Source organism: Halyomorpha halys, unplaced genomic scaffold (assembly GCF_000696795.3).
Source record: "Halyomorpha halys isolate HHAL.00 unplaced genomic scaffold, Hhal_1.1 Scaffold126.1, whole genome shotgun sequence".
Taxonomy (NCBI): domain Eukaryota; kingdom Metazoa; phylum Arthropoda; class Insecta; order Hemiptera; family Pentatomidae; genus Halyomorpha; species Halyomorpha halys.
In genome coordinates this window covers 1,567,801-1,625,110 of record NW_027112074.1, presented here as the reverse complement: position 1 = coordinate 1,625,110, position 57,310 = coordinate 1,567,801, and the positions used below count along the sequence as shown (strand labels likewise).

At 32.1% G+C, this 57,310-nt stretch overlaps 1 protein-coding gene across 1 annotated transcript; it reads right to left on the bottom strand.

The window, feature by feature from the left end:
* Window positions 1-17,019: 17,019 nt before the first annotated feature.
* Window positions 17,020-49,147, bottom strand: LOC106678152 (homeobox protein unplugged). The gene is made up of 4 exons (XM_014416511.2): window positions 49,073-49,147; window positions 40,051-40,358; window positions 20,591-20,766; window positions 17,020-18,922 (listed from the first exon to the last, which is right to left on the bottom strand). Exons 2-4 carry the CDS (start codon window positions 40,265-40,267, stop codon window positions 18,710-18,712), a joined length of 606 nt encoding a protein of 201 aa, XP_014271997.1. The 5' UTR covers window positions 40,268-40,358; window positions 49,073-49,147; the 3' UTR covers window positions 17,020-18,709.
* Between the last annotated feature and the right edge of the window lie 8,163 nt (window positions 49,148-57,310).

Genomic DNA, 57,310 nt, shown 5'->3' with positions numbered 1-57,310 from the left:
AAAATTGACAAGATTTGTAACGGAGTATTAACACCGAATCAATTGAATTTTATAATATGCAATCTTAAACTATAGTTAAACATTGAATCCGATGGATGGGGAAATCCTTTAATTAATTATAACTGGAAGAGCTCAAATTATCTGCTAGCGATTCTAAAACAATACTAACTGAGCATAAAGGGGTGGATATAGTAGATACGCTCTTTGATGTGCGCCCAAAACCGACACTCAACGCTTCGGCTCCAAATTCTGACTAACTTGTACCAGCCAATGTAATCCAAATAACTCATCCATACCCTTGGGGATGGGTGAATTTGCCGTTTGCCTAACGTGTAGAGGTACCTTCACATTATAAGAAATAAAAAATACATATCAGACCCTGATGCCGGACATAGTAATTCATTTAAAGATACGGTCCTTATTGGGGATATCCGTTACAAGTCTTTCAGCCTGTCATGGCACAAGAGGATTACAACCTTACTAATGAGCCAATATGTTTCTACCACCACTAATCGATGACTGTTTAAAACAGCAGATGTTTTCACATGTTGGTTCCTCTAATTAGGTATCGCACATGTTCGACAATCGATTTATTCAGTATTCCAAAGAGCTAATGTTCCGAATTAGCATGATAAACATTTAAATATAAAGCAGGCAGCCACAGAGTCACAATCTCTACTGTACATGTGTCGCAGGATTTTAGTACCTGCCACGCCCAGCCCATTCATCAGGAGCAAATAAGGAACAGATGTAGCCTATATCCCCCTTCCTCTTCTGTAATAGTCTCTTCGATATTATATCATATAATCGATTAATAGTTGCTATGTACATATTGAATACTTTAATATTTGGGAGATAACATATTATCTTGTCCTTGTTTTATTATTTTTTATTTGGAATTTTGCAGTATAAAAAACTACGTTTCGGCCTCTTTGCGCTATCTTAAAATATACCGCAATTTATAAAAAATGTTTCTAGAGCTTACATTAATTATGCTGATGAACGTTAAAAAATTTTCTAAATTACATAGTCCTTATCAATATGTCAATATTTTATTACGAAATTCCATTCCTTAATTAGGACCTAGTTCAAAATATTGGAATACCAATTTGTCTTAAACTACAGAAAAAATTAATTAAAAACATATTAACATTTCAAAAACTACTATTATTTATTGGAGAAGTTTGTCGGGGGGTGCGGTCAGCAAAGAACAACATAAATAAACAAAACCATATTTATTTATTTTATGCCGACGTTTCGACCTGAGTTTCAGGTCTTCATCAGGGGTTGTGGCGTAGAAGGTGGGCTCGCAACTACTATTATTTATATATAATTTAAATTCTTGTTAAGGCTTTCTTTAAATCAATCTTATTGCTCTATTCCTACGTTTCGGCCATTCCGGTGGCAAATATAGTGAGGGTTGTCAAGGTAGTATAAGTCAGAAAATGACATGTTTTACAGACTATAGAACATTTTGAAATCCTCGCTTAAGTCCCATTTTCATGTAACAGATATGCAAGTAATATCACGTCAAGAAAGTTAAATTTATTTCTCACTGATAGTGAGCCTCACTAATAATTGGTCATCATCAACTTGCTGAATGAATGATCAAATAAAACTAACCAGTTCAAGTATAAAGCGTGTATTATGAAGTCATAACTTTCTAGGGATGGCTATAGCCCAGTGTGGACCACGGACATTCATATGATAGGGACCCATTGAATCCCACTCCCTAGAAATCTTGAAACGATTTTTGGTCAGCCCCTCTACTGCATTGACCAAATCAATCAAAAATCTATTTCTATCCTTATACAGTTACTAAGACTTCAGTAGAAAATGGAGATATATAAGAGTTTCCTTTCTCGATGAAAGGAACTTAATTTAAATCTGATAGCAGTTTTGAAAATGTAAATATGTGTTAAATTGAAGACTAATTGATATCCCAATATTTTGAACAAAGAGATGCATAATGAAAAAAAATATTGGCATATTGATAGCAACTACAACAATACTTATTTTATAATTTTAGAAATTTCATAATGATCATCAGCACAATTAATGTAAGCACTAGCGAATAACGAAACGTTTTTTAATCTGTTATATTAAACGTTTTTAAATTGTTATATTCAAGAAAGAATTATACAACAGGGAGAATGAGGTTTACTACACGCAAATAGGTATTATTTATTTTTATTAAATTAATGTATATAATCTAAATACATAAAAGGGAATGGTTAAAATATTTATCCACAGTAAAATTTTGAAATATTAGACCGATTAACATATCGTTTTTTTGTTAAAATGTTCCCTGTCATCATGGGTAGGCTTAATTAAGTTACTTAAATCCTCGATTTCTCCGGTAAAAATAAAAAGTTATGAATAAAATTAAACATTATTGGCACATGCTCAGAAAGTATACATTTTCTCTATACTATTAAATACCAATCCATTTATTTATTTCTAGTGAATAAGAAAAAAAAAATTAATTCGGCGTACCAACTGGACACAAAATAAGGTCTAGGGATCTCGGAGATGACTCTAAAAAAACAATTTATTCAGAGTTTCATCTCTTGCTTACCAGATAATTCCCCATAAACGAGGAAACCATAATTAAAACGGGAGAAAAGGAGGGAGGTAATTAGAAGCTGGCGGGTTTTGAATCATGTAGTCTTTCTTAGGAGCTGTTTAAGAGTATCAGATTTTCGCATAATTTGGTAATTCCATTATCAAAAATCGTTTCAAGATTTCGAACTGGAGGAATGTGATTGAATGAGGCCGTATCTAAAAGTGTCCGCGGCCCTCACTTAGTTATAGTCGCAACATAAAAACTTATAATACCCACTTTATACATGAACTGGTATGTTTTATTTTATCATTAGTTTTTATCATACATTCACCAAGTTGATGATTAATAATCAGCGAGGTAAGGCTCACTGTCAGCTAGAAATTTAATTTTCTTGACGTTGTGGCATTGCACGATGGATATCTGTTACGTGGTAATGGGACTTAAGTGAGGATTTCAAATTGTTCTACAGCCTGTAAAGCATTTTATTTGACTTATACTACTTTAGGTATCCTCACTATAATTATTAAAGTTTTGAGGTTTTTTATAAGGTAAGAAATAAAAAAAAAAAAAAGCAAACAGACCTAGAGAACTAATGATAGAGACGGACGCTGTGACTACGAGGGGGACCACATTGTGCGGTGTCAGTAGTGCCGAGTAAGACCACGCCCCTCAGCATCCCTAGCCCCATCAACTCCTCTCTCTCTTCTTACTTTTATTTCTCCCTTTTCCCAACAGTCCAATATAGCATTATATTTTTAACAACTCTGTTATGTCGAGAAATGTCCCAACAATTAGCTTTTTAACTTCGGTCTTGCTAGTCCTGCTAATAGGGGATCGTTTCAGCCTTATTAAATTCAAATTACAGGTCGATGAATACCATGTTTAAAATTTTAAAATATTCTATCTTTCTAGTTTTGACTACATTGCCCATTTTAACTTCCACTTACCTCTGTAAGGATGTTAAAAATTAAGAACTGGAGTTTACAACGGGATATATGTTTTGATGTTCCCTGAGCCTAAAAAGCCAAGTCTCGCAAAATGGTCTGCCTGTAGGCATAATTCTGTAAACAGCCTTGTTCGAAAATGAAAAGTCATAAAAGTGGAATTATATATTTACGGCACGTGTATTACTGGAATGTTACATCTATTTTTTCGTTTATCAACGTTCAAATAACTCTTTACAAATAAATTTTTTTTTTTTAATTTTCTCGAAAAACGTTCCAATGATGTTTATTAAACTCAGCGTTTATAGGTATTTAATATCAGCTAGGTCTTTGACACATTGAAATAGATATTGGAAGAAGATAGTTGACCGTATAGAGTAGATTGTTGGAAGATAGTCCGAGTGGCGGTCAATAAAGTTACCAAAATAGTAGATAACATAGAACACTAAAATAAATATGCAGAGAAAATAAGAAAATATGTGTATTTTTTGTTACATATTTTCTAATTTGCTCTGCACATTTATTCAAATGTTCTGTCAGTTCTTACAACATTTGTATCTTGTTTTTATTTAGCCCAGACGAAGCCCTGCAAAGTGGGGCGAAACAATGGTTAACAATAAATAAGTTATCTACTATTTTGGTAACTTTATTGATCGCCACAAGGACTATCTTCCTATAATCTACTCCATACGGTGAACTATCTTCTTCCAATATCTATTTCAATGTGGCGAAGACCTATCTTAAATAGCTTGATATTAAAGACCTATTATACGCTAAGTTTCATAAAAATCATTGGTGTCTTTTTCAAAGACTGACGAAGCCTTGCAAAATGGGGCGAAACGTTGTTTTACAATAAATTTTTTCTACTATTTTGGTATTTTTGTTAACCGCCACTTGAAATACATTGGGAGATAGATAGATTGAAGTTTTTTTTTACATACAGAATTATAGTTATCGACGAAAACTAGATTGTATAAAACGTGATGATGATGATGATGAATTTTATTTTCTCGAAGAAGGCTCTAATGATTTTTATTGAGCTCAGCAAATCCTCTCTCTACTACCACAATTATATTATTTCCAAGAATCTTTCCTTATTTTTAAACTATATTAATATTTTTTTCTTATTTTTTAAAGAATATTTTCGATTAACTGAGGGATTTAGTAACTGTAATTTGTTTTCAACTAGATTTTTTTAAAATCAGTTTTGTAATTAACATTATTTTTGATATATTTTATTATGCTGATGACCTCTTTTAATGTCCTATTTTGTGTTATTCATTTCAAAAAATGTGAAAAATATTTTATATATTTTTTTATAATCTTATTATTTTTTTTTAACCGAAAATGTCTTCATTTATAGCCTGGTTGCATACATTACATTAAAAAGTTCAGGTTCATGGGCATTATCATGGAAACGGTATGCAAGCTTTTGATTGTAGGATTACTACTCCATTCCTACGGGTCGCAGCGTTATTTAATTCCTTCCTCAATAAATAGGTCATTATGTAATACAAAAAGGATATTTAAAATATTCATGTTATTTTCTGGTATTGGCGCGTTCAAACGTTTTTCTGCTGTTGATGAATAGAAATTTAATAACAAATAATTTACCTTATTATTACATAAATTACTACTAATGAATGAAATGTGTTTATTTTCTTTTTTTTTAAATACAAGAAATTGGTCTAGTCAAACATTTAAGAGCCATTGACAATGGAAAAATATCCCAATATCGAATCCTACATGCAATTATAGCAAAACATAAATAACAAAACTTCAAAAAAAAAAAATTATATGATTAAAAAATCTACAACTCAGTAATTTAAAACAACAATATAGTATTTATGTTAAAAGAAAAAAGGAAATAATATCAAACTGTGGTGTGGCGTTAATCCTTCGCTTGTTAACCAACTGAGCTCTTCCCAGTGTAGCCCGTCGTACATAGATGCTAAGAGCTCTCCAATTAGAGCATTTTAATAAACTAAATAATTGTTCTGGAGAGCAAATCTACTGTAAAAAATATTTTATTCTAATTTCACTATACTTTTTACGGGTTCATAAGAAGTGTATGGTATCTTACCTTTCATTAGAGTTACATACAAGTTACCGATAATATTAATTCTGCACCCATAGTTTTACTCTTAAATTGAGAAATTGAACAGGCTTTTGATCGAGTCTGGCACCCGGTACTGCTTTACAAACTCCGTAAATTCCTACCTCCTACATACTTTCTCATCATTCGTTCCTTTCTCATTGATAGATTTTTCCAAGTAAACCACAATGGTTCCTATTCATCCCTCTATTCTCAGTCCGTTGGTGTTCCTCAAGGTACTATCCTTGGTCCCATCCTCTACACCGTCTATACAGCTGACATTCCAACCAATCCTAACACTATCCTCACCACGTATGCCGATGACACATGTGTGCTCGCTGTTAATAATAACCCATTAATTGTATCCCAAAATCTCCAATCCCATATCACAGCCCTCGATGGTTGGTGTCGTAATTGGAGGATTAAGATAAATTCCAACAAATCCCATCAAATTACCTTTACCCTTCGTCGTAAACCTACTGACTGCCCTACAGTTTCATTTAATGATGTAACTCTTACCCCTGTCCAACAGATCTGCGATTAACCTGGAATCCTCACACATGACAGGAAACTGCACGTCGATTTCGACTATTACAGCACTTACTTGACAAACGGTCTAAACTTCCAACACATTACAAAATACTGATCTACATGACTGTAATAAGGCCAATCTGGACATATGGAGTTGAGCTTTGAGGCTCCACTAAACCTTCGAATTCCTCTCGTATTCAATCCTTACAATCCAAAATCCTTCGTAAAATCCTCAATGTTCCTTACTTTGTCACAAATAAAATCATACATAAAGAACTTAATGTTCCCTATGTAACCGATCTAGCCCGAACCAGTTATCACTCCTTCCATTATAAACTCTCTAACCACTCAAACCCCCTAGTTTCTAATCTTGCATCCTCTTCCATTCCTGACAATCGTCCGAGGTGCCTGAAAAGAAGATGGCCACGAGACCAGCTAATGTAAAATGTCATTAGAGTGCTACCAATGGGTAGTTCCTCTACACGCCTGTAACACTCCAATTTAACTTAGATCAGATTTACTAAATGTATTATAATGTACAGTTGTAAATAGCAATAAATAAATATTAATAAAAAAAAAATTCAGAAATTCCGCAACACCGGAATATCGACTGCATCGGTACCAGATTAAAATTATTATATAAATATAGCGTTTCTTTATCAACCACAAATAATCTGATTACAAATAAATTATTTCTAATAATTAATATAACAACCTATATAAACAAAGCCGAAGTATAAATGGAATCAGTGCCCCGTGCGTTTATAATCCATTTAAGAGGGGAAGGCCGGGGCAGTTGGGCCCCTGACAGCTGAGCTGAGGACCCGCGGATAATCGATTATATGCTAGAATCGACTTCGGGACTCATTACCCTCGAGAATAAATCGGAGCGGAGTTGGATGCTCTAATGGATTTCTCATGTCAATAGATGTTGCTCTCCAAGTGGAAGTGGCACATCTCCACCGTGTAATGTATACACTCGCCAAAACACGGGTCTCTCAGCTTGTCTTCTCTTGTCGGGAGAACGGCGCACGCACTGAATATCATGCAGTGATTATTAAATAGCACCTATTAGTGAAATGTTTTGTAAAGTTTATGTATACAGGATCAGTAATAATAAGATCGCACTTTTTTCTTTTTCTTTTTAATTACTTCCTACCTGGTAATTTCTCACATACGTGGAGGAATTTGTCTACAGGCAACCCCTTAGTACCAATGTTCTCCAGCCAGAAAGATGGAGTCAAGTTTTCATTCCATGGGGCCACCAAGAAATAAGTCAACCCATCCTGAATGCAAACTACCCAAACTGCACCACAGACCGCAGAGGTTGCTGAGGTGATAGTACAAGAGCCCAAGAGGAAAAAAAAAACAGTTATTTCCTCTGATTTTTTAATATTTTATTGAAAAATATCTATACTTACTAGTATAAATTGATGAGTCTCCCTCATACATATGTATATCTACACCTAAGTATAGGTAGAGGAATAAAAAATGTTGGTTTAAAATGGCTGTTTAAAAAAGTTAAAAAAAAAAATTTTCATTTGGAGATCTATATATTTAAAGTATATAACGTACAAATACTATAAAGTAGTTTATAATATTTATCTTCGTAGGGATAGTAGTGTTTTTGATATTTCACAAATTGTTCATTTCTAGTTGTTCGGATAAAATGTTGTCAATCATCATAAAAACTAATTCTCATACGAAGATAAACATTATGAACTACATTATAGTACATTTGACTAGCTTTAATTTGAGAGCTACAAGACATCTGTTCTTCGAATAGTTTTTGAGATATAGATTTCTCGAAATAAATTCACAAACTACTGATTTTCAGTGCAATTTTTATGAAATCTTGCTTTTTATAAAGCTAAATTCGGGAACTGTTCAACGTAAATAGTTCCATTATAGCTCATATTTTAGAAAATTTATTTTACTTTAAAGATTTTCTAGTGTTGTTGGTAGTTTTAACGATATAGAGCTCCGGATGAAAATTGGTTTTAATGTTTTGAAGCAGCTGCTATTTTTTATTCCCTCTACCTATACTTGGTAGACTCAATTTTGACTAGTAATTATACATGATTTTCATTAAAGTAATAAAAAGTTGGGATGAAATAACAGTTTTTTTCCCCGGTTCTTGTACAATCACCTCAGCAACCTCTGAATATTATTGATGAATAACTGAAAGTAAATAAACAAAAAGATAAAAATTAAGTCATCAGAAAAATCCAAGGCCGATCTCTTCCGATAGCATTCATATGTACACAGATTCTTTATCATTTGTTATACTGTTATATTCTTGGAAGGAACAAACTTTATATTTATTGTTTTCAGTCCATTTGCATATCAGAAAACATAAATTATACAGTGAATTTTAAACAGACTCATGAAATCTGAACCAACACTATGCAGAGATTTTAAGCAAAATTAATTTATAAAATATAATCGTTCTTGAGGATGGCCAAATTGCCTGAAACGTCGGACTTATAAAAAAAGATAAATTGTTTTGAGACTAAAATTGGATAAAATTTATTTTATTTTAATAATAATAAAGTCTCAAGAAAGTTCAAAGATTATAGATATAGTTGGTATTTATTATTTTCATTTACGAATATTCATTTTAAGTGAAAGTTATATGATTCGCGTACCACACCAAATTTTTTTGTTTAATTATTATTTTTATAACAATGTCTATATTTTTTCATGGCAACAATTCACATTTTTTAATATTCCCATCATATTCATAGATATAATAATATCTTTTCATACATTTTTTTATGTTGACATTCTATATATGTGTATATAATATATATTGTATATTGTAAGATATATATTACCTCCAATATGGAAGATTGGACAAACAAAGTGTCACGTGTTGACAGTGGGAGCAGACAGGAGAACCCCCAAGAACGTGGGAACCTCTGGTTGATTTGTGGCGGGGGTCATCAATTTGTTGCCAATAATACCGCAGCCTGCCCCAGGGACGGGCCCCATTGAGGGGTCTCTCTATAATGACTCCGCTCTGTCCCGTCAATTGCTTGTAAACACCGCGAGCTCTGGCTGGCCCTTTGTTGAGCTCTTCTCTATGATAGTCTGCGATCTTTCCAACATTTATACCAAAAAAACATGTTTGGGTCTAAGGATATCTTTGGAATGGGAGGAAAAAATCGATGTAAAGGCCTTTGTGGTATAATAGCCCGTAAATATTTGCTTAGGCACTATCCTCAAACATCAATCACAATACTAATTGATGTCTGATGCAAAATACAAGTTTTTATTCCAACTAATAAAATATAATACATTTTTAAAGAATGCTTTTTCTAGAGTAAAAACACACTTTATACTTATATAATTTATATTTATATATTATGAAAATTGGACTACGTTTCGGACTTCAAATTGTCCATTTTCGAATCCAACCCCTTAAATCAAATGTTAAATACTGTAAACAATTTTTACAAAATATACATGCATTTCTTTGCTAAATTAAAACAAAAAAATTTTTTGTTACATTATAATTAAAAACACATAACATAAATCAAAATTTACTATCATCTTTGTAAGAACGTAATATTATCACATTATTAATACTATAATAAAACTTTTTGTGAATATAATTGAGATAAATTATGGCAAGAGTTTTTATGCTGTCCGTGATGCCGGTGGTACTCGTGGTATATATTCAAAATCATTGCCACTTTTTTTTTTTCATCTCGGGAATTAACTAACTTTCTTATTACAGTATTCTTTTTTTTTATTTATTTCACATAGAATAACGCTGTCGGCATTACATAAGGGTCTGTAATTTGTCCATCTTCAGAAGGCAATCCTAAAAATAGTTAAGAGTTTTTGTTATACTTAAAATATTTAAAAAGTCAAATTTTCTTTTCTTTATTATGGTTAATAATTCTTGATTATGGTATTAATTAATGTAAACTTATGTTCTATATATTTTGCTAATTGATAGTTTGGAAATCTATTTCACTAATTATATCAATATAATGTGTCCCCACCTTTCACATATCCTTTTTGTAAGTTATTACTTTTTTTTATAGTTTTTGTGAGTTGTATTGCTCCTAAACGCTTTCTTGCTCTATTGTTTTCTTCTTTATCCATTCCTTCTGTTTTTCAAAATATAAATTGTAGTTCTTAACTATTGCATATTTGGCTAAATCTAGTGTAATTTTTTATACACTTTCATGTTGTTTTATTCTATTTCCCAAGTTTTGTGAGGTTTCTCCAATATAGTATTTATCGTTGCATATTATTTATAAAATATATTTTGTATTTTTTTGTCTGTCTAATTTGCTGTTACTTGAAATTTGAATTTGTTAAATGAAAGATGACACTAATACCCACGAAACGTAAAAGAGACATAGGACCATCTGAGCTACACCCAGTATTACAAACTATACCTTCGTAAACAAATTAGAACCGAAGATATAAAATAAAACGTTCGAAAACTTTTTTTTTATTTGAAACTGTTTTTTAAACCATATAAAAGCATTGAATCTAAACTGTATTTATACGGGTTGAAAGAGCGGCAATTCAGCTTTTTAACAGTTGTAATTACGATGGATTTGGGTAGCATTGTGAGGAGATTTGTGAACCTCCAGTAAAAAAGTAATAAAAAAGTAACCTCCAAAAATTTATATTTTTTTATTTAAAACAAAAATTGGCATTTAAAGTTTTCAAAAGACGCTAAGAACAAATCTGAGTTGACTTCTCCTAACCAAAATTCTTTTGGTTTACTTCACAAGCAGCGTCTTGTTGTCACAAGTGACAGTTTTTGTAATTTTATTTACACTTGAGCTCGTTTAATAAAATCAATAATCTTTTGTTCTTATTCTATACGAAGAAACAAATCTATTGGTATTTAATAACCATTAAATACATGTAGACCTAAGGTATCATATGATAACATAAATATATATATATATATTTCTTCTCGACTCCTACGAGTCGATTTATCTAATATTTATTCATAAATAATCATGTACACTATCCTGCTAAGGTTCATATATTCATCAATACAGCAATTTTTGGGGAAAAAAATATTACATACTCCTTCACCTTTTATCCGTAAATTCGAAAACGTTTCGGCCTACACTCTCCATATTCAACTCCAATTCCTAAAATCATTCTGTTGCCTCACTTTCAAAGATGGGTTACAAGCAGCATTGTAATCCTGCAAGTAATGAAATTATTTACATCCCCAGGATCGAAAATTTTCCGTTGTCCCCGGGTTCCGTTTCTGTCCGTAGCCAAATTTATGTCAGGGCATAATTGAACCAACGGTTAACTAGATTCTGATGAAGTTTTCAGGCATTGTGAGGGCTGTTAATTAGTTGATACAATAACGATTTCAACATAGCCCATCTCCTATTTTCGCTTTTGCATGCGTAATGTATCTTCTTGAGAATAGCTATATTTCGAAAACAGCTCGCCCGGTTTTTCCCAAATTTCGAGGAAAGTTGAGAATTAATGTAAACATGATCTAGTACTTATTTCATGAGATACCGTCCTCTTGTTTAGCTTACGCATGTGTAAACGTATTTTTAACAATTAAACAATTGATCTAATCGTAAGTTATTATTAGATTTAAATGCTATATTACTTTATGTTTTTGCTTTTCTCTTAATTATATTTAGAAAAAGTGTTACCATAATCGTAGTAATGTGAGTTTTGATGTGATCATTTCATGTTCTCATAAAGATAGTAATCTTATTTTATGAAATCATTGTTTTCATTGGCAGACATCTTAAGGATTTATTATATATACGAAAAATTAAAGAATCTAATCTGAGGGGTTCCTAAACTTTTTTTAAAATAAGGCAATCCACAGTGATAGCGATGATTACTTATGCATACTGACCTATGGGGAACATTCCTAATATCACCAACATTCATGATACCGTTATATTTATACTACTGATATCGTAGCAATAGTAATATTTAAAAAAAATAAATTAATAAAATTAAAAATTAATAATCAATAACAGTAAGTCGCAGTAATTGATATAAATAAAGGTAATCAAATACTTCCTGAATGTGTGGGCTGTTATCGTTTAATAAAATTGCCAAATGCTATGGTAATCCGCTGGCTATCAAATACCTAAAGTCTGTTAGTATGTGTTTAACAGTTAAGTATTCTTAAATACTTAAATAATAAAACAAGTATTCTTGGGTTAGTGAAGTTTGTCTAATTGTAGTCAAATTAGTACTACTTCGTGTAATCTGCAGTTTTGGATTGATGTCTTTCATGGAAGTATACCCTTAGGTTTTCTTAATTTGTTTTCTTTAGTGTTGGTCCAAGTTTTTTGTTATATATAATTAGTATTTCTATTCTCATCAGAGGTGGTTGGGGCAATAGAAGCAATCAGAGAATGGGATCAATGATGCAGCTTTTGCTGCTGCACAGAGATTTAGTAATTTAGAACTATAATGCGAAATATTTTGTATTGATGGTGAATTAAAGTTCTTTGAACCTTGAAATCCCTTTTTGATAGGTAATATTTTTCTAATTTCTCTTGGTTCGAACGGTATCCTAAATTGCTGACATATACACACCTAACCACACAAAAGACTACCAGACAGAACCGATAGTTGTCGCTCTCAAAAGACCCAAAGCAGTAACAGTAGGCATTGACTAGAGGACACTATATATATCTCCCCCTAATACGCCACAAAGCCGCAGCTGTCCTCTCACTATAATAAATAATCTCTGATACTGTCAAACATGAGGTTATGAGGCAAATCATCTTTACCTGCCTGCTTTCTTAGGCTAGCCCAACCTCAGAAGTTTCACAAAATAGCTATTAGGTTAAGGATCAGTGCCAGACACTACAATTCTTATAAAGATTATTCTTACTACGAAATATTCAGAATAACAAAGACGGCAAACATTGTTAGGAGTTATTTAAGAAATAGGATGTGGTGGCAAGATTAACGTCTTGAGCGGCAAGAATTGACGTTTGTAAAGAGAGTATTTGAAATGGATTTGCCACTGTCGAAATTATTATCAACAATTTTATTTCTTTACTATATTTCTTTTAAATCTATTTTTAATTATAATTCATTTAAAGTTTCATTATTTTACATTTGTTTTAGTGGCAAACCCATTTGAAACCTCTCCCCATATGATCAATTGCAATTAATTAAGAAGAACTTGTGTGTTGTTATCTAAATGAACTGAACGTTTATGTATATAATAATTGTGATTGTGTTTTTTTAATTTTCAAGTATGAACGTTGTTTTTTACGATAATAAAGACCTAAAGATTCATCTTTATTATTATATAATAGAAACACGGACTAAAAGTCTTATAAAAAAGTGATAGAATACAATTGTATGGAAATAGATACAGCGAACAAAATATAATTTGTGATATAATAAAATTTTTTGTTCGTAAAAATAAACCCCGAAGACGTAGGACTCCAAAACTATATTTTAAGGAAGTATTACTTTAGAAAAATCGTCTTTAAAGTACATATCATTCAGGATTTAAATGATATAATGATTATCATGGATTAATTCATACATAAAATAATATGGAAGGGGATCTGAGGCTGCTGCATGTTCGAAGATGGAGGTAGAGGGCCGTAGTGCCATGATAATGTTAATATCTAGTCATTCATCCTCGTGTTACCCGTGAACATTTCCTCTATCTCCTGATATGAAGATTTGAAGTGGCTTTACTCTTACTTTCGTTTTAAGTATTACCTGGCTACCTTCCTCTCCGTTATTCAATCCTGCCGTCCATCATACATCTCAGGTCTCCTTCAATTAAAATCCTCCATTCATTATCGAAATAATCGTTTTCAGTTTTCAGATTTATTTATGTACCATGATTAGAAGCAGAAAGCTGTAGAGTAGTAGCGTTTGACAGACCTTTCATTATAATATCCTTCTCCCTAAACTTCCTAAAAATTCCATCCCTACTTTCATTCTTAGCTCCAGTACCCTTCCCACCTTCATATCCCGCCAATTCCTTCACTCTCTATCCATCCAGATACAACAAAATTAAACTAATATTCTGGTTTTCAACCAAAATGTGTAAATTAATAGAATAACTAATTATATTTTTTCTATTATGCATTCTACAAAACTGTTCTGAATTTCTAAAAATTAGCGTTAACATTATTTGTTCTTGTCAATTATATTTTTTCTTTTTCTAAAATTATTATTAATATTAGATATTACTTTTTAACTTAATAGTATTTCATTTTTATTATTTTTTGTTTCACCTCAGAGGTACTTATAAGCCCAAAATTTTATTCTGCTGAAACTCGTTCAAGAATAAATTAAGAATATTATTATTTTAAAATAAATAAATAATAATAATAAACCTATACGTCTCATTTTTTCACGATACTGTAATTTTTTATTCATATCCTAGTACCATAATACTGTTGTGACTGCACTATTATACTATTATACATTCCTTTCCAAAGGAAATAATTTTGGAATATATATGTATGTTTTATGTAGAATCACCCATATCTACAATTTTTAAGTAACACTTGAATAATATGGTTTCCAAGGTTCATTGTAAATTTGTATTGGTTTTAGTATGACCTGGAAAACCATTACTTCCTGATAGGTATTCTACAATTAATTAACATTATATTGTTTGACAAAAGTTCTACTTTAGTAAAATATTACAAATTATATTGCATTTTATTATAATTAATTATTGCTATCCTTATGAAATGAGATCTTACATTGAAATAATAATAATTGGACAGTGATGCGAATTAAATTTCTGTGTAATGGACAGGTTTGGTCACGTTAACCAGATTAAAACATTTTAGTTATAGCGTTTTCGTCTAAGTTTTACTTTATAGTGGCTTTAACTGTGTATCTAACCAAATAACTTTTTTTTTTCTCTTATTGTTCGGAGAAAAAAGTTTTGTTGAAAATTGGGTTAAAAAAATTTTCAATTATTTTAGAATCATCCAAACAAACATATTTTGTGTAGTTAAGTAGATAGATAAGGTGTAGAAAATCCAATAATACATTACGAAACAGTTTTATTTTCATTTACAATATTTTCATCTAAATTGCACTTTAAAATCTAATACTCCATCTTACTTTACATTTTATATGAGATGCATCTGGCTGGTACATCTACATAACTTACATCTAATATTTTATGTACAAAATTAACAATCGATAGCATCAAATACATCGAAACAGTATGAGCTATTCTTATATACAAGTGTAGTACTATATATATCCAAAAGTGTTATTTGTCACACGCATGAACTAAATCTTTCATGTTCAACAACACAATAAACATCGATGAAATCCCAGTGCATGGAGAAAATTTTCATTTTTTGCATCACCAAACCAAGTGTAGTGTTATAAAACATTAATTAATAGTCAGCTGTTTATTTCCCTAAGAAAACTATTATACATAAATTATCAAGTTGTATGTACATTTTAAAAAATATCATAATTATGAGGTACTGTTACCATAAAATGTCATGTAAACGAGGATTAAGTTTTTCAAACAATAATTTTAAATTCAGAAATATTCCCTTAATATTTGTGTAACTAAACCAAGTAATTCGTAAATAAGTTTAATATATAACTGCATGACTTATAATAAAATATATAAATGATTGTATATATATATATATAAAGTAGCAACATTAAATAAAGTTAAAATTTCTTATTTTATTTTAACCTACGATTGTAATCTAGAATTTCATCTCTAATGTTTCATTTTATTTATAACTTTCTTTCAGTTTATTTAAATCATTAAATAAATGATATAGTCAAATATTTAACATAAAAAATACAGGATCTACACATAACCAGACTCGCCATCGGGAGGGGCAGGAGAGACAACATTTAAAAAGTGTGTATAATAAAAAAGTATAATAATATACAAGAAAAATCATTCCAATCTACAATGCAGGTGTTATTATTGATTGAAATGATCATTTTCACACTATGACTGCGTACACTCATTTATAAATATCAATGTAATTTATAGTTTGAAGTGATAATAAAGTATTAAATTTAGCTTTGCATGAACATTAAATTATGACAGAATTATTGACTTTCTCTGAAAATAAGACAAAAAAAGTGATGTGAATAAATGTTTGTTAATAAAAAATTGTTGGAGCTCTATTTTAACTAAGTACAAAAATTGCGAAATCATACTATCATTATTAATTAATTTTGTAAAAATATTGATTTGTATTTTATGTAAAACAGAGATGGGAAAAAATTAGCTATAGGTAAAATTCCCAAGGATACGATCCTTATTCATCAATGAACAATTGATTAATAAATATAGTATTCAACTTTAGCTTGTAGTTTCATAGCTTTGTCCACCTCTGATGTAAAACAATTTACTTGTGTTATTATTATGTATTTGTAAGTTTAGTTTCCATAATAACAAATCCATATGTTAATATTATTAAAAAAAATATATATATTAAGCATTTATTGGGAATAGATATGTAGTTTTATTAGGCTGATTACGGCTTTGTATAAAACACAAGACCCGCGTCCCATTAGTAAGAAACACATTAGCATGCTATAATTACGAATTTACTTGGTTTAGTTTTGAACTTGTTCGGCGAAAACAAAATGGCCTCTAATTCATTAATATATTTAATTTTTATTCAAAATGACTTTTCGATGACGAGCTGCCAATATGTCCTCTCTGAAATTTTTCTAACTTTATATTTTTCTATTTATAGACATAACAACACGAAATAATATTAAAATGGTAATTATTACTGATCATTGCATAATATGGAGAAGCTCTCATAAAGAATCGTAAGAGGCATTCTATTATTTAAAAACGGTTAAAAAAAAAAGCATTTTGTTCGTCTTTTTATAGTCACTTAATTTTCAAATAGGAGATATAGGCAGCTCATTTTTATGTTCTTTGGAATGTTTATTAGTTTTTTCCAGAACATTTGTTGTATAATATTGGTCACAGAATTTCTATTAACAATTGAAAAATAACATTAAAAATGAGATCATACTAAACATAAACTATACATAATTATTAATAGTCAACTTTCTCAATAAACAGTTCACACTTGGAGCACCAAAAAAAACCAATATTTTTTAAAAATTAAAAATGAATAAATTATATAATTTAAAAAACAATTTTTAATAAAATACCTTTAACATGAAAAAATAATTATGTATATTAGTATTTTTAAATAATTTTTTTAAAAACATTTCCTGTAAAAATCTTGAACCAAATACCATTAGCAAGTAAAACTTTTACTGTACCAGTTTATTAATTGTCGAATATTGTAATATTTGGTGATATTATTAATAATAAATTATATATTATTATAAACTGTTTATTGCTAGATAAAAATATATTATTTTCTTTCATGGTTAGATAATATCTGAAATATGAAGAGAAAAAAATAAATGTTGATTTAAATTGTTTCTAGACTGTTCAGTCCAACGGGGGTCTTGGCCTGAATCCAACTCTAACAGTCTTGAATAGAATCATGAGCATATTTTATAACGGACTGTCTTATCGTTATAGGTTTTGTGTTCCTTAGAGAATTATATTCTATGAATACAATATATAAATTTGAGGTTCGGTCAATATTAAAACAACTATATTGAGACTTTATTCCTCGCATAGCACTGTTTCAGAGTGAAAAAAATTTTTTTTTTAAACACAAATTTCCTTAACTAATTATTGAACAATAAAATGTGCAGAATACAAATTAAGATTAATAAACAGAAGCATTCATAATGAACCTTCAATTGTTTTATAGCTGAGTGTTCTTCATAGTTGAAATATTACTGGGACTAATTCGTTCTGGATTAGCAGTAGAACAAGGTAAGAAATGGAGAAAGGTGAGTGGATTTTTTTTTTTTTTGAGGGGGGAGAGTACGTTTAATATCCTAACCATTTATTCTATCAGTTAGTCAGTCTGTTTATTTCTGTTTTCTCTATTTATTTTAAGTGTTGCTAATTGTGTATTATGTGTTTATGAGGTTAGAGTAACACAATTTTAAATTGGTTTACTATTGACTTATTCTTAATAACCTTCAAAGTATGTAAATAGGTGTGTGTGTGTGTGTGTGTGTGTGTGTGTGTATATTTTTCCCTTGGTTTTAAAATAATCCCATTTTAATCTAAATATTATTTGGAACTAAGTATGTTTTGTCCTTTTTTCTGTGAATAAAACCGTAACATTTTTACAGATACATTGGTTGCACTTAGAAACACGAGGTCTCACCAGTCAATGGCGTGTAGTTCATCATATTACTAACTCAGAGCATTCGTAAATAAATGCACTTTAATTGAACCTTTGATCAGTTGGGTATCTTTTCACCTTTGGTTCAGTAAAATATTGTACTTACTAATGTTTTTAGTATTTTTATTACCTGAATTTCGTTAGGCTGCTCTTTGAAGTACAATTTTATTTTATTTTCTATAATTAAGTAAGAGGTTACTCATATCTCCTCTTCACTCTTCGCTCTGTATTAGTTGGTGTGGCTCTTGGTGCTCCAGAAGATACAATCACTATGCCCACACGGATGAGGAACATAGCAACAAAGAGGAACAACTGGCTACACGTGGCTTATCCTGTGCATGCGCGGCGCTGGATCGTGCTGATGCCGCGCAGTTAGCCTGCTCACGTGAACTGGAATGGGGACCACTATCTTGCAGCCGCCCCCGGGACCGCCAAGGCCCCCTCTGGCCCCACCCCCGCCGCCGCCAGCGCTGAGGCCCGCTTTCACCCGCTTCCACTTGGCTCTTCTGTTCTGGAACCATATCTTCACCTGGGGGCAACCAACGAGTTTAGCATTAAAAATGTTCTATCAATAAGAAAGAAGCAATAAAAAATGTTAAAATAGTTGTACGTAAGACTAATTTCATCCCCGAATTTATGTCAGTGAGTCCTGGACTATTAAAAAAACATAGAAGCCAGATCCTAGCAATTGGAATGATGTAGGAAAACTGGATGAAATAAGGTTAGGAATATAATCAGATGTGATAGTCAGATGTAATGGGCGTAAAATCGACCAAAAATGTAACAGAAGAAAATAGTAGTAGTTTGGCTATGTAAAAAGAATACAGGATAACCAGAATAACTTGTGAAGCGAGAGTCAGTGGAAGAAACACTTGGAATGATGCGTCTGAATTGGACTGGAATATACTCAGCCAACTGGTTCAGAATTAAGATTCCGGCTCTACTTGCAAGCTCCTCACACTTTTCTACGCAATAAGTGGCATCATCAAGACGATATCAAAGAAGGAGAAATAGTAATAATCCAGGTAATATAAAAAAGGAATATTTGATGAGGCATAACAATATGGCGAACATTGTTCACAAGAAATTTTTAATTCTGGATAACTTCTGCTCTTATTGTAGATACGTCTTCTGGGAGACCCTAACCTTCTTAGCACTTGTACTCTCCTAATATTTTTTTTAAAAAAGGAGAATTTATATTTATATTTATTTATATTTGACCATTCAGATACTTTTAAAAACTAATAATAATTATAATCCATTTATATAAATATCTTCTGGGAAGATGGAGGAGAACATTTGGCTAGCTACCCCACTGCACCTGACCATATTATAAGTAAGAAACCATTGTTATATTTCTCACAGGACATGAGGGCTTTAGAGCCCAGCTGTATAGATTGGGTCAGAACATAGATTTCCTATGCCCCCACTTGTTGAATTCCGGAAAGTTTTGAACATGCAATTACGACTTGTACAGCATTCGAGGGATAAGGGCCAGGATGATGAGAATCAACGGATTTCATGTCTTCACTGAGGAGCTTCATCAGTTGGTGTTTGAGGGCAATCCTTCTTACTAATGTCCTTCCCGTGGTTAAAGGAGCTTATATACGCCTAAGAGATGGCGGTGGGTCCAGTCACTTCAATGTTAGAGCCCGAAGTAGAAGGGGACTTGCCCTCCTCAAAAACTACCGGAAGATGGAAGCCATCCTCAAGCAGATATTTAAGAACAAGCAACGTGCATAGCTTTTCCTATATTTTCAAGTTGTCACGTGGTCAATGTGCAACATCCCAGCTACTGGAAACACATGTATTGAAAATACTACAATATGGTTGAAGAACTAAATCAATTGTACAAGCAGGAACAGATTTAAAGTTTGGAAGGATATATATATATATATATATATATAGGTCCGAGTGTTAGTTCCTCTAAAAATCATCGGAGGAAGGGGAGACTGGGTCGGACACCTATTCAATCTCATATCCATTTCCCAGAGAGTACACTGACAGGATTATGGGTATGTTATGTACCCATAGAAATCTTTCGTTTAATATCCTTATCCATCTTTCATTTGATTAATAATTTATTAATTTTCCCAGGTCTAGAATCATAAGTGGGATGCCTTAAATAATCTGGACATAAGTTCTGCCCCTTTTTGTGATAACAAACGATACAATGATAATGAAGTATAATATTTACCTGTACTTCTGATAGGTTGAGAGCAGTCGCTATCTGACTCCTCTCGGTGAGGGAGAGGTACTTCTTGGCATGGAATTCACGTTCCAGCTCCAGGAGTTGCTCCGAGGTGAACGCGGTTCTTCTCCTTCTGGTCTTGCCGCCTTCCTCCGTCCCGCTCTCCCCACCCTCACCTCCACCTATAATAATTATTTTATAAATATATACATTGATGTTCGATTTTAATTTTTAAAAAAAACGTTATAATATTATTTAACCCTCTAACGTAATTCAAGTCGAAACTTAGGGGATATATAATCAATCGTGCAGACCTTGCGTCAATGTAGCAGGAGGGCGAAATCCCCAGGGTCCGGGCCTTTGAGATGGGTCTGATGGGAATTGACTAAAAATATGTATACAGTCAGAAAGTTTGTTGAGCCAATATACGCAAATTAAAATTAAAGTATTTCAATCTATTAAAAATAATATTACAGACTTTAATCTTACTCTGAATTTATAAGTTATATTTACATTTATGTATAGGGTGTACATACATTTATTTTCCGAAATGTTCTACTTTTCATTTATATAATTTATTACTGTACTTGCTATTAATCATTATGCAATTAATTTATATGTATATGCTTTTATTTTACATCGTTTTTTTTTCTATATTATTTTAAATATAACTTCCTATAACTACAATTTCTACAATCTTCTAGCCTTATCGTGCTTTACTAAGTTTGTATCTTGTTCTCAATTAACCCTTATGAATAACTGATAAATAGTTTTTTCTGCTTTTTTGAGTACCATTCTTGAGCACCACCCAGACAAACTTTCTGCAATTGATTATATAAGAGGGACTAGTAATCGTCAAAATGTGTTTCTATGCAGGATGTTTAAGAACGCCTTCAATGACATTCAAGTTTACGAAACTTGTTCATAAAGTGATACCGGGGAGTTATGGTAAAACAAGGTGTGCTGTTAGTCTTAATCCTAACTCTATATGTAAATAAATACAGACAATGTATATAAGAGAAATTAAGAGCCAGAATAAATAAGTATTATTATATCAAGTGCGTCTGTCTCGACCCCTTTTACTCTTGTTTTAATATTTTGTGTTCTAACATCTCTTATGTTTATATACACCATTTAAATAAATGATTTACCTCGCTGTAGTTATCATACCACTGTCAGATATTGCTATGGTATCGAAAAATGATGAAAAAAATTCCAAAATGTAGAAAATAAAATCCCAACATTTAATAATTAATATACTGTTGGAAGCCGACGGAACCGTATACGACAGTCTTTCATATTTAATCTGAAATTAAACGTTTAAAAATTCTTTCCGTCATTAAACTGTTTTAAAATTCCTTTAATAACTGCACAGAGCGCTACATTTAGGAGTCATAATTGTCGCAATTGAGGTTTGAAGTTTGAAGTTGGAGAAAATTGTTCATGTTGGAAGAGAACAATTATAATGTACAGTATCTGCAATGAATGTAATTGCGATCGCGTGCTCTTCATTCCACTTTTAAACAGTTGGATGGACAAATTAATATTTTCGAAAAGTCACAAGTTCATTCCCATCTCGATTCATTTTCTTAAAATTAGAATGCTCCTCGAATTTATCGTTCTATTAAAATCCTTTCATTTTAGCAATTTTATCGAAAGGACATAATATTCCTTTTTTTTTTATTTCGAAGATAACATTATAATTTTGATAACTTTTTTAAATGAATTTTACTTTACTATGAAATCATTGTTAAATTAAAAAATGTGTGTTTCTTAAAAAAAAAAAATCAAATAATAAAGGCCTAACGAATCCGAAGGTCCGATGCAGATACCACCAATCGCTCTCTACATACATCCTAACAATGATGCCCCTCCAAACCCAATTCTAATAAATCAGTTTTAACGCAAGCCTCCCATCTACGTTTCAGCCTACCCCTCGGCAGTGTTTAATAACATTTTAGTGATCCGCTCGTTACTAAGCCCTACGACTTATACGCCATTATAGACCTATAATTAACACGCCCATCTTATATGCCGCAATGATATTACTTGAATTAAATTTACCGGGTGTAGGTCTCTTAATTCAGCGTTATGTAGTCTTCTAAATTCTCCCGTTAATTCATCTTTTTTTTGTCCGAATATTTTACGTAATAGTTTATTTTCGAAAACCCTAAGGCGTTGTTCATCCTAGCCAAGTCTCGCATCTATAAAATACATTAAACGGGCGCCAGTTTGAAACGCTCCTGGTTTTAAGCTAGGTGCATATTGAATAACGACGATATTTTATGAAGTATATTTCTCAAATTTTTCTTCATACAACACACTAACATTTCACCTCTTGGACTGCGAGCAATTTACACTAAAACCAAGATTTTGAATTTTTTTTTTGTGTGTTCAAAAAGTTGTTTATTATTCTATTTGTATAGGCAGTACTATGAAAAGTACCGACTACCTGTACACAGAGACTCACCTACCGAAGATGATAATAATGATAGATATGATAATGAGATATTATACAAAAACAATAAGACATACAGACAGTTAGGAGGCGCCACAATGGCGGGACGACACAGGACAAAGACGCCTATTATTCTCTCGCCGTGACAACACAGAATGTTAAAACTATATCGGGTTTATATTAGGCAGTGGTCGCATAGAGGTGATATATCCTGGGGATGTGAAGGCATCCTACGTGACTGCAGCTTATTGGGCCGTTCTGTCTGGAGGGTCCTTTATTATCCAGGAGTGCAAGTGTGTATCTTTACAATAAAGTAAAACACTTTTTTATTGTTGAATAACTTATACTAAAGTAGTATAAGTCAGAAAAATAAGGACAAAAAATGAGTACCTTGAAATAATTGACTGCTACGATATAAGGATAGAATAAAACATCCAAGTTGTTCGGATGGGTGTATCCTGAAAGTCCAAACATGAATTAGCATCCCAATCATAGGGATCACAGATTCCAATATAAATTTGTTTAGTGATACTATGTCAACAAATATTGGTTGGAAGGCCCTTGCCGATGCGGCCCAGGAGTAGAGGAAAATATTATTGCAGAACATTCGATTTGGTTATTTAGGAAACACATGAACAGAGCATTATTGTTTGTATACAATGAGTATAAATGTAAGAACCCATCAAATCACTTTTACCCTTTGTCTCAAACTTACTGAATGCCCTAAAATATCCTTTAATAATGTTGCTTTTACCCCTGTAGAACAGATCCGCTATCTTGCACTACATCTAGGTATACGACTAACCTGGAATCCTCACAAAATATTGAAAAGACATGTCGATTTCGACTATTACAGCACCTACTGGACAAACGGTCAAAATTTCCAATTCATTAAAAAAGACTGATCTACATGACAATTATGAGACCAATCTGAACAAACAGAGTTGAAGTTTGGTGCTCCACTAAACCTTCAAATTCCTCTCGTATTCAATCCTTACAATCTAAAATCCTTCGTAAAATCCTCAGTAGTACTTTGACACAAATAAAATCAGCAATAGAGTTTAATGTTCCATATGAAACCGATCTAGCCCGAACCAGATGTCAATCCTCCATTATAAATTCCCTAACTATTAAAACCGTCTAGTTTATAACCTTGCTTCTTCTTCTATTTCGGACAATCCTCCTAGGTGCCTGAAAAGAAGATAGCCTAGAGACATTCTAGTGTAGAAATATGATTGGAGTGCTACCAATGGGTAGTTTCCTACATGCCTGTTTCACTCCATTCTTATCTTACATCAAATTTACTTAATGTGTTTTTATGTTGTAAATAGCCATAAAAAAATGTAAGAAAATAAACAGAAACCAAAAGTCGCTTCCAATAATGTAAACCAATAATTATTTATTTATGGAAAAGCATGTTAGACTCGTTTTAGGTCCTCAAAAACTCTTAAATACGAATATATTAGCAAAAACGAAAAATATTTTAAGAGAAGATTTTAAGTTTTCCGGAAGATCTATCGGTCCAGGTTGTTACCCCCCCCCCCCTCTGATATAAACCCATATCAGCGGTACATAGATGCCAAATATATTTTTTCTATATATTCTATATTTTATATATTATATTGTAAATCCCTTTTTAAGAATGTTTGAGAAATCTAAAAACGAATCTAACATGCTTTTTCTTAAAGAATTTTTATTTGAACTCCTTTATAATCAATATCCTCTATAATAAATTTGTTCCTAATTTTTTAGGAAAATTTTCCTAATTTTCTACTTTAAAAAAACGATGGGTATGTAATAACATTGAACACATGCAAAGCAAAGGCGGAATGCGATGATATAAAAAATTTCAAAAATTATATGAAGTATCTTTTTCCTCGGCTCTTAGACCACAGTGGAAAGAACCCTTGGAGGAGTATTATTTTTCGACCCAGAACCACCAAACGAAAAGGTTTGGCTGAAATCAGTAATCTCACATATGTAGCTTCCCCTTGTAAAGTGAAGTCAAAATAGGTTACTGTAAGGTATACAATATTCTCGCCATTACAATTAATTTGATACATCTACTAATTAAAGTTTTATCAACACTGATAATTATTTATATATTCTACTAATTCTTTTTTTAAAAAACATTCATTCATGTTATGAACTTTATTACATTATATCTCCCTTGTGAGGTAAGATTACTTCGATCAGAAACAAATTAGTCACAAATGGAATTCAGGCGCCACTATTATCATAGGCGCTTCTTAAACGCCCATTTAAATGCAATATAATATATCTCATTAATATTAATTATATATATACTACAATTCCCTTGAACAATTACACAGCTAATATAACTTCTGGGTATTGCATTATTGTATTCAAATTAAATGGAGGTAGCAATATCCTGGACTACCATATAGTTCTATAACGCAGATATATTTATACGATCGCTTATAAATATGCATATTAGTCAAACGATTGTCTTCCTCTTGACCACATATAAAGTACTTTCCTGTCCGTGAGTTGCATACTTTACAAGTAACGGGTCATATATGGCTGCGTTGCAGTTAGCTGCACATCGTTGCAACTATAATATTTATATTTAACCCTGACTAGTCACATTGTTGTGAAAAGTGGTTATGGTTTATCACCATATATTTATTACATAAATATAAGTACAAGTTACCACTATTCTACTGCCAGAGAGGGAAGGTTCAGTTTTCAGTCCGTGGGGCGCCAGGAATAAATAACAACCCGCCCAGGGTAGAATCAAACCGGTGCCGCTGTAGACTCGAGGTTGCTAAAATAACAACTCAACACACTCGGCTACCATGGCTTCGGATTTAGTTTATATGATAAGGCCACAGTACAATACTGGATTTTATTATTCATTGGGCAATCCAGTGCAAGCTTTTTATTAAGCCAGCGTTTCTAGCAAGTACTTAGCTCAGTAACGCTTTCTCATTATTTCTATCTTCCTTTTTATCCTTTTATTATCTTCTCTTAAAGTTTCTTTTTCAGTATATTTCTATTGCGTTTGAAAGTATAATTTTTTGTAATTGTATTACTAATTTCACAATTTTTGCGTTCTTAAAATCAGTTGATAAGAAGCTTTATTTGAAAATAACAATTGGCTAATGATTTTTTCTATTTTACTTGGATACACAGTTGATGCAAAATGTACCTAGTCAGCATAAATGCGGTTTTTTTTTTTTGGTCACCTCTACACTTTTTTTCTTCTGTCTCAATATAAATTTTCTATACATATTTTGTATCATTAACTCCGGAGATGTAAGTATGTAAAACTAGATACCTATATCTCTAGAAGCCTAGAAAATGGCTCTCCTACTAAAATTAATTAAGATATCTAATATTTTTTAAATATTCATTATATATTTCTGCTATTAAATGTCATTTAGTAAATTAATTTACTTTCGTATTTTCTCAATATTCCTGAATGATTTCATTGAAAAAAAAATATCATAATCTTCTTCTTAGCCAGACCGTGATAAGAAAGTAGTTCTAGTTGAACAGTGGTTTCTTTTTGTCGTAGGAAACTTTTTGTGGTTTGATATTCCCAGCCAAATGGTGCGTGGATCCGTTAAGCTGTGGGATACGCTTCTTGGCTCTCTACTAGTTACTAATCGACGTTATATTAAAATGTCAAGATTAAAATAATTATAATTAATGAATAATATATTAAATATATTTTAGTGTTTATTATCAGTTGTGATGAAATAAGAAGCACTATTGTTGTTCACACAAAGTATAAGTGTACTGTTCGTTTTTTTTCCATAGCCTTATCTTCTTTTGAGTAATTATATTTTTCCGCAAAATTCCTTTTACTGCAAAACGTAACAGAATTTGGATGGAGCTCACCTTTTGAAATCGAGGTTACACTAAAAATAAAACTATAATTAAACTTTTACAGCCTCTATTTGAAAAAAAAAAATCCATGTAATTTAGCAGAAATACTGACTTTTGAGGTGTTTGTTTTTATCTGAAACTTCGTTTCATTTTAAAACATTCAATAATGTGTTAATGTTCGGATATTTATAACATAAGTTAAACTGATATAATATAAAATGATGGTGGGGCACACCATTAATTTGAACTGTGTGATTACAGTGGCGCCTTCGCAGTGGGGCGCTGGTGCCAGGAATTTTACTAAGTGGTGGAAGGCCTGTGGTTTTTCTTTCTTCCATAGTATAATTCGTACAAACATCCAATAAAACAAAAACTAACATTTTTTTCTGGGACGTTGCAAGGATCTGTCCCCTTGATCGACGTTCTCGCCAGAGGAGTTCATACTCATTCTAAACCCACATAATTAATCAACTATTACTATAGAACTTAATTAGTCTTATTTTATTTTATTTTTTGTACCCTCCTAGGGAATAAAATATTGATTTCCATGTACAAATATGTACTATAAGTACTCAACCCTTCGAATTAATCTGTTGGAAAAAAGGGAGGTTAATTAATCTATTAAAAAACATAGAAAATAAACAGAAACAAAAATAAAATATATCGGCTATATATAAAATATGGACTTTTTTTTTCTCACCCATCTATTAATTTTATTATTTCAAACAAAAAAATATGTATACATAATACATAATACATAATGAACATACATGTCTCTTCTTTGCCTGGAGGGAATTTTAAGGTAGGTAGTGGGATCCGCTTTGTGTAGGGGAGCACTGTGGCACTTACTTGCCGTTTGCGTCGTCACGAGAGAGAAGAGACTTCTCTACTAGTGTTGAAAGGTTGGGTTTAGACTGTGTCTGAACCCCTTCCCTCGGCGTGCACGTCGACTAAGTAAACATGCCTTGCCACCTCCAGGTCTTGGTGGAGTGGAGATAGCCCCCCGAAGAGTGGCTTTGCACAGGCCTTTAGACTATGAAAGAACGTGGTCTGCCGTCGGCCTATGAACTTCGGAACAGAGGGAAGCTGGAATTCTTGGTGGATGGCACTGTTCCTGACCCCCTGCAGTGTGGTTCCTCGGACGATCCGCCCAAAATCTCCGGATATAAAGAATAAAATTATTAGACCGACTATAAATAGATCAAAATAGAAAATTACTTTTGAACCACTAATAAAAAAAAAATTGAAGGGATCTTCTTGACGTTCAGATTGATCTTGAAAGGGGAAAACCGAAAACGCAGAAGGGGAACTGCAAATTAGTATTTTGTCATGCACTTCACATTTTTCTTGAAGGCAAATAGCAAAGTAAAGACCAAACACGCTTTCCGTTTGTTAAAAATTGAAGGGGACATATTAAAAGTTCTTTACTGTTCAATATCTCATTTACAAGTTAGTATCAATCAGATTGATAGTGCAGAGGACTTCATGGTTTTTATAAGAGGGTAATAGCACTAATGTGATTACTAATATCAATAATTGTCATCTGCATAATATTTTTTATCGATGCTGCTACATCATTATTTATGCTACGAATCGATTAAATTTGTTAATCTGAAAAATGAATCCGTATCGACCGGTATCAGATTCTGGTTGTACCTCGAGGTTCTTCCATATTCCGAATTCATATGACTGTTTCATACTCTTCATGAGTATATGACCATGTGCATCTGAGGAAATATAAAAAGCCGGGAAAAAAACTGACAACAGAAAGCGTTTTCAGTTTGATAGCTGTTTTAATTAGGAGGGCGAGTAAAAAATTACGAACCTTTCAAAACAACAGTTCATGATTATAATCAAACGAACGGTCGTTCCAAACAACCTAATTTCTTTCGTTCTCCATTTCGCCAACAACTTTGTTGTTTTAATCCCCAGATATCTCCGTGTACCTAAATTTTAAATAGTAACAAATATATAAAATAAAAAATCTTGAGAATCGGATTTTTTAAAGATATTTTTGCTTTTGAAATTTTAAATGCAGTGATGATTTTAACTAGCAGGTGGCTTATTTCTACTGATTATCAAGCTTTGTTCAGAAAATTTACTTTTGTTTAGTGATGGTCGTGCTGATATAATATTTTCAAGCGTATTTAAATCGAAAAATAGAATAAAATCTACATGCTACCAATTGTGACCTCCCACGAATAAACCATGTGTTAATGAGGTAACTTTTAACCGATGCCAGATCGTTTCAGAAAAACATAAAAATAATTAAAGAGCCAAGACACATAATGCTGACAGGCGACGGGCACAGCTTATCATCGCGTCAAGGAGGACGACTATTTTAACGTTCTTTGATCTGTAACAAAATAAAAAACAACACGGCAGGTAAGAGGTGAGGACATCATTCAACGACACGAACGTCATACAATAATAGACGTTCTCCAACGGGATTCGAACCCAAGCCAAAGAGGCGCCGTTTCTCACCGCTATTTATACACATAGCGCTAGTGTCAGCACAGAGTGCGGACCATTTCACCTCCCTTCTTGCCGCTAAATATACCCGCCCAATGGCCCGGAGTGCGGAGGAAGCCCGGACAAATTGGCCCTATTAACCCGAGGCGGCTGGCACCAGCGCGCTCTATTAGCGACCGATATAGTCTCTTAGTAAATTACTAAGCCAACACCTAAGAGCTTGGACAGATTTGTAGCCAACAGCTATATTACTAATTGAAGCCTTTGTATCGGTCTTCCCGCCAAGACAAATTCTTTGTGCGGTTTAATATTAGTCCTCATCTCGTTAGGGGAGACAAATTGCTTCACTAATATGCCGTTGTGTCTTGTTCATGTGATACAGTGCTGTCTTCATTATGTATAATTGTATAGTCGGGACAACGTGTTCTAATTCTAGCATAGCCCCATTGAAACTTAGAGATTCGTTACTGTAGATAAAAAAATAAGTTATATTCTAATTAGGAGAAAACATAGGGTAAAAAAATAAGGGATTACCTTGAAAAAGCAATTTTAACCTTGTTTTTTGCTTTCTCATACCGATATATGGAATATATAGTAATTTGAAGTATTCCGATCGTGCAAAAATTAAAATACGAGTTTTCGACGAAAATGCTCCTTTTGAAGTCCTGAGGGCACATAACCAAGTCTAGTGAACGTGTATATTTAGCAACTTTTTCGTTAAAATCGATCTACCGAAAATGCCACTTTAGAGTAGATAATTTATACACTTTTTAAGGTTATTCTTAAAAATGGCTCAAGCAATTTTGAATAAACTCGGTAAATAAGTGTACAAATTAAGTAGCCTTAAATATCAGATTGGTATTATCCTAATATAAACAGAATTCACAGGACGAGTTTTTAAAAAAAATCTATCTCTAATGTACCAGTGATTTTGCTCTTTTGATATGAATAACCAGTTACTATTTTTGTCAAAAATAAATAATGGAGAAATATTAAAGAATTGAACAAATAATTAAAGGAAAAATTCTCATACTTGGGTTCGAGTGGAAAATTCCGAGAACGTCCAATACCTTCCTATCACAATTATATGTACATGGCTTCCTTATTTCTAATTAAAATATTGTTTTCGTGGCGGGAACATAGTTGATATTTTTATTTTGACCTCAAGAAATCCTAAACTACAATTTTTTATAGTAAGTTTAAGTTTAAGTTGCGTGTACCTAATTTTTAAATATATACTTTGTGTGTATGGTGTAATTAATCCAATTTTATCCTAGTGAGGGCTACACTAAAATGATAGTGTTATTAGACCTAAACTTTAAAATTAAAATTAGACCTTATTTTTTTGCGCACCACGGTAAGACTACAGCAACATAATGTAACCAAGAAATGAATGGAAAAAAATCAGCTACTAGTTATCAAACTTATTTTTACAATTAATATAAACTCAAAGCAATGTGAAAATGTATAAACGAAAAGGTACTGAAGAGTTATAGAAATATTGTATGGAATATATTAATAATACTGATATTGAAAATCATAATATTATAAATATAGAATATAATAATATTTTTTAGCATTTCAATTGATTAGTAATATTTTAAGGATTATACCCTTTCTTAATTCGGTCTGTTCAGATTAAATTTATCGAAATACAAATAAATATTGTAACCAAAATCTGTTTGTTTTATTGATATTGATGATGTAATACTCAGTTATTTATTCTACATTGTAAATTGTCTGAAATATAATAATATTTTTTAGCATTGCAATTGAGTAGTAATATTTTAAGGATTATACCCTTTCTTAATTTAGTCTGTTCAGATTTAATTTATCGAAATACAAACAAATATTATAATCAAAATCTGTTTTTTTATATTGATATTGATGATGTACTATTCAGTTATTTATTCTACATTGTCAAAACTAATTTTTCTGTTTATTGCTTCACCATAAAGTAAGGTTATGGATCAGATATCAGAAGAAGTAAGGGTATAATATTTTTTTATTATTATTATTTTATTATTATTAGCAAATAAAACAAAATCTATGGAGTCAGCAAATCAATTTTCCGACAAGAATTTTTTATTATATTCTCGATGTAAAGAGCATATTAGTATTATTGGCCCTTTTGCAAAGTAAAATGCCTCTGTAATAAATATTCATAGAGTCAAATAAAGAAGCTGTATATTTGACTTATACCAATTATCAAAACATCACAGCGACTTAACATTTTGTGAGGCCAAACTACTAACTTAATATAAATTTCAGGCTTAAGTTTAGGGGATCGTAGCGTTGGAGACAAGTCATGAAATTATGGAATTAACTTAAACATATGAATGTTGTGATCAATTTTATGTCTACGAGTTTTATATTTATTATTTTTTAATATATATATTTATTACTTTACCTATTCGTTATTTTTATATCTATTGCCCCTTATTTTTAAATGTTTATAACTTTTTATAATTATCACTTATGTATTTATTACTTTTATTTAAATGTATTTATTTTTTTATACATGTATGTTGAGTATTTTTTTAGATTTTAATTAAATGTAATTGTTCATGATCATATAGGATTTTCATATATATATATTTTTTTCTATATTTAGAATTTTTACTATTTGTTATACTGAGATAGAGTTATATGTAGAAATACAGGTTAATAATACAAGAAAACAAATTGGATAATTGTATAAAAAAAAAAAAAGATGGAAAAAAAAAATTAGGAAAAGATAGAAAAGGAAATATATTGAAGAACTAAAACAATTAGAAAAAAAACATGTACTATTATTACGTATTATAATATTTGCTGACTACGCCCGTGTAATGTTAGAATTATAAGCAATTGTCCATACTACTTTTAGTATGCTGTGTGTATATTTGTATATATCCTAATGTAGTTGGATATTTTTTAAATTAAGTGTTTCTCGCATTTTTCTATACGAGTAAATAAAAAAAATGAAAATAAAAGCTAACTCAAAAAAGTATGAGGTCTATATCTCAATTTTTGATGAAATTTGAAGATAAGATTTTTTTTTTTTTACGACATACATCAGATACAGGAGCTCATGTGCACGGTTTTCGTGTTATTGCCGAAAAAATATGAAAAAAAAACCTTGGTTAAATTATTAAATTAATTATTAAATTAGTAAGAGTTTAAGATCCTCTATAAATAAGTTTCGGTACCAAGTTTGACAGATAGTAATGTTTTTAATTACTTCCAGAAGTATGTTTTGTAGGCTGGGTTTTGGGCTTCGGACTCTTTCCTGTACTAACTCATGTTTGTAAATATTCTATCTCAAACAATAATTCAGCGATGACAGTGAATGCCGCTGTGACAGTAGACATTATACATTATATAGACAAGAAGCGATTGCTAATTGATCCAAGTTGCGGCTAACCGCAGGCAATGCTCGTCGGTAATTAGCCAGTGGGCGGACTCCATAGCTAGAGTTGGCATCGCGTGAGTGGCTCCTTGTCCTCTTTGCTTCACGAACCTCTTTGGTCATCGTCTTCTAGATCCTGCGTGTCTTCTCATGTTTGCTTTTAATTTAGGATAACCGGCTTAATTAGTCAAACTGCCGATCAAATATTCACCATCCACAGGCCTGTCCGATATCACGCTCTCTTAAACGTCCTAACCTAGATCCGAATGAGAAGGAAACCCAAACCTGTCAATTATATTCAGAGTTGGTATTTTGTTTTATTCAGTCAAGACCACTAGAGAAAACAGTGTTAATTGGGCGAAATGGACAACATTATTAGTCTCAGGGCACTTGTGTGTATGACGGACGATCACGAAAACTGCCGGTGGCGGATAAAATATAAAACGGCATAAAACCCACCACTCCCGCACTCCGTGGTAACCTTAAATATCTGCCTTTTCAAACAGAGCGAGTATTTCGATGTACTACATATCACAATCTCATAAGTGGAGATCATATCACAAAAAAGGCTATCCATCCCGGCCGGACCAGCCCCACTAACACTCCCAGGCAACGACGGTCCTATATCACTTTTGAAATATTTGCTTAAAACGGATAGAGGAGACTTTAAGATAGTTTAATAGAGCAATATTTAAAAAGCGCCTGAAATTAGAAATCAGCGTGAAACCCTCTTCTGCCACCCTCTGTGGTAGTCTTACTTATCTGACTTTTCAAACAGACACTTATAGCGAGTATGTTGGTCGATGTACGGCATGTCACAATCTCACAAGAGATCATAAAACAAAAAAAAGGAAATCCTTCCCAGCCGGACCCACCTCAGCAAGACCCCCCAGGGAGCGACGGTCCTTTATCACTCTTGAAATATTTGCTTCAAACTGGATAGTTAAATCGAACAATATCTAAAAAGCACCAGATATTGGAAAACAGCATGAACTGTAACTTCTGTTATAATTTCTATCTTTACTCGTTCGGTTGGTTACTTGTGTTGTGGTTTTTGTGAATTTGTTTCTTTTCTTTTTCAAATTGGTTTTGTCATATTTCTCATGAGATTTTATCAATGAAATGATGAAAATTTTAATATAGCCTTATACGGAAGAAAACGCTATCAACTATTTCCGGATTTAGGCCTCGTTCCCCTACGCTGCGTTAAAATAAAAGAAAATTAAGGCAAAGAAGATTTTTATTGCCAACATTAATATAACCAATGTAGGCAACTACTACTCATTGACTCTGCGTCTTCTAGATCGGTGGATTCTGTTTTGTCCACTATGGAATCATTTTCATTTCTGCTATGTTTAGTTGTTGTTGTTATTTTCATATATTTGCTGGAGATTAGAATTTTATTGTTGGATAATGACCACTAAGAACACTGTTTTTATTTTTTTTTATTTTGATAAAGAAAAAGAATGTATAAAAAGAGGCTATTTTTTTTTTTTAAATTTTGTCCACTATAAAATAGTCAAAACATCAAACCCATTCTGCTTCTATTATAATAACTGATCCGGTAATGCTTCGCTGTTGCTAGATTAGTTCATTTATACAAATGAAATGAACAGAATTAAAACTTCAATTGCATAGATAGTAATTGTAGTGCAAAAATCATGAAACTCTTCCATAGCTTCAAGGTACTCCACTGATTAACTTCAAGTATTTCCAATGCCAATAGGACATTAAAGACATACAAGAATTACCTACATCGTAGTCCATTTGAATTTGAGATAGAATACAATGTATCTGTGATATTAACCCTTATCAGTAGCTTTTCATCCGTGATCCCCACACAAAATTTCAATATTGTAAGTATAACATTTTAGTCAGAAATCATTTTATACTTATTTTACACATATATGAGAATCAAATAAGTATTTAATTAGAAAAGGCAGTGATATATATAACTGGAGGTGTCAAATACTCTGTTACGAGTATTTAAGTACTAAGCCGTTCTGCCGATTCATTCAACAAAAAATACCCTTTTTACCCGACAAATAACCCACTCTCGGAGAATCATTGTAACTCTTACAGTCACGATTGTACTGTCTCAATAGTTCTGGTGTGATAGTACAATTAATGTCATTGAAGTAACTGTCAGGTTAACTATAGCAAAATAAGCCTTGACAATGAACTATCGTACACTTTCGGAAATGTTAGCCAATACCATGGCTTAACTATTTGATGGTTACTGTCATTACAGCATTTACTATCGTGACTGTAATGTTGCACTGCGTTTGTTGTGGTCGCCTAACCAAATGTAATGACGATAGGCGGGAAAACATTATTCTTGTTATTCGCTAAAAAATTTACTTAAAAATAATCCGTCGTGGGCACCAAAAATGAATCCACCCCCGGCTTCAATTCTACTACGGACCGCAAAATCAAATTTGGCCAAGAACTTAAAATTATTGCTTTCGACATGTTTTGCCTTGTCACCTCCCGATTGACCGCAGTAACAAAGTACTCTTGTCACGTGAGAAGTGACTTACGACCAATAAGGATCAGTTATATTTTATCTACCTATAACTACCTCAAAATCTAGCAAATGGATCCTTCATTGACAACGTCAGAAAGGGAAGAATTTTTTCTTTCCTTTGTTAGCAAAACATCGCAATTTGGTCGAATGTATAGGAATAATAAAGATTTCGGGTTGAATTTGTTTGTAGTAGTCTTGACGGTACCGGTTTAATTTAGTTTTACTGTTTTGATGGGTCTTGCTATGACGGTAACTATTATACAATGCCTTTGCAATTGCAGTTTCTGCTGTGGCTGTAAAGTGTCACTCTATAAACTGGATTTTACGTGATAGTAGCTTCACTACCGCTACGTCTACTGCCATCCATCAAATAGTGCGACAATACTGCCAAGCATAAAACTATCATACGGTGTATCCTACGATAATGGACATGAGCCAAATAATTCCAATACTTTTTAATTGATTTTTATTGTTACGTTTCAAAAATTGTTAAACTAAAATCTATTCATACTGTAATTTTTATTATAGTTGGTGGATAATTTTTATCGAATAATTATTTTAAATAAAAATCACATAGTAACTGTTATTGTGAAATTTATTGACAACAATAATAACGATCTCAGGCCCTGCTGGTACAGGTTATATTAGGCGGGCATTGTGCACAAACACTTGTGCCCGCGGTCACAGTATTAGGGACTATTGTTATTGTGGTTAATTCGAATTGCTTCATCTATCAATATACAATATTTTAATTAAGTAGTTTAGTAACAAGATAACAGATGTCGCCACAGACCTGTGATCTGGTTCGTCCTCTTGATCCCATGTCGAATTTTAATTTGGCTTTGTTATGATAAGAATGAAAGAGTCAAATCACCTCGAGAGAGATTAATATCAGTGAGCCGAGATCCGTTTAATTTCAACACAACTGTGGGGCCCCTTGATTAAATCGAGCCTATAATTCGGGCGTGAGAGGGCGAAGGGTGCCATGGGGCCACACGCCGGTCGTGTGTGGCAATGAACACCCGGCCACAATACAATTATCGAGTTTGTGATATCGATAGTTACGATTAGACTGAATAAATTATTAATGTCGTTACATTCTGAAGTGTCATAAATTAAATTACTGGTATGGCAATAATGGAGTAATAAATATGTATTTAAGGCATCTAATGTAATTGAATTTTTATTCCTGTAGTTGACGATCATGTTTGAGCCTTAGAACCGGCTTAATGCTATGTTGCTCTCGATTTCGTTGAGTTCCAAAATATCTCGAAGTGAATAACGATCTCTGGATGATTAATTGTTTTTTTTAATGTTGGTGGGAGATGTGCTATGCTCCTAGGAATAATTAATAAACTGATCATATTTAATATGGCTGTTTAAATATCAGCAGATTCCTTTTCTGGTTCTTAGGGAAGATGGGATTTGACAAATGAAGTATCAAACGAAACAAAATTTCACGTAGAAGTGACGAATATCCATTTCGACTCTTAAATCCTTAAATATGTTTTTATAACAGATATTTCGAAAACTGGGAGGTTTCTTAATTGTTTTAAAGCCCAAAAATAAACCGGTTTTGAGATAGTGCACGAATCAGACACGGGTTAAACCTCATTCTAAGGTTTGTTTTCGCATCACCATGGTAGCCATGGGTTACTTATGACATGTTTCGTTCTTTTCTATGCCAAACCATAAAACAATTCGAAATATGAAGAAAAAAGGATATCACAAAGATCTCTTTTGTATTAATCAAGTAGAAAGAGTGAAGCAGTTATTAACTCTTTAGTGGAATATTTTGAGAATGTTATAGTAAAAATGCATAATATTTCACAATTTCTTTTAATTCAACGATCTAAATTCACATTAAAATATCCAATAAACAGATTATAGTTTTGATTTAAAGACAATAAATCGTAGGGCTATATTAGCACCAGCTATTGACATGGAAAATCCAGTCATTGTTGGAGAAAACGTACTAAATATTGACATGGTCTAAAAAATGCAAATTTGTTAAGAAAATATTAAAGAATTGGCATGAAAAGTCCTCTGTTTTTACCTAAAGATATCACTATCCTTTTTCGATTAAAATTACTGTATATAGTCTGATTAAATAAACATATCAATATTGTAACAACAATATGAAAATTAGCCATATCTCTCAGGAATGCCCATATTTCACGTTACACCTCAGTAGCTTAGGATTAAACCCAGATATTTCAAAAATCCTTTAGCCATGATGAACAAACAATAAAAGTAGTATTGTATTTACATTATTAAAATCATAAGGTGTACTATCACAAATATGACATCGAATAGAAAAAATAAAAATTAAATAATAAAAAAAAAATAATGAAACAAATTTAATTAAAATTAAATTAGAAATTAATTACGTTGATGACCACTGATGTTTTACGCCACTAAACACAAACAAACGTCCTGGGCAGTACACTCACAACTCTCACGCCAGCTGTATTAAGCAAACAATGTTACAAGTTGTTAATTTAATTACAAAATCAGCACCTTCTTCTTCAAAGTTTTACTCCAAGACCATTAAATGTGTACCCAAAGGACGCTTTGTACCGAAATACGCAGCCCTGACAGCCACAGCTATAAACGCCTCAGGATTATAGACTGACGCATTAATAACCGTAGTCGTTCCTTTGAAGATGTGCATCTGGTAGCGTGTACTCATGGCACATAACTCCCTGAACTATATCGTCCGTGGGACTCCTATCTGCTTCTACAGGAATATCTACACAAGGAGTTATATGGTCCGTGAATCCACAGTTGGCTCATGTTCTTTCAGCTAAAGACAATAATTGTAACACAGGACAATTAAAAAACCTCATATGCTTTTTCGGGAAAATATCTTTGTCTTCATAATTCTATTGCGTACTTAATTACTTTTCAAGATTGATGATTTGTTGTTAGAGGAGTCTAAGCCGTTGTTAAAACATGCGTGTATCTAAAAAATAAGTTTTAGCATTGGTAAACAAAAGAAGTTGATAAAATGTCTAATTTTAATTCCCAACTTGGAGTTTAATCGAGTCGCTTCCGAAATATATCTATATCATAAAATATTCGGATGAGCGAAATAAATGGATAGAATTTTCAAGAATTTCAACATTGATCCACAACTTTCTTCCAAATGAGGTCTGAATCTGAAGAGCCGTTTTCGAAATATTGGTACGCCAAAGGAAATTATATTTACACATGGGAAAGTTAAGGTAGATGATGGAACTAGACAAAATTGACAATTGAATAATCCTAAAACTTTTCTCTTCAAATGGGCCAAATTGAACTAGCCGGTTTTTAATAATACTTTGGCCAAGGAAAAATACGTTTACGCATGCGTAAGCGAAAATATGTACGTAACATTAATAAATAACGGAAAATTAATATACACATTTTTTTATTACTTTTCTCAGGCATTTAGCAAAACGATTCGCTCAGTATGTTATTTGTGCTATGTGAATAACTTATGACTGGGCTACTCCTTTATGTTTGCCATTTTATGTCCCCTCTTATATAACATTGTTATGATGATATTCTTATCTTCTTTCTTAGGCTTATAAAATCAATTTGTCTTCCATAGATACTCTCATTTCACAACACTGCACCGAGTTGAAGAGAGCCCTTATAAGTATTTTCTGATCAATTATAAATAATACACTAGTTGAATTAATTGATTCATTTATAAACTAATATTTGAAAAGTAACAAACATTAAAAATGAAAAATTATACATTTACAAGGAGTATTTTTTAATTTTTTTTTTTTAGTTAGAATTTTTAATTTTTAGTTAAAAAATCATGAATTACTTCTTAAAAATCAATTGATTTAGGTACATCAGTTTCTGTCACTATCAGTGATAAACTGATCAACCTTTCTTGAAGCAATCGTTATTCTAAATTCATTTTTATTTGTGGATCACGGTAGTAATTGGACTCTTGGGGTGAAGATGGCACTGGTCAGGGCGACTAATGAAAGGACTGTTTTGTTATAAACAGTGTATTAACTTCTAGAAACACTTACTGCGGTTTTGAACATTAGCATCAAAACAAGTTTGCAAAAGGCTCTTTTATTGGTTGAATAAAAGGCTAAAATTAAATAGTGTAATTAGAATGAAGGATGAAGTAAGAGTAATAAGGACATGAAATATAAATGTTAAAAATAACCCCCAAAAGCTGACAATATCAACACGGCAGAAGACAGAATCCGGTGACAAAGGCTTGTTGAGCAGGCCAGAAGACCCTTGTTGTGCCAATAAAGAAGAATATTGTCCATATTTTATGTCTTTATTCATTAAAACTTATAATAGATACCCCTTTATAAAGGATATACTCATAACGGACAAGTGCATTAAGGTTCCGGCCTATTACATATTTGAATCCTATTATGGACCATGTCCATACCGGACCCTGATACCAACTTATTCTCTATCAGCATTTTTCACTCCTCTATAACCGAGATACATATACAAAATTTTGTCGGTCATAAATTATAAATGCATTCAAAAAAATGATGGTTGACTCGTGATTCCCATAGAATAAAAGTTAGATTTTTTTTTTAATTGTATAAAAATCATATGGTTGTTTTTTTAAAATTTATTCATATCACTGCTTAAGTGATGATATGTAAATAATTTTACTATAGAGGACAACATTAATCTTCCTGCGAATGTTATATAGAAGTTTTTTTAATGTAGTAATTTTTTCGGAAGTTGATATTAACACCATGATAAATAAATTTCCATTAGCTTACCTTGAGGTTTGGCAGAGAGGTCTTGGACCGCCGACCTGGAGTCCTCGCTGGAATGGTCGGAGCCCGGAGAGCCCTGACAGGGCCTGTAGTGCTCGGGGATGTAGGGCAGCCAGGCCGAGTAGAGCAGGGGCAGGGGCAATGGGGCCGGGGGCGGCGGGGGCTCCGACAGCAAGGACTCGATCGTGAAGAGCCGCTTCGTCTTCTCTCCTTCCATCATGTCCTCAGCATCTTAGCACTCCTTAGAGGTGTTTGGTAGTTGTGTAGTACTTTTGACTAGATGATCCTTGGTAGTAGTCCTGGGTAGTAGTCTGCAACGAAAGATGTAAGTAGAAAGAAGTAAGATGAGGAAGGATAAGTTACAGGGTTACAGTAATGTAACTGAAACCGTGTGCATTATAACCAAAGCTGGTCAGTATTTGAATATCAAAACTCTGCTATGAGGCGCGCATTACACGATATTCCTTTACTATAAAAAATCCAATTTCGGGGTTAATAAAGATGAAAATAACTAATATCAACTTTATTAATGCCAAGAATTCAAACAACAGTTTTAACTGAGCTCGGCTTTATTGAATTCGAGGTTCCAAATATATTTTTCCTTTTTTATTCTTTAAAAAAATTATAAAATAAAAGGTACTTTAGAGGAACTTTTTTTTTTTTTTTTTTTGTCAATCCATTCCATAAGCCCTTAATCTACTCCATTAATGGTAAAATCTAGCTGAGATAGGAGAACATTTAGTTTTACATTCATATATGGAGTTTAATCAAAATCGTTAGAGCCATTTTTGAGAAAATCAATTATTTAGTGTAGCACTTACAATTAGTTGATAACTTCAAAAATGTTGTTGTAACATTCCAGGAATATAGCAGTCTTAAATATTTAATTTCAGATCATTGTGCGAGACTTGATCGTTTGAACCCAGAGGACCTCAAAGCGTTTATGTTCATTAAAAATAGAATCCGCAATTCGGACTATAGTAATTTATAACCTTACTATATATTCCATAGATCGGAAAGTGACAGTAAAAAAAAAAGTATTATGATACTTTGGGATTTCCATTTCTTCAATTCTAAAAGTTCTCTTAGGTCAATGTGACCCAACTTTCAAAACCGACATACCTCATTAATTAGTGATTAGGAGCCCAGATCTCGGCGATTGGACCACTTTAAGTTGCTTATAAGTAAACTGGAAATTATTAATCCTCTTAAATTAATGACGTATGATTCCAGTTTTGAATGTCGGATAACAACGTGGATTCAGGTTGAACTTAAAATCGGGTGCATCAGAGACAGAACTTGGGGACGGATTCCGACGCACCGGAGCAGCCGAAGAATGCCAAGCAGGAGCCGACTGGAGGCCGACGATATGACGACGACCTGCTAATTGTCTGGAGTCGATTCACGTCCCTGGAGAAGCTCTGGGGAGCAGTTACCGCAGCTTTATTCCGCCATTGTTTTATAATTAATAAGGGATGAGGGAACGATACATATGCGGCCCGTGTGTCCCGTACTCCTGATGGAATACTAATCGGGAGGCTGCCGTGGCGGCTGAGGCTTTGGCTGTGCTCCGCCCGCGAGATAGTAGTGTCAGAACTACGCTCAGCCTGGCTTAGTTAGAACTACAATCGGTCGTCGGCTGCATATTAATATTAACGCCCTGTGCACAACATAAAAGCGAGCTGTTGGTGATAAAATATCGCCTCTATAGAATGAGGAATTAATTTGAACTAATAATATTCATATTATTAGAAATAATATTCATTGTAGTACAGCCCTGGTTACACGACTGCCACAATCACTATCATTGAGTAAAATATAAGTACGTTTTTACTCCATTAATCGCAGAGAGGTTGGTTATCCTTCAAGTTTCCAACCTATTCTTGCTTTAGAGGGAAGCTCGAGATTCGTTGAACAGCAAATTTCCTATTTCAAAAATTGAACTTTTATAATGGCAACAGAAGCCTATAACTTTTTCTTTATTTCCATGTTTAGACCCAACATTTCTGCCCATCCTTCCCCAAGGATTTTTCCTTCCGAACACAGAAGTCATATCCAGACTATGTTTGAATCCCTGAGAAAAGAAGTGGGAAGACCCTGGTCTTCTCACTGCCTTTCCTGAAAGGCAAGGTGCAGAACATATGAGATACCTCCATATTTATTATTGTGTATTTTATTATTTTTCTGAGTTGTTTTTTCCTATATTCTCCCTTTAACTAAACTGTAGCATTTATAAAACTCAACTTGAGCTGTTTCGAAATCGATATGTTACTACCACCATTTTATTTTGATATTCTCTAAATCAATGCCTTATTCAGTTCCTGTGTTTACTGATATCACACGTCAGATGCACGTCACATACATCCGGGATATTATCCGGGAAACGTCATAGAGACAGCTGATAGGAAAACTGTGTTGTAGGATTGATCTCGAAGATATGGATTTTTCAAAATTTGAGCGAAGGGAAGTATTTAGGCCAATATTATTAGTTTTTATTGACAATAACTAATATATATTGCTAATGCAATAACAAAATGAATAAATACCAGATATAAATTACACCAGTCAACACAAATTTAGATTCTTGGTTCTAAATGTCATATTTAAAGTTTCTTTTAAGTAACTAATAAAATAAAAAATGTTCTTATGATTTAGGTTTGCATTTTTAGAAACTAGAATTAAATTTCGGAATTTAAACTAGAATTTCACAATTGCTACTCCCTAATTATATGCCTTAGAACAAGCGTATCAAACCTTATTCTAACCATAACCAACGGTTCATAATACTGAGGGGGGTCATAACATAAGTGGGGGGAGGGTTATTATACTTCTAATAACCAATCTATTCTAAACAGGAGGGGAACCAAGTTTCCATTTCATTGCGCCTTCACGAAATAAAACCTGGTGGAATCGAACCGGCACAGCTACAGAGTTGCTTATGAGGTTGCTCAGTTGACGTCTTATCTCCCTCGGCTACAAACGGCCTCGAGGCGTTCCACAACACTTCTTGTTAAATAACAAGAAATAACCCCTCTACAATGCTCTACCAGCTTTACAGTAAATTATTCGATATAGTAAAGGTTTTTTATACAATTTTTAAATGTCAATTTAGTCATAAAAACAGTTTATAACTATTATTCTTACAAGAATATTATTTTTTACTTATAATCTTACGTAGTCTAATTTACTTTTTTATTCCACAAAGAAAATCTTTTTTTTGTAAATAATATTAAAAATACAGATAAAATCGCGCCCCAATCCAGGTCCTTCAATGTGCCATAATGCGGCATTATGATTGTGAGAGTACTTAGCGACACTTGGTTATTTGAACCCAAGGGGTCTCAAAACGTTTATTTCCACCGAAAACTCCAATTTGAAATTTTCCAGGATCTCAGTACTTTCTTTCACTACATATTTTATTAGTCGTCAAGTTAAAATAAAAATACAAAATCTCTCAACCTTTGTTAGTGAGGAAGCAAAAATATATAAAAAAGGTTCAACTTGAACTTTATTAAATACTTATTATTATATTTGTATAGTCTTTATCAAATGCTCATTAAATGATAATAAATTATAAATTGAAACAGGTTATCTTATAGAACATAAATAAATAATTGTACTCAAAATCTATAAACTTTCTAAGGAATATTAAAATTTTAATCAAATCTACACGAAATAAATAAGCCTATGAAATGATTATTTTTACGATTTCATTTTTTTTTTTTTTTTGCCCCGCATCGACCATAACAAGCGGCTCTAATTTCCGATTCTCCTAGACTGAGCTGTCTAAAAATAAGCACAACTCTCTCCCGAGGAAGGATTAAGTGCCAATTTGGTTGATTACTCACTCAAGGGACATCAGTTGTTTCATTGGCAAGTGCAACCAATTATCAATGTACGCTGACTGCCAAGGAATCTCCATTGCAGCATTACTGGTTAATAGTTTTAGGAAAGACCAATTACAAAAAGGTTTACAGAACATGATCATGTACGAGGAGAATATGATCCGAGGTGCTGTCAATATGATTAGAGGTGCTGTCAATAATATAAAATCAATGAAGTAAAACTTACTTTTTTTTATTGGGAAACATCGTTTATTTTCGCTTATTTATCAATGTATTAATTTCCATTTTTTTACTCAGAGCACCGTTTGGTTATTATTTTCTTTTTTTAATATTTACTATACAAGTTATCTTTTTACTCTCTCTCTCTCTGTCTTACTTCTTTCTTTCTCTTTGCAATATTATATTTTATCTTATTTTAGTATAATTTCTCTTCTTAATGTCCGGTAATGCTGTTTTTTTTTCACTATATTACTGTTACTATCACGTTTTTTTTTGTTGTTTTTTTTTTTTATTTCAGCCCTAAAGAAGCCCTGAAATTTAGGCCGAAAGTTACCAATTATAAGCTTCTGAATTAATTTGAAAAATAAATGGAAGATGGAAATGCAATTTCTTCGAAACGTTCAAGATAAAAATAAATAAACTAAGAACTGCGGTTTTTTAATTTTTGAAATATAATAAAATTGTAAAAAGTGACGGTACGATGGTGAAACAAGTTGATATAACTTGTATATGTTCAAAACCTGGAAAAAAAATTTTTTTAGTTAATTATCAAATTATTTCATATTTATTTATTTATTTATTACTTTTAAAAATGAGATGTTAATTATTCCAAATGAACAAAATGAAAGTTTTGGCGAAGTCCTGCCTTGCAGTAATTAAAGGTCATTCAAAATTACTTTAATATAACGTGTTTGTCATAATCGTCTACTCGTTTTAGAGAAATTACAAGTCATTATTCTATTTTGTGAAATCCAGTTTCGTGTTTAATATGTCAATATAATTTTGATTTATTCTATGGCAGCTTTCTTGTATATTTTTAATGCAACTAAATTCCTGAAAAATGTTTTCATTGATTATTACAATTATTGGAAATATGATCCTTGTGATATCCTTACAAAAAGAAAGTAAAATTCAGCTAAACAAACCAAAATATATATACAAGATAGTTAGAAGTTTCACGCATAACAGACATTCACGGGAACATGATTTTTTTTAGTTACTCAGAGGAGTCCTTTGATAACGGGTTAATATAAAAATAATAGAATAATAATATTAAGTTGTGATAACTGATAAATACGAAAAAACAATAATAAGAATTTATAGTAATTAAAAAAAATTGATAAAAACAATCGTTTTAGGGACACTTTGCCTCAACCATCGTTTTTTTAAAATGATTTATATATTTTTTTCGACTTAAATGGCTAAGGTATAATATGCTTTTTATTTACAGCATAAACTTATCACGTTTAATAAAAATTACAATTATGATTAAAGTAATTAATTTTATTATTTTTACATGCATAATCACTAAATTTTATTAATTAAATAGATAAGGAATCTTATATTGTTGTTATTGTAAGATTTTTTTTTCCACAAAGCAAGTACACATGTAGTTCAATAATGAAAAGATTTTGTAATTTATATTTTAAAAATGCTGGTGCTAACAAGATTTATTATTAAATTAATATTATAGCAGTAAATAAAAAGCTGTTTCCAGATCATTGCAATAATCCTAAAAAAAAAATTGGAAATTAATGGATAGTATGTCCAATTAGGAACTTCATCGTGGGATAACCTATGAAAATGGGGCCCAATTGATAATAAATAATTGGCGCCGTAGACGGATTTTCTTTTTTTGGATTACACGTATTTTGAAACGTAAAACCTGACATTTCAAGGGAGAGGTTTACTGTTATTTTTACAAACACTGAATCCTGAATGAACAATAACTAAGCGTCTCCTAGTTCTACTATAACTAAAATCTTGGCTTAATAAATATCTCATATTTTTGGAATTGCGTTTGTTAGAGGAGTGAAAAGTCTTGATGGGAATTTAATTAATATATTATAATATGGGTTAATTGGTCCATGGTCACTATCATGATGTAAAAAGTAGATAGTTACCGTCATGACAATATAGTCACGCTACGTTCGGCGTGATAGTTGATAGCACAATCAGCGGCAGTAAAGTTACTGTCTTGTTAAAGCCAGTTTATACATTAACAGTAACATTACAGCATGAACTATCATAGCTACTGCAATAATTTCATTTTATAATAGTTGCCTTCATGAACATTTACTATCAGGACAGTACTGTCGTGAAAGTACTATCGCATTAGGCATTGCGTGATAAGTAGTAGTAACATTACAACAGTTCAGCTATTGTCATTTTAAACTCGGTATGGCAGCGTACTGTTGAATCTTACGTAGCTACATGACAAATACCATACAACGCACTTCACTCCCCTGCCAAAAACACCCCAATCCACTATCCCTTTCACCCTCCCTGTGGCCTGGTGAACCAGAACCTATGCTAAAACGGCAATGGTTTTTTTATTTCTATACAGAACTTTAGTAGGTATGTGTTGGGATGTCTCGAAGTGATATGTATTGGTGAACTGCTGATTTGAAATGTGCTGTCTTTTTTTTTTATGAATAGGAATATGACTTTGTGATTTTCTGCGAATTCCTAAATTGGTGGAACATCGTACACTAGGGCCTTGTATATTGCGCTGAAAACCTTGTTTTTGTTTTGATCTTATTTTATTATATTAAGCATATTCAACGGAACTAGACTTAATGTTGAACCTAAATAAAAGGTACATCGACTTTTACTTTTATCGCATATTACTATTCGTTTTGTCCTCACAATGTTTAAGAGACTGTAGTAATTTGTTGTGTGTATAAATAAATAAATAAAAGTCTAAACGAAGTCGAAGGTTCGATGCCAAACACCGCCGTTCAAGCCTTAATCCGCAAGACTAGCCTCAACATAATCCTCCACGCTACGTTTCGGCATGCTCCTTGGACGTTTACCAGTCACCTCAAAGCATATTAACTTTTCGTTCGTTTCTAAGCCCCTAAAATTACTAAGCCCATTTTATTCGTCACATTGCTATGAGCTGAATTATTTTGCAGCTCACACAGTTCAGCGTCGTGTAGCCTTCTAAATTCCATTGTTAACTCATGTTCTTCTGCCCATATATTTTACACAATCCTTTATTTTCAATAATTGTTGTATTGATGTAAGTGGCCACGTTTTGCTTCCCTAGAAAAAGTAATTGTTTTGTAAAGTTTAATTATCTGAACTGGAGGCTTGATAAAAATAGATATATACTCAGGGCCGGATTAACCTAATAGTCTACATATCTTTTTCACCTTATATTAACCTATTTACTATAATATTAATTGTGATATTTATTATATATTACAATATTTATTCATTGTAACGTAATTAGGCCCAGGTTTGGAGCGCACGATGCTAAGGAGCATGGATTTAAAAAGTTTTATTTATGTTCTCCTTATAATTAAAAAATCAATTTTTAATTCAGTTTTAATAATTATAAACATGTATATTTTGTTAAATATTAGTATTATATAATTATATTATGAACGTTTTGATTAAATATTTAGAATTGATTGGTATATTTCATTCTTGACATTATTTTAACTTTAAGTAAAAAGCTCATAAATGGTTGCCTAACTGGATGTGTGAGGTTTGGATTTTTTTATCGGTAATTTAACTGATGCTATACAAACACTTATATATTTATGTTATATAAACATTAAGATTTATCTTTTTTTGAATATTTATGTGTTTAGGGGTTTAACAAGGGGTAGAACAATTAATTTTATTTTGTCGATAGCATGTAAACTAAACATCTATTTATGTTTTGACAGCTAGCTAAGAGATTACATTAACTTTCAATACCTTTTTTGGACAATTTAATTCACTTTGTATACTAAAAATTCAAAAATTTGATTCTCAAGTTATTTTAACTATTAGTGTTATTATGAGATTAAATTAAAGTTATCATATAAATTACTTTCCAAACAGCCTTAACGATCTCTCCCCCTCCTTATGATGGTAAAAATAAAATGACAAATATTTGGCCCTAGGGGCGCCCAAAATTTGAATCCGGCGTTACTTCTACCTAATTTTGAAACTGAAAAATAACAACCACTCTCTCCTTTAAATCTCACATTTACTCCTCCTCAATTTTGGTTTGTTTTTTCTGCATATTTTAGTTATTGTAGACCCCAAATACAATTTCATTGTACTTACAATTTACTACCCTTTCCAACGTTTACTCCTCCAATGTCTCTGTCACCGATATCATCACCGTTTGTATCCAACCAACTAGCAACTTTCAAACGTATTTTGAGACATAATTCTTTATCAACATCAACGTAATAATACTTTGAAAATATAAAATAAAAAAATGTATTAAGTAATACAATATGATTTATAAATACTATTATCTGAATAGTTGGTACATAAACATTAAATAATACAATTTCAACATTTTTATCTAACAACATCCTATTACATTTGTATAATTTTTTTACAAATGTTAACTGGAAATCCAAATTGTATACCAGGGAACTTTTATCTTCAAATATAACTTTTATTCTATTTGTTTATTGCAAATACGACGACATACAAATACCAAAATTTAACTCTTAGATTCATGACAAATACCACCGAAAAACAAACTAACATCAAATTTGCTGAAGGAACAATGTTTTAGTTTATGTATTTTTTTAAAATATTGAAATACGAAAACATTTTATGACACTTAAAAAAAAAATGACAATAATAAGGAGAAAATTTAGGCTCTAAATGACAAAAACTCAAACCCCTATGAAAAATTTTTGTTTCATTATATACGCTTAATTTAATAATACCACAATACCATGTTTAAAAACATTTAAATCTGACATGCATGATAAATACAATCGCAAAACAAATAGTAACTTAGCTGAAGCAACAACTACTTATTTATTATCAATGAATATTCAAAGCGAAGAATCCGATTAAGTATAAATTGCAAACTAAATAGCTTTTATTTTTGTATATTTTTAAATTAATAAATTATGATAACATCTCAGGAAAATTGAAAAAAATACGACGATAATACGAATAAAATTCAGCCTCTAAATAAAATAGTGAAGACTCACCTTAGTGATAAGATAAGAGAGGAGGGACAGATGAATCACGAAACCAAATGACACCGGCTTTGCTACTGAGCTACTCAACGTGGGTGTGACCTGGCGGGTGAGGAGTGGGGGTTAGGTCACGCCCACACCCAACGCTATTGGCCAAACGGCCGGTGGCGGGGGGCGGGACAATTAGGTGACGTCATAATGACCGCCCCCAACGGAATTAGAGTATTGATTAATTACTGTGTAATTTGGACGGTAATGCAGAGGCCCCGCCCACCCTCGTCCTCCTACACGCTATCAATTACCCTCCTCAAAGAGACAGACTTAAGGGATTGATTTTTTCATTACCGCTACGAATGGAGGCTTTTTTTTTTATCGAGTTCTCGATCATCTCTTGCCGGAATGGAAGCTTACAAGATTTTTCTTTGTTATTTATTTTCTCCCTTCACATATTTTTTTTTTTTAATCGTTGGGCCATTTAGTGAAAATTGATTCGCTTCGAAGATTACGTGTTACCAGCGGTATTTACGCCATCCAGGTTTTTTTTTTTAATGCATAAAAAATTTAATATTTATAAAAAATATGGTACGTGGCCCAAATAAAAGGCTAACTTATTGTAATTATTTTTATAACTGCTAATTATTGAATTATCTTATTTAAAGCAGTTTTATATCTTTAAATCTTTTTTGTTTTCACTTTTGCTTAGAAGGAGAGTAGGGTTATACTATTACCCTGGGTGACATAGTACATAGTACTTATTGATTAAAAAATAAACCATCTTTTTACAAATAAGAATTTTACATATATTAAAGTTGGCGTTTGGATGCTAGGAACCATTTTCATTATTTAAAAATAAAAATTCATTTGCAATAAGAACTAATTTTGCCTTTGTAGTAGTATAAAAAATATCATTTTCTTTTGTTTTATAATATAATGTACTTGTTTAAAGCTGGCTACCTGTCGGTGCATTTGTTTTAGTAGCTGAAAATCATCTTTCCAGAGTAAGTGTTAGTCTGATTAGAACCTAATTCCGACATTTACATCCATGAAAGGTCTGTTCTAATGGATATATTTAAGTATGACTGGCATAAACGCGGACTTTACCGTGGTTGGGAATGGAGGACGGGGTACAAAATGATGTACGGCTGGTTACCAAATATAAACTATTCCTACGATGGAGGTAAAAGGAAAAATATTGAGTGTTTTGGAATCATTACATTGAAACCTTTAAGATAATTTATAAAAAATAAATGATAATAATATTGAACTACTGTGAAAATTTGATGCATTAGTAATTTATTATAAGATTGCAGAATGCACAATTTTGTTTTTCATTTATTTTCGTTTTTTCTCTATGAAGTCAAAGCTAAATCTTTTCCCATAACAAGAGTTATTCGATTAAATAATATAACCTTAATAAATCAGAGGTGCTTGAAAGTATTCGAATATTCACCTAAAACACGTAGCCAGGTAAAAGTGTTGTTCTGAACCAACTGGACACAATGTAACTATTTGAATTACAAAGAATGTCGGAAACAAACTAAGTAGATGCTATAACAGCAAGTTTCACGGAAACTTGGCAAAAACAATTCGTTGCCCAACTACAGCACATACAGCCAAAGAAAGTTTTGGAAACTGCAAGTAAATATAGATAACCAGCTTAGTTTAATCATTCACATTTGACAAAATTAAAATTATTTATAGACTGTTAAGAAATTTGGTAGAAGTTTGATGGAAATTTTAAGTTTCAGGGATTACTACTCAATTATGAAAAATATTTTTGCCTTAAAAATAGAAGTGGCTTACCTTACTCTCCTTCAATCTCGCCCTTGGTAATTAGGTTTACATTGAGGATGATAGGAAAGTCCGCCACTGTACACCTTAAATAAGGCATGCGGTGATTGGTTCCCATTCCTTTCCTACGGCCACAGATTTCATCAAAAAGACTGTCTATAACATACATTTTAAAAAGGATCTGAGAGGAGCGTTCAAGTGAGCGTAGTGTATTATCATTTGCAGTCACGATAAACGAAACGTTTATTCCTAACGTTTAAGCATAGTGCGCTATGTCTCTCAGAACACGAATGACTGCAGCGTAACAGCAGCCATAAAAGCGAAAATCCACCAGATACCAGACTCCTTCCTCTAAACTTATTCGTTCCTTAAACCCTTACTAACATTGAAGGAAGAAGTATAATGGAGGGGGTAAGCCAGCAGAAACAGTGAAGCCAAAAAGGCGGGTCTTATGTTCCTTTCAGGGGCGTGGCAGAGGCGTAGTGGAAGAGTAAGAACCAATCACTGACCAGCATCTGTTTCAGTTTAGATGAAAATGGCGGATATTCCTATTAACCTCAACATAAACCTTCCTTTCGTGGGTCTAGAATTTTTGGCTTCACTTTTTGCTCTAAAGAAGAATAGGTTTATGCCCCTTTCCTGTTACTGAACGTAATTCTCACAATTAAATATTATAACACGAAATATAAAATACATAAGTATTTTCTAAAATAAAAAAAAAAATCTAAAGAAAATAATAAAAAAAAAAACACTATTAAATTAAACACTATTTCTATTCACAAAATATGTACAAATTAATAATTAAACCAGGCGTTAAAAAGTGGTGTTAATTTTATTCATAACAAAATCCCCTGCCCCTCTCATGGCTAGATCGCTCTACAGGAGTTGGTGTTCCATTTAGATTTCGGAGTGGCCATCGATAGAGTGAGGATGGCAAAATGTAATTATTTCAAGTTTAAGTTAAACTTTTTTTTTTTTTTTTTTTTTTTCGAACCCTCTAAAACAGAAATAAAAAATTGAATTAGTAAGTGCATTACTGTGAAAAAAGAAAAAGTAATTCGTATTGTGTCTTACCTTTTACTACCTTTGGTATTTTAAGGTTACCTGTTATATTTAATTTTACATATGAGCTATCCATTCAAGGAGCTATTTTGAGTCCGGAGGTGTAAGTTAAACGTTGCGCATAGCTAATAATTTATAACTCTGTTGTCAACTTGGGATGTCGGAACTGGAAGACGTCACCTCTTACAAAGAATTACCTACAGTAATGAGGAAATACGTATTCATTGAGCCATGTTATCAAGTTAGCAGTGCCTACAGATGGTAGCGAACGCTCGCTCATTGGCCCAGAGGGGTCGTCTACTGAATCCAAATGAGCCTCCTAGCAGTTTGGCAAAGGTGTTCCTATCTCGATTACCTTCTCCTCGCACCTGTTGCATCCCGAGTGTTTTATTTATAATTTATAGAGAGGAAATATCACGGAAGGAATTCAAATAAAACAGGTGTATAAAAGAGGCTTGGTGGTCCTCGCAGGTGGAGCTGAGGCGTAGAAGACTTGATAAGTTATCATACGGGATGTCATTACAATAAAAATATACATCTAGTACTATGTTCATAACTAAAAAACGACATCTTAAAAATTACAAAGGCGTTGGATTATATTTGTTTTTCGTAATCAGTTAATGATATATATGCGTATAGTACTATAGTAGTATAGTAATATATAGCCTGGGGCATAAATTTCAGCCCATATAACATATAATAAATAATTTTTAAAACATAGGTTTTACCACTCTTAAAACGACAACACATTTCTGGCAGTTCTAAAATTGTTTACAGATAGCTAATTAATTTATTAAAGTATTGATTTTTTTTATAATGCTATAAATTAAACAAAATTGAATTCTGCGTCAAATGATTTTCATAGTTAGTAATTAAACCTCAAACTGCCGTTAACTCAAATATTTATGTTTACAAATTTTTCCAATAAGTGAGGTAAGCACGACCATAGGAGTCAGAATTTAATACGGAAACCCAATATCGGTGGTCATAAATCGGTTACTAAGCAGCTAAATAGTTACATAAAGTAACGAATTGCGACCTTTTAGGTCTATTTTAAATGGTCGTCTATAAATCCCAAATGATGCATTCTAGTGAAAAGTTTATAATAAAATAAAGTAGAAAAAAAAACATTTAATTATGTGTGGCCTATGGAAGAAAAGTCAGTTATTTATTAACTTTTGATTACATTAATAAAAACTATTTATAGTTATTAGTCAAAATTAACAAGTCTCACAATAAAGTTTGGGGAGAATAAAAATTGGTGGCTGTTTCAAAATATTAATTTTTTCTTTCGGAGCTCCATATCTTTAAAACTACATACGACACTACAAAATCTAATAGGACATCATTTAAAGTAGAATAAATCAGTAGTTTGTGACTTTAATTTGTGAAGTGTATAAATATCAGTAACCATTATACGTACAGATGTCTGCCAGCACTCAAATTAAAGCTACTTTAATATACTATAAAATAGTTTATAACATTTATCTCAATAAGTTTCGTATTTTTCATATTTGCTAAAATAAATTGATTTCCAGTTGTTCGGACTAATTTGCATGAGCAAATAAAATGCCTAATATTTCGTTATTCGTTTCTTTATAAAACTATTTAGTTTCGTTGAACGGTTTGGCTCGTTTTAGAATCACCAGAAATGCATTTACGTGTTTATTTTTTTTTAATCATTTTTAGTTTACGACATACTTCTTGACCAAAATGCTGAGATTTCGAAATCATTCTACGCAAAATTAAATGCTGTAATTTTTTATTTTTTTTTTTAGATATAACATGTGAAAAACAAAAAAAAACCTAATTTGCTTCTTTATCAATTTAATTAGCTAACTAACCGCTTAGAGTTTTAGAACCGCCGAAAATGCGTTACCTGTTGTGTGATAGAAAATAGTTTTAAGTATAGCGCTTCTGTACTTATTTGTGTACTTTTGATGGAGGAAATACTTTGTTATCTGTTGAAAAATTGTTATTGTTGAGTATATCCATCTTTATGCCACTTCAATTGGTAACATGACTATACCAAACTATCTTATTTTTTATTATTTTTCTTTTAACAATTTGTTATAAGATCTAGTCTGATACTTTTTGTTACAAAAACTACAAATTTTTAAAATAAAAACCGGAACTTTTTTCGGAACCACCTCAGAGCAAAATCGGACCAGTGCTAGAGAAGATAGAGCAAACAAAGGAACAGTGACTTAGCCCGGAGAGGAAACACATGCATTCACATGTACAAATTTATATATATTTTTTTCTCATTTATTAATTAATTGTCATAAATTTTAAATTATTTGATTATTTTTCCGCACGAAAAATCCAAAATAAAGAAATGAGTGAGAACCAAGACAACTCTATTAAAGAGCCGACAAAGGAAGGCACGCTCCGGCGAGCTCCCTCATTATCTATAGTCACTAATCAGGAGCAGTCAAAATGGCCGCTCTCGGGTTACCATGGCGACCGAGGGGGTAATTGCTCAGGATTGCTGTAATACCCCCCCTTCTTGGACCAATTCCAGCTAATGTTAATAATTTATATATTTTTTATTGTAACTTTAGTTAAAATTATATGCTTTTGTTACAGACAATTACTCGTAATATAAACTGTTTTATTATCAAAGTGAGATATATACTGTGGATACAAAACAGTAATGTATCTGCGAATTCCTGATAACACGTTCGAATGGTTATATATATAAGGTAGCAGCAAATTTCTACAATATAAATCAATTGATTATTTTGTATGTTCAATCATTGACGTCATATATTTAGTTAGAGCTTTCATACTTTGTGAAGGAAATTTAAAACCACTTTAAAATGAAAAAAAATTGTATAGTTTGCAAATACACTATTTTACCTTTGGACTGTCGATAAAACAGATAAAATAAGTCTAGGATGAAAAAATTGTTAGAGGGTGCAGTCAGTGAACACAAAAGTAAAATTTTATTTTGTAGGAAGACAGTCACCAGGTGGTAGTCAAAGAAGGTACAAAAGAGTAAAAAAAAAAATTAATTGTAACCAAAAACGGTTTCTGAAACAACTTGGACTCTGATGAATCCCCGCAGAGTGCGGTGAAACGTTAATTATCAATAAATAGTTTGTTTTTTCAAGAAAGGTCTTGGTCGCCTCCCGGACTATTTTTCTACAATCCATTACATAAGATCAACTATTAATCTTCCAAAAGTTATTTTATTAGGGCGAAAGTTTCGGTCAGAAGTTCAAGTCTTCATCAGAACTTCAAAACAGAACAAATACAATATAACAACTGTACTTGATATTGAAATGCCACGTTCAATCCTTAACAATGTTTTCGTTTAACAAATGTCCTTTAAAGATGCTCCCACTCCTTAATTATTAATATTTACTACTGTATTAAAAATATATACAAAAAATAAATTTGATGTTAGTTATGCAATGGCATTTGGAGAATAACATTTCTAGAAGAGAAAATGTTCAAGCCATCTTCTTTTCAGACGCTTGGAAGGATTATCAGGTAATAAAGGTAACTAGGTTAGAAACAAGTGGGTTTGGGTGGTTAGGAAGTTTGTTATGGAAGGATTAGTACCTGGTTCGGGCCAAATCGGCAACATATGGGACATTGAAGTTCTAATGGATGACTTGATTTGAGACATAGTAAGGGGCATTTAGGGTTTTACGAAGGATTTTGGACTATAAGAATTGGATACGAAAGGAATTCGATAGTTAAGTGAAGCCCCAAAGCTCAACTCCGTAAGTCCAAATAGGGCTTGTTATAGTCATACAAACGAGTCTTTTGTAATTAGTGGGAATTCTAAATCGTGTGTCTAGAAAGTGTTGTGATAGTCGGAATCGAGAAGCAGTTTCCTGTCATTTAAGACTTGTGTGAGGATTCTCAGTCGTTTGTCCACATTGTCAGTTGCAGTCCTAGATAGCGGATCTATTCGACAGGAATACGTGTGGTATTCGCTATACACTTCCAGATAACATATATATTTTTTCCTCTCCAGCAGTTCAACTATTTCCTTCAGGAGCATATTGTTTAGACATTTTCCCAATACATGAGCTGGGTTTTCTGACTCTCGACCACATTCCTCACTTCCGAAGGTAGAGAAACCTTGTGTTCATGCAGGAAATGAAATAAAGATGTCTGCAGAATAGAAAATTTTCACTCTTATTTTACATTTTAGACACCAAGGAACAACTTAACGTCCGTGTCTGTCTATCTTGTAGTCAAATTCGTGTTCGGATATAATCGAGCGAACCGGTAATCTGAGTTAGATGAAAATTTCATGCAATAGGTTGGTACCTAAATTGTCACTTATAAATTGCATTTCCTACTTTTGATTATGAAAGCAAGGGCAAATGTATTTCTCATTGCATATTTATTTCAATACCGGCTGATTCAATTTGGCCCAAATTTAGATGAAAGCTGAAGTGTAAAAATGATCTACTGTAAACTTTTTTTATTGTATTAAGGGAATTATATCACCTTTAAAATAAAAATATATGTAGTTAAGCATAAAATGTATATTTTTTGAGTTATAAGCAAATGAAGTTTTCTATTCTTCACAACATTTTTTCCTGCTTTTTCTAAGATACTTTAAGGAAATTTCATCATAATCATTAAAGCCGTTTTGGCAATATAATCTTGAGAAAAATAAGACTACTAATTTGGCAGCAGCTAGAGCATACAGACTTCTCGATTTGCCACATAGGCATCGGAGACTGAAATCCTACAAAACAAAATAAAAAAGAAGAAACAAAATCAGCCCACCCGTTCAAGAAATAATCAAGGCAAATACACACAGAAAGACCAACGGCTAAAACTTATTTATTTTTATTTTTTTGTAAATATGAGGCGTTTAGACGGATAGATATATCGAAAATTTGACCACATTAAAACAATTTCCTTATGTAAATGAAACGAAAAGTAATGCCATTATAGGACATCAAGGAAAAAGTAATTGGTATGTAGAGGAGAAAGGAATACAGAAAAGGTTACCCAACTGCGATTGTTACATTCGCACGTACTACAAATACTCAAAACTATATTTTTGTTTAAAACAATAATATATGTAGCAATAAATTAATCTATAATACATAGTGGCTATATATTAATTTCTTTTTGTTTTTTTTCATTTACCTATCGTTACTTTATTATTTTATTCTTCTTCTTCATTTTTACCAATTTTATTTCTTTCATTATTTTCCTATACCTCTTTAAATATATTACCTCTTAACCCAAAATATTTTTTTCCTTTGACAAATATAAAATGAAATTCATCTGCAAAATAAATTTTTAAAACTTAATACACAGTAATTATGACACAAGAAAATCTAATATAGTTTCGCACATTGATAATATTTAATTAAAATTTAAAAATACAATAAATATTTTATAAGTCATAAATGG

Coding starts and splice junctions, on each gene's coding strand:
- LOC106678152 (XM_014416511.2), bottom strand. CDS start 40,267: ATGATGGAAGGAGAGAAGACGAAGCGGCTCTTCACGATCGAGTCCTTG. Junction 20,767..40,050: donor CCTCTCTGCCAAACCTCAAG/GTAAGCTAATGG, acceptor TAATTATTATAG/GTGGAGGTGAGGGTGGGGAG. Junction 18,923..20,590: donor TCAACCTATCAGAAGTACAG/GTAAATATTATA, acceptor GGTTGCCCCCAG/GTGAAGATATGGTTCCAGAA.